The sequence below is a fragment of the Helianthus annuus genome, chromosome 17, assembly GCF_002127325.2.
Source record: "Helianthus annuus cultivar XRQ/B chromosome 17, HanXRQr2.0-SUNRISE, whole genome shotgun sequence".
Lineage (NCBI taxonomy): Eukaryota > Viridiplantae > Streptophyta > Magnoliopsida > Asterales > Asteraceae > Helianthus > Helianthus annuus.
Genome location: NC_035449.2, coordinates 85,342,104 through 85,403,051, shown reverse-complemented (window position 1 = coordinate 85,403,051; position 60,948 = coordinate 85,342,104). Strand labels below are relative to the sequence as shown.

Below are 60,948 nucleotides of genomic sequence, written 5' to 3'. Positions count from 1 at the left end.
CAAAAACCTTTTCATACACCGCTCAATATGTCATTTAAATTCAAAACACATGGGCAAGAAAACTTCATAAGAACCGACAATTTTCAATTTATGTAAATTCTTTTAAAATAAGAGTTGCATTTCCGTTCTTTTACAAAGTACATCTCACATAATCAATTCCGTTCTTTTACAAAGTACATCTCACTTAATCAATAGATGCTTTACATACTTTTGACATTCACAAACTAGATTCAACATTCCAAGTCAAACTCAATCTATTTTGATTCGATAGACTCAACGTTTTACTCAAACAACTATACGTGCATATCATCGTACATGTTTTAGTCAATATCTCACGACAACTTCACTTATATCATTCGTTTTACATACCCAAAACTTCTTGATCGTTTTATATGCTTAAATTCGTTGTATTCAATTCATACCATACACGCAATCGTCGTCATTTATACCTACTTATATTCATACTTATGCACGTATTCATATTCATATTCATACTCATACGTTTTATTTTCGTTTTATCGTTCGTTTTACATACCCAAAACTTCTTGATCATTTTATATGCTCAAACAACTATATGTGCATATCATCGTACATGTTTTAGTCAATATCTCACGACAACTTCACTTATATCATTCGTTTTACATACCCAAAACTTCTTAATCATTTTATATGCTTAAATTCGTTGTATTCAATTCATACCATACACACAATCGTCGTCATTTATACCTACTTATATTCATACTTATGCACATATTCATATTCATATTCATACTCATACGTTTTATTTTCGTACTTATACTCATATGCATACTCATACTTGAATTCATACTTATACTTATACTTATACTCACATTCATACTCATACTTATACTTATATTCATACATTTGTACCTATACATGAGCATAACCCGAGGGGTTCGCGCACGTTGATCTCATACATAGTTAAGCACAAACATGCTTGTATACTACATTCTTATACGCACACATTCGTATTTTCAAAATTTATGTATACCCTGATTCATACACAACTAGTACAAGCTATGCGGATCATGCGACGATCCACATAATCGCGGGTGCACACAAGATTATAGTGATAGGAGTTTGAGAATCATAGAGTGTACTACTGTGTATGTTAAGACACGGAACGTAACATGACACCAAATGACGAAACGGACGTAACATGGTCAAAACATGGTGGATACACCGCATGTACTTCCTATATATAAGTGTTTTCACCATGTTACCAAACTTTCGTAATACGTGCCATGAGAAATTCGGTGTTTTGCAGACCTATTTAGACCTGATATAAACTTTAACAACTCACAAACGCATTGCTAAACGCGCGATATCCGATTATCCACGACGAGACCCAATTCTTAACACATCGCTTTCAATACACATACCATTCTTATACTCGCATTCGTTTATTAGGTCAATCGTTCACTCTTATACCTCCATTATTCCCCGCTATTCTCTACCTTTTGTAGAAACCTCGTTTGCAATCAATTGGTTTAAACATTCGAACCCTAAAATGCTTTCTTACTTTTAAGACTATTTTCCATTCTTTATTTATGCGCAAACATACTTCGTTGGTTGTTACCTCCAAAACCATTTTTTATTTAAAATACCTAACTTCCTCGTTTTCCACCGATAAAGAATTCTCTACAAAACTGAGATTTGTCAATGCTCTTTAAAACCAACGAAACTTTTTCTTATAACCAACAATGCGGCCACACTTTTCATCAAAATACATACCGTTTTATACGAAAGCTTCCTTCTTAGGTAACACATTTTAAAATACTACATTATTGAGTTATTCAAACTTGTTTAAACTTGCTTGTCTATACACACACATGCATGTTTTACTTATGCTCAATGCCTCGAATCATTTTAAACAAACGAACCCTTTATACAAACCTATCTTTTCATTCCTCGAAACTTCATACTTTTCAACAGGTTTGAAAACTTCTAAGTCTCGATTTTAGACAATCACTCTTTTAGCCAAAATGCTTTTTCTCCAAGGTCTTCCTCTTGAATAAATTTGGGGACGAAATTTCCAAAAGTAGGGGAGAATGTAACGCCTCGTATTTTTTCGTATTTCTATTTTAAAAATGTTCATATTCGTATTCTAATTTTAGAAACCTTACATTCGTATTTTTAATTTCAATCTCACAATTTGATGCATTAATCATAATAAAATTCATATTTTATACATATTTGTTATTCACACGATCGATCATTTATAGACGTATTTATACGCAAACCGACACTATTTATACATAAAGATACTTATACACACATCCTCAATACTTGAATTATACTTTTATACTTTTATATACTCAATTACATAATATATACTCAAGAACTAGCAAGAAATATACCAATCATCTTTCCACCTCATCAATCCTCTTCCACCTTCTTTAACCAATCATATTTCACCTTTTTCCACCTCCTTTTCCACCAATCATCTTTCCACCTCATCAATCCTCTTCCACCTTCTTTAACCAATAATATTTCATCCTTTTCCACCTTCTCCACCTATAAATACCGATCTTCTTCTACCATTTTATTCACACCATTCCTCTCTCCATCTCTCTAATTCTCTCAATCTCTCTAAATCAAGAATTCTAAAAGGACACTAAGTATTCCAACTATTCTTCTCTCAACCTCTCTACTTCTCTCTACTAAGTGTTTTAAAGGAAGCTTTGAAGCTCCAACCTCCAACTCTTCACGGAATCACCAAAGGAAGACTTAGCAACCTTGTGAGTACACTTGACCCGTTTTACTATCAAAAACACTTTGGGTTGTAACATGTTAATATACAAACTTCACTATCACACACTTAAACATGATTTATATTCTCAATCCTATATACATGCTACTTTTTTACTTAGGTTCATGCTAGATTATACATGCTTTATGTCATTAACTTTGCTAAGCCCCAACTTAACATATATAGCGCTATAGGAGTAGCCGCCCGTCGGGGTCTTGTTAAGTCTTTATTTATTCTTTAGTGGTCTTGTAACTTTTGTGGCGAGGGATGCTAAATGTCACAGCCCCCGACCCCACCCTGGGAGCAGAAGCCGCAGACCAATCAGATGGTATCCGTGTTTATTAATTTGGCAGCGTAAATTTTCATTAGGACCGTAGTAAGGAAATATGTTTATCAGAGTTAAACACCAAAATGTTTAAAATAGATAAATGGGACAAAACCCGAGTTTTCATTTGTAATATATTCGTAGGGATAAACCCAAATTATCGAAAACATGATCTCCTTTTTATTTAGGTAACTTTTATAGCCACTTTTCTAAGCCTTCAGTGCTCTCAAGCTGGCTTTTATTGGGTCACACTAAGTTACCTGAAACGTGTTTTAAAACATTTTATCAGCAAGAAATACTTGTGAGTGCATCCCAGTTTAATCAAAACAGCTTTTATAATTTCACAGTATTGAGAGCGCTTACAATGTTTATATCTACACAATTACTCATTCAGTACTGTCAATCCTGACTGGTGGGTCATATTACTCATTGGCTATCTCATCGTCCAAAGATAACATCTTTCACATTTTGTATACAAAACCCCAACATACCGGCAGTAATTGAAGAATACATAGACTCAATCACTGTCGATTATATTTTAAAACATTTGAGGTTTTGTAAAAACAGTTTACAAAAAGGTGGCAAAAAGTAAGATGTACTCACATTTATAGACTTAGGTATTTCTACAGGCTTCCTGGTAATATTACAGCTTCCTGTTAATTTTATAGCTTCCTGTTTCTTTTCCTGGTTATTATTTATTAAAATTAAACAATGCACATGTGTTAGTAAGATAACCCAAATCACATTAATCGTACAACTCGAGACAGAACTCCAATGACTGAGTCAGGCAGAGCCTTGACATGCATTACGGAGTCCTAGATCAATCCGGTGTAACACGAGACAGAAACTCCATCGACTGAGTTAGGTAGAGCCTTGACATTTGTTACGGAGCCCTAGATCGATCGTGTAGGGTAACAGCAGGGTTATAATACTTACAACAAGGCAGAGCTTCGCTTATTAATGGGTATTAGGCTATAGCTTTAGCCTACAGAATGTTTGAGAGAGAATTATAAATTCTGAACAAGTTGAAATGTTGCATCTCGCCCCTTTTATAGCTGAGACAGAGGTCTCTCGCGCCCCGCGAGAGCCTCTGGTTCTTCCTTCGCGGCCCGCAAGGAATCGTATGGCGGTTTTAGGGTTAGTGAGTCACAGGTAGGTTCGACACGTGGATAAAGCAGTGCCCGGCAAGTAATAGTCTGTCGCACCCCGCGAAGACTTTGGTTAACTGGGTGCGGCCCGCGAGCGACCCAGGTTATTTGCTTTTCTTATTTTTTTTAATGTTAATCTTATTCGGGTCCATTTCTCACATACGGGGTGTATCTGGGATTGTTTAGGGGTGTTTCTCGAGGGTTGTTATATCCTCCCCCACCTTGTTTTAAATCTTGTCCTCGATATTTGGGCTACGATATCTCCTCAGAGTTATGTCACGTCTTTAAATTGGTAAAAATAGTATATCAAGGTGTCTGTGATAGAATCATAGGATAATTGGAATTCAATGATCCCAAAAATTTAGTTTCAGAAATCGGTGTTATCTGAACGAGATGAAATGATATAATCATCAAGGTGACTGTGTTTCACAAATCAAAAGATAATTTTGAAAGGAAACAATAGGATTTGTTGTCAGAAGAGAACTTATCTTGATCTTCAATTAGAGGAAGATTCGGAATCAATAATCTCAAATGAGAACGGAAGTATGAAAAGTTATTTGTCCACTACCAAACCAGAAATCAGTAACATTTATTTGAATGGTAGGGATACACCGAAAATACAATAGAATTTAGTGTATCATTGTCCTGATACATAATTGTATCAAGACTACTTGAATGATGAGTCGAACGAAATACATATGAATTGATATGATTAGGGTTTATGATTAGCTCAAGCTACGAATTTATTCAGACACCGCAAGGTGTTGTAATGATTGAAAGAATTCAATGATTAAGGTGACCGAACGAATTCACCGTTTTTGAAATTAACTGAAAGTTTCAATGAAGTGAATCTGGATATTCAAAGGATGTTCAAATGAAGGAATAAATGAATATCGTAGGATTAAGCAAAGATGAATGAAATGTTGGAGGTACATTGGAATAGGAATTTAGGTACCTTTATTTTAACACATAATTGTATTAAGACTGGTTAGGATAATGAGCCAACAGAAGATGGATAAATTTACACCTTAGGGGTGGAAATGAAATGAATTCAAATTTCAAAGAGAATGTCTCCACATGGTGCCATGATTTAACAAATGAATTATTGGAGTTAAAGATTTTAAACAAGTCTGCTATGATTCAAATGAATGAGATTACCTCGAATATGATGATCTCAATTCATCATATGGGATTTTGAATTGAATATATATAAGCAAGTTCAAACAATTTGAGCTTGGTTTGGACATATTCCAACAATGGATACATGTATTGACAAGAAATGATTTCAATAAAAATCCGGTAAGTAACTTTGAAAAGAAAAGGAGTTTTCCAAGAAATCTGTTGACTTGATATCAAAAATCAATGTTTTTACAATCATAAGGATTGGCAAAAATGAGTATCACCGAATTTGTGAATAAAAGATCTTTTGAAATGAATCACATGCTTAACAAGCAATGCATGTGTGACATAGGAAATTGTCAAGAGATGAGACAGATGAGTGTTGGTTTTATGAAAGAAAAATAAAGACCTTTTATTTATAGAATTTTGATTGGAATCAAAAGTCAATTAATACTTTAGTACAGACAAAACGTACGGTGCTTATGTTAGAATTTGCTATGGCTTCCTGCGTTGTTTATGCGTCCTTCCTAGCTTCCTCTGGTGTTTTAGTCTTGTCGTTGGGTGTCTTAGATAGTTCTGGGCAGTAGGGATGGATAAGACCTGGTTCGCCGCAGTTGAAACAGATATTAGTTTTCCTTCTACATTCTTCCTCGGTATGTCCAGTCTTCTTGCGGAAGTTACAGTGGCGTGTTTTCCTAGAATGGCGTCTTCCTGAATGCTTTTTTTCATAGGTGCTACAGGTAGGTTGCATGATTGCTGGTTCCATTCCTTTGTCCTTATATGATTTGTCGGAGCGGAATTCCTTATAAGAGTAACTATAGGTTGTGGTTTTCTTTCGTTTGGAAGATGAAGTTTTGATACGAATCTCATGACTTCCATTGATACTAGGGTTAGGTTTTAAGTGACGAGTATGCTTAGAGTGTGTAGTAGGATTCTTGTTCATAGAAATTTTAATAACTTTAATGATCGAAGGTATGACATTCGATATTCCTTGAGCTATTATATTTTCTATAGTACTTTTATCCAAAGAATTTTCATTACTAGCCTGAATTTTCTGATTACATGCGATTTCCTTTGACATTTGAATTGCAAACATGTTCAGATATAATTATCACAGAACAAAACAATTATACAGGCATATTTTGTTGCTCATATTACATTAGCACAATTATAATCATACCTATCAGTATGATGCGTTGATATATATATATATATATATATACATATTATATTTTAACATTTTACTTTCACTATATATTCTATCAAAATATAAGGAAAGTATATATATATATTATATTATGTGTTGTTTCTTTCTTTGTTGTAGTAGCTTTTCTTTATATTGTATCAATTCAACTATATTACCAGAGCTCATAGCTGGATAGGTATTCAGAAATTACGGTTGTGGCTAGAGGTAAGGGTTTTATATGAGATTCTGAGATTCTCCGTCATAGACCCACTATTGTTCCCTGAGAGGTGGTGTTAGTACATATATCCTTAAGGTTTCTTTTGGGTTAAAGGTGGGTATTGGTTAAGAAATTATCAAAATAGTTTCTAAGTAAACATGTAGGTTTGTTTCCTCTCTTATATAATAGCTTGTTTTTTTCTACATAAGGTATTTGATTATATTGTATATACTATCAAGAAATTTGTGTCTTGTATATACATACGTATATAAATATAAAGTTTAAAATTTCCTGTAATATATATATAGAGAGAGAATCATTTTTAATAAAAACCCAATTATATAGCTGATGGTGTTAATTATTTTACTTATTCTCATAACTATATTCATATTTTTACAATAACAATAGTAATAAATTTCTATTAGATTTATTGAACATAATATTTTGTAATACAAAAAGTAAATTATCAAAAGAAATAAATTTAATCAAAATATAAACCTTCTGGATTTTTCTAGAAAAAATTTTATTTTTAACTGACAGGTGGAATCATTTTGGTTGTAAAATATTAGGATTTGATTCTTAATTTATCATATTTATTTAAAGAATCATAATAGATAATACAAAGTTGGCATTTTCTAAATTTGATCCTTAATGTATTAAGTAGTGGAGTATTACTTCTATATCAGAATATATATACATATGACACAAATATAATTTAAGGAATAAGTTGAAATATTAAATAATAATAATTTTTTAAGCTATTTCCTGCTGAGATATATGTGTTACGTACCTATATTTAAAATCATCTAGTTATACAGTAATATATGTTTTTGTGTATACTTTTTATGTATGAAATATCGTTTGTTTCCTTAGTACAAGTTATAAAATATTAAATATTTTATATATTTTCGCATACTTTCCTAGTGCATATAAATGTGCATGTGCTTATATGGATATAATATAACAAGAGCATATGTAATATAATATTTTCATAGTATTATAATGAAAATTTTGTTTTAATTATTGTATTTTAAAAATAAATATGTTTTAAGTATGCTAAGATATTAAAAATTAATATAATTATATGTTTCATTAAAACCTTGACAAAAATACAGGTTTAAGTCGAGTAAAATTTTAGGATATATCATAAACCATAAATCATATTACTAGTATCAAATAACATTATAATATTTTCGAGGTATCATACCTAAATTGTGTTATCTTATATTAATATTTTTTATTAAGATATCAATATTAATATCATAATAATATTGTAAAATTTATATTGAATTATATTCATATAAATACATGTGTATGATATATAATATCACAAAATTTTATAAGACCTAACATTATTAATATATATCACCGATATATATATATAATGTAAGTATCTAGGGAAAACCCATTTAATCTAGAAAACTTAGAAAACCTGAATTGTGTGGACAGGATTGATCCACATCATATCTTTAAAACACATGTTCAAAGGGCAATTTGGTCATTTTGTTGAAGCCATCACTTCACCATTTCCCCATCCCATCAAAGGTACCATTCCCAGCCATCAACCCATCACCTTTTTAGTCAAAACCCAACTCCAAATTTCAAACCCCCATTTTCTTTCTACCTCAACTGTTTCTCTCTCAACATTTAAAACCCCAAAACCCACCGAAGAAGAAGAAGAAGAAGAAAGCACTGCAGATCTAAACATTGCCGATGATCATTTGGGCACAAAATTGTACGGCGATCATTGGAGAAACAAGAAAAAACGACAGTGATTTTCGTTTGGAGGAAAACCCTAGATATGAGAGCCACATTTCGATTGTTATCATTCGGTAAATGTCGCCGGAAATGGAAGAAATCAAGAAGCAAGTGCAGAACCAAGTAAGTTTCCTCCGTTTTTTTCCGATAAATGTCACCGGAAATGTAGTTATTACGGTTTTTTTCCGATGATTGACGGAACAGACAACCATCTGTCTCATAGCTCGTCGATCAGTAGGTGTTTAGCTTCGAATGTCTCGTGTTTTTGCGACTTTTAACCTGATACAAAATTGTTAGTTATTTTGAATGAGAGTAGAAATATGTGTCTTCTTGTTCATATCTGATGTTGTGATTTTTTATAAGATTTCAAGTAGGATCCCATGACAACTGTTATGTGCTTAATTGGTTATTAGAGAGTTGGTTTTATAAAAGTTAGGATTGAGATGTTCACTTGGCTAAGATAATGCTTAATTCAAGTTTTGGTATATGCTAAGGATTGTAGGATTGGTCTGTGACCTAAACGAGTCAATCAGAAGAGTTCTTATCAATTCAAAAGGCGGAAACAGATGAATTGACTCAAAAAACAGCTTGTTTCACACTTAATTGTCTTGTTTTATTGATTTCACAGCTTTTCAGATCAGTAGACACATCGGCAACATTACGGTACCGGAATCACAGAAGTTACAAATGATTTCGCATGGAGGCTATTTATAGATTTCTAATTCCGCATGAAACAGGTTCCAAACAAAATTACATTCAAGCGGAATCTAATTCTGCACGGAATTACACATGATACTTTCAAGCGGAATTACTTATTCATGAGAAATTACCTCTAAAACCTATTTTCTTGAACTACGTGCCCTGTTCTAACATTCTTAATACAAGACTTGAAACAAGACGAAGTCGACAGACGTATGCACCAACAGACTCCCCCTCGGATGTTGACGAGTCTTAAGTGTCGAGTCTTCTCAGTCTTCAGTCTTTATCAGTCTTCGGGCTTTTAACTTTCACTCTTCTTCTCTCTTCAACTAATTTCCCCCTCGGATGATGATCTATCAATCTCTTGCATCTTCAGGATCAAATTCCTAGCTCTTTCATCTTCAGACTCTTCTTTCTAACAGACTCCCCCTCAAGTTGTGCTGGGATCATAGTCTGGCTTTCACAGGATCAGGATCGTGACTTGGCTCTACTCAGAAACAGAATCCAGGCTATCCTGCACATCCTCTACCCACAATATAAGATTTACAAATTTAACAATTTGACAAATATTATACTATGCTTACCACTTGAAGAAACAGACTCACAATTGATTTAGACAATTAACAATATCTGATGACCACTTGTAAGCAAACAAACATTTTGATTATCTTTAAACAAACTCCCCCTCAAATTAGTATTCTTCATGTTTAGTACTTGGAATTTTGAATATTAGCTACTCATCACCAGTTGTCAAAAATCTTTTTGCATTTTTGAAAACTTTATGCTAAAACACTCCGAAAATATTTTTGGATTTTTGATTTTTAACTAAAAACTTGTAAAGAAATATTTACAAACAATATTTTTGTGAGTTTGAATAAGAAGATCATATCAGTTTTTGAGACAAATCATCAACACCGTTAAGCTTTAAACATTTTAATTTCTAAACGATTCACTTAGATTGTCAGTATATTGATCCACTTAAATTTTCACACAAAGTTCAACTGTTTCGAGATACGAGATTAGTGTTTTAAGAACTTAAACTTATTCGCGTGTCCCACCTCAGAATATACTCCCGTATCCAAATCCCAATATTCAGTCTTACAGGTGAGTATACCTAGATGATATCTGTAAAAGGGTAATGCGAAGCCATGAGAGCTCAGGTCAGAACTTCCGTTCGTGCAGAGAGATGATGGCTCGACTTTAGGTGGGTTCCCTTTAGAGAATTTTTTTTACAACAGCACATGATTAGCATTTTTGCAATGTTTCATCATTTTTTATGCTGAGGGTAGTGCTTTTATTTCAATCAAGCGAAAAGTATTATACGGGGACTAGGCCATTGCTTCCGCAAAATCAGAAGTCACGGGATAATACCCCAGATATCACTAAGCATAAAGACCTAGTATCTCAGAAAGAGGGATCTTTCAAATAAGATTTCGGGGGTTACCCATATATCCGAGAGATGTTCCCCACGAGATAAGTAATTATTTGAATTTATGTTTATATCTCGAAAACAATTTACTGAATGTGCAAAAACCTACTGACACATCCGCAGTGAGACCGTTTATCACGTTTTAACTCTCCAATTCTTTAGCGTGTTGTGATAGTCCACTGATGTACTATCATTTCCTCTTTTCCCAACAAAACTCAATTTTTGATTTTATCATGTTTTTGTCTTTTTCAAATTTTCTAGTGTTTTTGAATTTTCTAAAATTTTCTTACTCCCCCTAAAAATTTGAAAACAAAAAATACAGAAAAGTGACAACTGATTCGAATTGCTTCAATTTGCCACTCACTCGCTTAAACAATCAGAACTCCCCCTTACAACAAACTATTTTCCCATTAAGATTTCAAAACACTTAAGTTTGTTTTAATCAGAATGGTTTTTCCGGAAAATAAGTTTTGTTGATTTTTACCATTTGTAAGTTGGGGATTCATTCATCACTTTGTTTAATCAATCATTTTGAAAAATTTAACAATTTTAGATTTCATCATTAATTATCACTTATAGAAAATCAAGTACAACTTAATGTCCCTGATTTACCACTTGTAGGTATGCACAATCAAACTTGATACAAAGAAAGATGTCGATTCCTGCTCCACTCTTACCAACCTGGAAGCTCCGGCAAATCAGGATTTTATGGTGAAAATGCTGTCACCCAGGCCTGACCAGCCTTGGGTGATTTTGGTACACATCTATCCCACCAACATTTTGATTTGTAAAATTATTTTGCACCCTTCACTTTCCCATCAACCATCTTTCCGAAAATATGTTTAACTTTTTCCATTAAACACCTTTTCAGCATCAAATTCTTTCTTATCAGCAAAGAATTGTCCTGATATCTCAGTTTTACCCACTTTCAACTTCAAATTTTCCTTTGACAATTTAGGAAAGTTTTCATCGTTCACCTCTGGAACGGAATTCTCATTCTTTTTCTCAACAAATGACTCCTCTGATTTTATGGAATCAGATTCATTGTCAGAACTACTATCTGAACTTTTAACAACCCATTTCTGTTTGTTTTCATCAGCTTTTCTTTTGTAAAACCGTTTTGAAGTTACACCAACTTCAAAAGTCGAATTATCAATTATTTTGAATTTTTCTTTTGATTGTTCTGATTTATCAACACATTTCCTTCTCATTTCAGAGTTAGAAGAAACTCCCTGTTTTGAATAAGTGGACTCAGGGCAATTCCAAGCAATGTGTCCAGCTCTCTGACACTTAAAACAGGTTCTTCTATCAACTCTTGGAGCAAATTTCTTCACATTCTTCTTTATTTCAGCAAGAAACTCTTGATTTGACTGTTTCCAGAATGGTTTCTTCTGCTCTTCATTAGAACTACCTCCTGCAACAAATTTTGTTTTTGGTTTATAATTTTTCTCAAGTTCATAATTTTCTGAAGAACTAAAACCTAAACCTTTCTTTTTGAAATTACTGTTATGATTTGGTTTCTTTTGAAAACCATAACCAGAACCGTAACCCATTTTCTTATTTACTCTTTGTTGAATTCTTAAAGAAGCATACTTATTAGGTTTTACATCAAGATTTAAATTTTTTATTTCAGAAATATTAATTTCTGTTAATTTGAAAACCTGTTTGATCATTTCAGTTTTGACACTTCTTATTGGGAATTCTTCATCAGAAAATAATTTGTCTGAATCATTCAAAGTATAAGCCACTTTGATTGATCCATCATTCAAGTTAGATTTTGACAACAAGAATTCTTTATTGTAAACCCTCTTCACTGATGAACTCAGACTCTTTTCTGACGAACTCGAACTTTCAGACTTAGACTCCGACTTTGACTCTTCATCCATATCCAACACCTGATCTACCACTTTCTTTAACAATTCAGACTCATGATCAGTGTCAAACGCTGTGAATGTGACATCAATGTTATCTGGTAACTCATCAATGGTTTCAGACTTCAACTTGATGTTAAGAGCCTTATTTAAACGTTCCTCATTTGGCTTTCTAGGAGAATAACGTTCATAGATCGGGGGTGGACATCTGTTATACTTGACACTTTGTTTCTTACCAGTATCAGTATCTTCAGTCTTTTTCTCCTTGAACGCTTCAAGACCTGCAACAGTAGGATAAACTCTGTCAATCAAATAATCACAAGTTGTATAACTCAACAGTAACCGTTTGATTCTTTCATTCTCAATCTTTTCAAGTTCCAAATCCTGTTTCAGTTTTGCACAATCTTCAATGTAATCATTGATGACCTTCTACTTTGTCATTAATGTTGAGCTCATCATTGTCATAGCAGCATCAACTTCTCGATTTGTTTTGTTCAAGCCATCAACTGTCTTGTTCAAAACATCATACGACTCCTTCACATACTTCACATCAGACAACAAATTCTCTTTCAACTTTTCGAGTTCAGCAATCTTCTTATCCTTCTCATCACAACCTTTGCAAGATTCTAAACATGTTTGACAAGGTTTAATGACCTCAACTATCTTTTCAACCTCGACAATCTTCTCAACTTCGACAATTTTTTCTAACTCGATGACTTTCTCAACTTCGACGAGTTTTTCAACTTCAACTATTTTTTCAACCTCAACAATTTTCTCTACCACTTTCTCCACTTCAATGATTTTTTCTACAACTTTCTCAGTCACTGGTTCAACATTTGCTTCTCCAGCTTCCATTTTTGCCTTTTCATCAGCTAGTATTTTTGTTGCTTCCAGTTCTCTCTTCAATCTGGCTTTCTTCTTCTCATTCAGCAACTCAACTTTGTTTGCAAAAAACAAATTAAAACTGTCAGGATCTATGCCTTTTCTAGCTTTGTTAAGATATTCTTCTTCATCATCGATATCAATATCACTTCCTAAATATGGAAAAATTGGGATTCTTTTCCTAGATTTGACCTCATCTTCACCCAGAATTCTAGCGACAAGACCTGAACCGGGTGGAATGTACTTATCCCAGCTAAAACCTGCTGCAACAAATTCATCATCTTGGTCAATTATACCAAAACAAGCTCTTTTATCTTTTTCTTCAATGGCACGTGCATGTGCAGTTTGTGGTTGTTGAGCAATCTGATTAAAAATTGACTTTTGATAATAATTGTTTTTTCCAGACTGATCTTGACTACCATTTGCTTCTTTGTTTTTGCACTCACGCTTAAAATGACCTTTTTCTCGACAACGGAAACATGTAACCTTTGATTTGTCAAATCCTATCGGAGATTTAGACTATTCACTAAGGTCATCTCTTCCAGTGATTTGTGTGAATTTTTCTGCTCTTCGAACAGCACTGGCTAAACACCACTTTACATCCATCGGCTCAAGTTCCTCCGCATCAATTTGGTCATAATATTCTTTGGTAAGCATCGGATTTCCAATTTTACCAGCAACCAAATTTTCATATGATTGTAACATAGCAACAAGTGATGCCATGTGTTGCTTAGCTATTTCTGGGGACAGATTTTGACCATTTTGAATGTTCAAAGTGACATTGCATTGAAGATTTGTGGAATTCTGTCTTTGAGGACTTGGTGTTGTATGATTTGGATCAAAGCTTGAATACGGAGACGAATGTCCACCACTCTGAGTCACAGTACTACCTTTCGTTCCAGAAGAACTATCAGCACTGAAACCAGTTTGGATCTTTGGGCTGGGAGTAGCTTCAAATTTGTTTCCTCTGTAGTATAAACTGACATCTTGTTGAGCATTTGGATTGTTCATGATTGCCGTTTTCTGGATATCCAACTCGTGCTCTTCAATCTTCTGAATAAACTGTGCTAGATTCATATTCTCAGATTTTCTCATATGTTTTATAATCAACAAATAAGTTCCCCATTTCTGTTGTGGTAATGCATCAGCAAGTTTATCAACCCATTCATCGTCGTCTTTCTTTATGTCCAGTCTTCCCATTTCCAACACAAGATGACAATATCTATCAATGGTCATTTTTGTTGTTTCATGATCAAAAGCCACAAACATATCAAATGATTTCTTCAATAACGCCTTTTTGTTTTTGATCATATATGCACTTCCTTTAAACTTTTGAATCAAAGCTTTCCAAATCGACCTAGCAGTACCCTCATGTTGGAGCAACACAAAAATGTCCTCTTTAATCGCTTGTTGAAGAAGGTTGATCATCATTTTCTCACTTGTATACTTCAATTTATCATTCTCTGAAAAATCACAAAACGCTTTCTCAAGCCCACACTCATTTTTCGGTTTCTCGTAATCTTTCTCTAATGAACACCACGCGTCAAACTTATAGGCTTGTACCCAGTTCTCAAACCGATTTTGCCATCCTTTAAATTCTTCAATGTACATAAGCTTTGGCGGTTTCTGATTAGTTCCCGTTTCATTCTCACTGTAAAGAGTTTCAGCAGCTGTAACCGGAGCAACTGGTGTCGCAAATGCATTGTAAAATTCCTCTTCCATGATTCAGTAATCTGTATCACAAAGTCAACAAAGTTCACACAAAAACAAATTTCAAACGAAATCTCCTGGAGCGAAAGTAGCTCCCTTCACACGAAATCAGTTTTCAAGCGGAATTGTTATTTCGTGCGAAATTAGTCACGCGAAATATCAATTTGAAGCGAAATTAACTATTTCAAACAAAATAAGGTAATTTCGTGCGAAATTATCAAACGAAATTCCAATTTGGAACGGAATTAACTAATTTCGTATGGAATGCTTCAAACGAAATTACACTTAGAAGCAAAATTAAGAATTTCAAGCGAAATTATGTAATTTCGTTTGAAATCAAGCTGTAATTCCGTACGAAATTATGTTGACATCATCATTTTCGATTTGATTTTGAAACTAAATTACCAATTTTAACACTTTTTGATTGAATTAAGGTCCAATCCTTTCAAGGATTAGTTAAAACACAGTTTTGCATGACATATTTGAAATTCAATCCATTTTAACCATGAAATCTTGTGAATTTTGAAAAAGAAGGTGTAGAAGACAGATTTTAAGGCTGTTTTGGCAAGAACTCTTCCTCCTGAGCTCTGATACTGCTTGTAGGATCGGTCTGTCAGAGAAGAGTTCTTATCAATTCAAAAGGCGGAAACAGATGAATTGACTCAGAAAACAGCTTGTTTCACACTTAATTGTCTTGTTTTATTGATTTCACAGCTTTTCAGATCAGTAGACACATTGGCAGCATTATGGTACCGGAATCACAGAAGTTACAAATGATTTCGCATGGAGGCTATTTATAGATTTCTACTTCCGCATGAAACAAGTTCCAAACAAAATTAGATTCAAGCGGAATCTAATTTCGCACGGAATTACACATGATACTTTCAAGCGGAATTACTTACTTCATGCGAAATTACCTCTAAAACCTATTTTCTTGAACTACGTAACATTCTTAATACAAGACTCGAAACAAGATGAAGTCGACAGACGTATGCACCAAGAAGGATGTTGACTTAATATTCTTGGGGACGAAAGGTTGTTTGATGAACTTTTGGTTTGTTTGCTTTTTTGTTTGAAAACATCTTGAGAATAATGGCCATAAACTGTGTAAGAGACTGTGCAATTTCATCTCAGAAAAACAGATTAGGTAACATGTGTTAAACCTATCTTATTTTTATCAGATTAGGTAACATGTGTTAAACCTGCCTTATTGTTAGTTGTTTTGAATGAGAGTAGAAATATGTGTTTTCTTGTTCATATCTGATGTTGTGATTTTTTATAAGATTTCAAGTAGGATCCCATGACAACTGTTATGTGCTTAATTGGTTTATTAGGGAGTTGGTTTTATAAAAGTTAGGATTGAGATGTTCACTTGGCTGAGATAATGCTGAATTCGAGTTTTGTTATATGCTAAGGATGTTGACTTAATATTCTTGGGGACGAAACGTTGTTTGATGAACTGTTGGTTTTTTTGCTTTTTTGTTTGAAAAATAACAGCTAGATCAAAACATGTTGAGAATAATGGCCATAAACTGTGTAGGAGACTGTGCAATTTCAACTCAGAAAAACAGATTAGGTAACATGTGTTAAACCTGTCTTATTTTTATCAAATTAGGTAACGTTTATTAAACCTGCATTATTTTTATCAAAAACATATTAGGTAAACCTGTCTTTATTAGGGTAACAAGTGTTAAACCTGTCTTATTAGGTAAACATATTAGAGTAATATGTGTTAAACCTGTCTTATTTTAATCAAATTATAACATATAGGAGATTAATACTGATGTACTTGTTTTGTTCATAGGTGAATGGATGTTTTGTGTTCAAAATGAAGATGGCTATCAAGAAGCAAAGCATAGCTAGATTTTTGTTAACTTATGATAGTTTTTGGACCATTTTTATATATTTAAGTTCACATAAAACACTTTTGCCACTTTTGTTACCTTATGTATTACATTACAACTTCCAGGAACCAAAACCCTAAAGATGTTACTGTTGGACCGTTGTATGACCCTAAAACGTCAGTTAAGGCAGTTCATCTTTGCATACAAAGGCGGAATCAGTGTAAACAAAGTAACAACAACTTTTCTTCTTTAATTCCTTCTCTATTAATGCTTTCTGAGTCATTTTACAATGATTTCTGACAAAAATCCGGCAGCACCTCGACTCTCATTTCACTCCAACTGATGCAGAAGCGAAATCATGACTTGGGTATATATAGGCTTCTGATTTCACTCCAAACACCCATGAGCAAAACCCCCTAATGTACCTATAAGCGAAACCACAAACAAAATGTACACTGGGGCGAAATCAACTCCTAAAACCCTAAAATTGATTTCCGTGCTCCAATCTAACCTATCTAGACCTAAGACTCGATACTGACGTAGTTAACAGACATTCAGTGCACCAACAGACTCCCCCTTGGATGTTGACGAAGTCTTCAGCTCCGAGTCTTCAGTCTTGGTCTTTTCTCCAACTCTGTCTTCTCATTGTAAAAACTCTATCTTTACAGGTTCAGGATCACTTCATGGCTCTATCTTCAAACTTCCCTTTTGACAGTTGATCTAGACTCCCCCTTTCACAGACTCCCCCTCTCAGTATGCTGGGATCTGAGATCTTGAACTGGTTCAATCTTTGACAATTTTGCTTCCATGGGAATGATGAAGTCCAAACCCTGTATCTCAAACATCAATCATTACAAACTATCTTTTCTCACAAATACACATTCTATCAGTCCTAGAAATCCACTCAAGTATTCAGGTCCAAGTTAATGACCCTAATTACTCAATTAATCTACCAAGTCCAATCTAATGACCTTGGTTGATCTTTTGACAAAACAGACTGATTTTGTTAAAACATTTTCAAACAATTTCTGAAATTAACAAGCATCAAATTAATGAACTTGTTTTAACTTTGTAATAACTCAAACTCCATCAAAGTAAGCTCTCATCATTCTTCAGCTCAGAACTTTTCTTGCATCTACTTCAATCTTTGAGAATCCAACGATTAACTTTCCACTTTGGTTTGTCAAAAATAAAGCAGAAATGAAAAATCTTTTTGGATTTTAACAAAGTGTTCTAAACTAAGAAATGAAATACAGAAACTTAAATTGCAGAAAATAAAGAAAAAATTAAACTATTTACAGACATATTTTGGTGAGCGTGTCAGGGAATCATATCAGCTTTTCAGACAAATTACAAGTACCGTTAAGCTTCATTTCATATGCAGACTTAAACAATTTACCTCGATTGTCGATATACTGATCCATCTTAAATTCTCACACAAACTTCAATCTATTCAGGATACTATTTAGTTATCTTATGAACTTAGCTCATTCATGTGTCCCACCTCTTGAATATACTCTCGTATCCAGAATCCCAATATTCAGTCTTACAGGTGAGTATACCACAGCTGATATCTGTCAGGGGTTAAATGCGAGGGTCGTGAGAGCTCAGGTCGATACTTCCGTATACGCAGAGAGATGACGGCTTCGACTTTTCGGTGTGTCCCCTTTAGAGGATCTTTTAGTTTCAACAGCACACATTAGCATTTTGCAATGTTTCATCGTTTTTTACGCTGAGGGTGGTTGCTATATTTCAAGCAATGCGGAAAGTATTATTCGGGGACTAGGTCAGAACTTCCATACAGCAGAAGTCCCAGAATAATACCCCAGATATCATTGAGTATAAAGACCTAGTATCTCAGAATAATGGACCTTTCAAACGAGATTTCAGGGGTTACCTATATATCCAAGTAGTGTTCCCCACGATTACGCAAGTTTGAAATTTTAGGTTTATATCCCGAATAAATCTACTAAATGTGTGAAAACCTATCGACACATCATCAGTAAGACTGTTTAACTCATTTTAAACTTTACAATTCTTTAGCATACTGTAACTGTCTAGCCGATGTACTATCATTTTCCCTTTATACACAAGCTCTTTTTCAGTTTTCTATTGTTTTTGGATTTTGAAATTTTATCATGTTTTTGTATTTTTGCATTTTTTTACTGTTTTTGTATTTTCTGAAAAAAATATCTACTCCCCCTAAATACCAAAACAAGTAAAAAATCGACAAACCATTGCAGATTGTTTCTCATCTTCATCCGCAACAGTACTCTCATCAACGCCAATAACGTCATCCGACACCGAAAGAAGCTTCATACCGTTCAGTTTTAACAAATATTTAAACCAATTTTTATCAAAAGCTTTGGTATGTAAATCAGCTTTCTGTTCGTCAGTGTGGATTTTCTCAATTCGAATCAACTTCTTCTCGAAGCAATCGCAAATAAAGTGATGTCGAATCTCTATATGTTTAGTTTTAGCGTGATGTACTGGATTCTTTGTTATATTAATTGCGGCCTCATTATCAACAAAAAGAGGTGTTTTAAGAAACTGCAAACCGTAGTCGCGCATCTGTTGCTGTATCCACAGGATCTGAGAGCAGCAACTGCTAGCAGAAACATACTCCGCTTCACATGTAGATAGCACCACAGACGTTTGTTTCTTACACTGCCAGGTAACCAATCTAGGTCCAAAGAACTGACATCCTGCAGTTGTTGATTTTGTATTGACTTTGCAGCATCCGAAATCCGAATCGGAATACCCTTCGAGCGTAAAGTCGCCTGTTCTAGGATACCACAACCCCAATGTAGGAGTTCCCTTCAGGTAGCATAATATCCTCTTCACAATAATCATGTGCGAAGCTCTCAGGTTAGATTGATATCTTGCTGCGAGGCACGTTGGATACATAATATCAGGATGTGAAGCTGTCAAGTACATCAAAGAACCTATCATGGAACGATAGAACGTTTCATCAGCCCTGTCTCCGGTGAGATCTGGGTGAATGCCATGATTTGTTGCAAGAGGGGTAGCAGTTGGAGTAGAACTTGACATCCCAAATTTCTCTAGAATATCATGCACGTACTTCGTCTGATGAATGAAAATTCCCTTAGGTAGTTGTTCAACTTGCAGTCCCAGAAAGAATTTCATTTCCCCCATTGATGACATTTCGAATTTTTGCTTCATCACCTGTTCGAAATCTTTACACAGATTCTCATTTGTTGACCCAAAGATTATATCATCTACATAAATCTGAACTATCAGAAGATGTCCGTCGACCTCTTTAGTGAAGAGAGTGGCATCCACTTTTCCACGTGTAAAGCTGTTGGCAAGTAGGTGTTGAGACAAAGTCTCGCACCAAGCTCTCGGGGCCTGGTGTAAACCATACAACGCTTTATCCAATAAGTATACTTTGTTCTTGTGGATTGGATCGGTAAAGCCCGGCGGCTGACTGACATAAACCTCCTCTTTAACCTTCCCATAAAGAAACACCGATTTTACATCTAGCTGATATACTTTGAAGTTCTTCCAAGACGCAAATGCAAGGAAAATTCTGATTGCCTCTAGTCGTGCCACAGGAGCATAGACTTCTGTAAAATCAATTCCCTCCTGTTGACTAAAGCCCTGAACAACGAGTCGAGCTTTGTTCCGTACAACAACTCCTCTGTCGCCTCTTTTACACTTAAATACCCATTTCGTATTGATTTTTCTATGACCATCCGGCAAATCCACTAGCTTCCACACACCCAACTTTTCAAACTGACTCAATTCTTCTTGCATCGCAATGACCAAAGAATCTTCAATAATCGCCTCTTTGTAAGTTCTCGGTTCTATCTGCGAAATAAAACAATTTAGTGAAAAATCAGTTTGTAAAGGTGCTACTGTAGTATAAAAACATGTTAAGCCCTAGTCAATTTGACGTCTCGTGCGAACGCCTGCTTGCAATTCTCCTAGATCAATTCCTCTGGATGATATGAAAGTGTTCGCGGCATTACTTCACTTGGAACATCCACATCGCCTTCCAGATTAGTCACATTTTGATTTGCACCTTGTTCACTCATTTGGTTTGTCTGACTCAAATCCTGAATCTGCTCCCCCTCAGAATCTGAATCTCCATGGTCAAATATCGGCATGTTTTCAGCTTCTTGATTATCATTCTCTGTCGACTGATTATCTTGAGCAACTTCATCTTGTCGGCCATCATCGTGTTCACCAGCATTACTCGGACCTGCTTCATCGTCATTTGAAGTTTCCCGTGGTCGCCTTGAATACTCACCTGGGAACCCCTGCTGTGACTCGTATTCACGCAAAATATCCAATTCATCAAAGATATCTTCTTCTTCTTCTCTCATGTCAAATGAATCCCACAACTTGTCATAATGATAACGCCATGAATCTCTGGGACTTTGTGGCGGCATAGTATACCCTTGACATTCAACATTTGCAGCTTCAATAATCCGCTTCTCACTTGGAATGAAGACACGTCGTGTAGGACTTGAATAACCAACAAATATACCCTCAATGCACTTCGGACCAAACTTTCCATAAGGCTCTAGAACAGTACAGGGTGACCCGAACGGTTCAAGATACTTCAAATTAGGTTTGCGATTATTGATTAGCTCAAAGCATGTTTTGTTGAACTTTTTGACAGTGAGAACTCTGTTGAGCGTATAGCATGCGGCGGAAACAGCTTCAGCCCAAAAATTTATTGGTAACTTTGAATCTGCGAGCATAGTTCTAGCCGTCTCGATTAGTGTCCGGTTTTTGCGTTCTGCGACTCCATTCTGCTGCGGAGTGTACGGAGCACTGAACTCATGCAAAATACCTCTTTCATCACAAAATTCTTCCATCTTGCTGTTCTTGAATTCAGTACCATTATCACTACGAATTCTTTTGATACGCCTTTGGTACAGATTCTCAATTCTTTTGAACAATGCCAACAAACTGTCAAATGTTTCGTCTTTCGTCTTCAAGAAAGAAACCCACGAAAATCTAGAATAATCATCAGTAACCACAAGACAATATTTGTCTCCCGTAATACTCTTGACATTCACCCTAGACCAAACAAATCCATGTGAAGTCTCTCCAGGGGTCTTGAGACTGAATTGACTTGCTTTGTAGGGTGTGACTTTTTCTTTTGCTTGCCTTTAACACAACTAATGCACTCCCCTTCCAGATGAAAACCTTTGACATGAACTCCTGTAACCAAATCATTGTGCACCAAGTGATTCATTTTTCTAAGATGTATATGCCCCATCTTTCGGTGCCACAATCTCGATTCTTTTTCAGTTGCTCTGGACACGAAACAATGAGCCTGACCAGTGGTTGTAGTAGCTACACTCATATCCAACACGTACAGATCATTAACTCATGGTGCCCTCATGATAATCCATTCCTCAGGGATAACAAATCCTGGTTTCAAGATCAAACATTCTTTATCAGTGAAGTGAGTGGTATACATCCTGTCACAAATCTGCGAGATGCTCAGCAGATTGTTCTCCAGCTCAGCAATGTAGCTGACTCTTTCAAACGTCACAATGTCGTTGGATAACGTTCCTTCACCAATAATCCTTCCTCCTTGATTACCCGCAAAACCAACATAACCTCCATTGATATTCTTCACATCATATAACAATGTAGTCTTCCCTGTCATATGTCGAGACGCTCCACTGTCCATAATCCAGCGTGAGACTAATCCTGGAAGATCCTGCACATATAACAACATGATTCAAACACTTCAATTAAGATGCCAATTCATGCTTCGCGATCAAGGAAGCTCCGGCAATTTAAACTGTTTAGTCAAACATTGTGTCCACCCAAGCCTCATCAGCCTTGGGTGTAACCTTGAGAGTTTTAACTCTCGCAATTTGAATTTTAAAGTTTTCAGCCTTCAGAGGTGGAAAATTTGCATCATAATCAATTGGAATTGAATCCTCAGAAGGTGAAATCTTTTTCTCAGTTTTAGGTTTCCACACTTGTTGAGATAATGCAACCCGTTTGTAAAATTTATCACTTTTAGTTACCACTTTCTTTACGGGTTCATTTTTTCACTTTTGTGTTGTCATTTTTCACACTCTTTTTCTCAACAACCATTGGTGCTTTACCCTTCTCATCAACTTTCTTCTTTTGAGTCTTCACAGCTTCAGTCTTAGGCTTCACGTTGGTACACTTTCGTGCAATGTGACCAACTTGATTACATCTAAAGCAAGTTTGAGTATCAACTACCCAACTCGTGCCTTCAGACTGAGCCTGTGAAGCTCTCTTCTCAAAGAATTCTTCATTCGATTTTGAAAAAATCTCTTTCTCTTCATCAGCAAGTGAACTCGAACTATTCACAAACTTTTTCTTTTCAACAAACCTCTTGTTTTGAACATTTCTCTTTTGATAACTCTTACCACCCTGATAACCACCCGACCAATTGTTTCGATTTTTGTTATTATAAAAACGCGGTGAAACAACAGGTTTCTTGTAGTATGATTTATCTTTTTCAAAATTCATTTGTCTTTTTGTTTGACTCAGACTGTTCACTTCTGACAACTCAACTTCAACCAACTTGAAAACATTTGTTAACTTTTTCACATTCACATTCTCAATTGGAAACTCTAAATCCGAATACAACTTATCAGATCCTGACATCTTGTACATGACAAGAGTAGGTTCATCATTTAAGTTGTTTCTGGATTTTTGTTTTGGAATGTATTTATCCAAGAAACAACCATCATCTTCAGCTGAATCAGACATCAAAACACTTTCAGCTGTGCTCTTAACAATCTCTGTCTGAACACTATCATCAGATGATGAAGAAAAAGTAACATCAATGTTCTCCGGAAGTTTAACTTCACTTCCTTCCTCAATTTCAACCAACCCAAATTGCTTTTTCGTATAATTTTCAAGAATTGGCGGTGGAACACGATGAAAAGCCACCCCAGTTCCATCTGAGTACACATCTTCGCCTGCTTTGTTTTTCCCGATAGGTTTGGGAACAATGTGTTGCAAAACAAAGCTTGCGGAGTTGTAACTGTTAAGCTTCAACTAGATACGCTCATTCTCAATTACAGCCTCTTGAACTTTCAGTTTCAATTTAGCGATTTCATCCAGTTGTTCGTTGATTGATTCTTCTTTTATCCTAAGCACGGCTTTTAGTTGAGTATTTTCTTTATAAGTTTTACCATTTCGATCATCATTATATTTCATTGTACTTTTAAGCTTCTCAAATTTTTCAGTAATTTGACGGTTTTCAAGAACTAACTTTTCATTTTCTTGTCTAATTCTTTCATGATCTGTTTTATCATTTTCAATTTTGTTAGTTAGCTCTTTTATCCGTTCAGTTGAAGCTTTAACCATCTTGTCACGATCAAGAATTTGATTCTCAACGTTTCTGACCTTCACTGTCAAATCATCAACCTTCTTTCCGTTGAGATACGTGATTGTATTACAAAATTTGCATTCTTTGATGCAATTTTTGCAATCAACATCTCCATTGATTTTTTTACCTGATTCAGTCGTTGACGTGTTTGAACTGTCTTGGCTTTTAGACTCAGAGACGGATTTAGGATCTACCTCAGTCGCCTTAGCTGCCAGCACCTTGTCAGCCATCTTTCCAAGGTTTTCAGCAGCTAACTCCTGAGTAGTGTCAATGATTCCAGTATCAACTTTCTTTGACTTCTCTTCTTTTTCTTTCTCCTTCTTCTCTTTCTCTTCTTTCTCTTTATCGTCTCCAGTTCTCCACCATTTATTCTGCCAGTAATCATCATCATCTTTAAACTCCTTGATTATGGCTTCCATATCAAGTGTGTTAATAGCAATGTTCCCATATGGATCAAGATAACACTCCCTATCTGGATCCCATCTGTTTGCTCTTTTTGCTTCCGAAAAGATAGATATCCTGATCATTCTGTTTGAGGCCAACAGTCTTCTGTGATTGTACTTCTGTTCTTCAGTTCTGTTATCTTTCCAAGGAATAGGCTCAGTTTTTGCCATGAAAGCGTAACCAACCGCATCTTCCTTCGGTAACAGTTCACTCCAGTCATAACCCTCATCATCATAAATCACCGCAAGAGCTCTAGATTTTTCTTTGTTCTCTTCAATCTATTTCATTCTTGGCGGCTCCGATTTGTTTTGATGATATATCGCCTTCTTGTAGTAGTCTTCTCTGAATGGGTTTTCTGATTCATCAGCATACGCGTTTCTGCACTCACGCTTGAAGTGACCTTTCTGCTTACACTTGAAGCATGTCACCTTGGACTTGTCAAACCCCAACTTGGTAGATGGACCACCAATTGACTTTCTGCCGGTTATTTCCATGAAACGTTGTGCTCGACGAACAGCACTGGCCATGCACCACCTTATGTCAATCAGTTCCATTTCTTCAGGATCTATTTGATCATAGTCCTCTTTTGTTAGGTTGGTGTTGCCAATCTTCCCTGCTACAAGGCTTTTATAAGATTCCAATACCGACGCAAGAAACACCATCTGCTGTTTTTGCCGACTCCTCGCTGAAATTCTGAGCATTCTTCATGTCTACAGCGATGTTGCAGTGAAACAAATTCTTTGCATCAGACTGGTTTGAATTAGATGAAGATCCACTGTGATAACCACTATGACAACCACTGCTTTGACTTTCATTGTTCGTTGTGGAAACATTCTCAGCAGTAAACGCAGTTTTGGGAGAATTGTTCTTTGGCATCATGCTCTTTGGATAATACATATCCAAGTTCTGCTGATACGATGAGTGATTGACTTTGTGTGTCTTTTTCAGCTCCAGCTCATGACTCTCGAGCTTCTCAATCTGCAAATCTACAGCCAACACTTCTGGTGCCTTGATAGTATTTTTCAGCATCATCGCATAATATTGCCAATCCATCTTGTCTGGCAACGAGTCGAACAATTTATCAACTAGCTCATCTTCAGAATAAGTGATTCCATGTCTAGCTAGTTCCAGCTTCAGGTGCCCAAACCTCTCAATCCTTTTGCAAACTGACTCATTCTTTAAAATACCGAACAAATCAAACTCTTTCTTAAGAAGTTTCTTTTTGTTTTTCACGATTTCTGTACTTCCTAAACATTTGGTTTTCAATTTTTGCCAGAGATCTTTTGCACTAGAATACTCGATCAAAAAGATTATATCTTCACGAACAGATTGAAACAACAATGCCACACATTTCTGCTCGGCCACAAACGACTCTATCTCATCAGATGTTGATAAAGTTTCACCCTTTTTGCCTCCAGCATCATATCCATTTTTGAGACTCTTCCAGCTAGGAAACGTAAAAGCCATCAACCAATCTTCGAATTTCTTTATCCACCGACTATAATCGTCAATAGCCATCAACTTCGGTGGTTTGTTGTAGGTTCAGAACGCACTCTCAACCTCCAAAGCATCCGATAATTTCTTCTTGGCATTTGGCGGGTTCTCATTGTTGTTGCTTGTCGATGTATCATCTCCCGAGTTTCCAGCAAATGCGTACATGTCGCTAAATGGGTTCATGAAAATGTCATCCATCTTGAGTGTACCTGCAAAATCAGCGAACACTTAGAAAAATTTCCGAAATTTTAAAAAACAGTGATTTCGAGCGAAATAAGCTATTTCGAGCGAAATCAAGCTGTACTCTTGAGCGAAATCAGATCCTTGTCTGATTATGAGCGAAATCAGCAAATAGTTTCGAGCGAAATCAGTTATCAACTGATTTTGAGCGAAATCAGCAAGTAACACACGAGCGAAATTAGCAGATTATGTCCCTACGAGCGAAATAAGCAGTTACAAGCGAAATCCTTCGATGTTCGTAGGAGCGAAATCAAGTTATTAGGTAGTTTTAACCATTTTAAGCCGAATTTTAACCTGATTCTTTCTAGGGTTTGTTAATTCTATGTTTTACACGTTATACTCGAAATTCAGGCCATTTCAACCGTAGGAACCAGTTCAAAACAGAAAAGTATGAGAAGAAGTGAGTAGAAGTAAGAGAATTTGGTAGAATCAAGCTGTAGTAGTATGAACTCCTCGTCCTGAGCTCTGATACCACTTGTTGGACCGTTGTATGACCCTAAAACGTTAGTTAAGGCAGTTCATCTTTGCATACAAAGGCGGAATCAGTGTAAACAAAGTAACAACAGCTTTTCTTCTTTAATTCCTTCTCTATTAATGCTTTCTGAGTCATTTTACAATGATTTCTGACAAAAATCCGGCGGCACCTCGACTCTCGTTTCACTCCAACTGATGCTGAAGCGAAATCATGACTTGGGTATATATAGGCTTCTGATTTCGCTCCAAACACCCATGAGCGAAACCCCCTAATGTACCTATAAGCGAAACCACAAACAAAATGTACACTGGAGCGAAATAGCAACTATATGGTTTCGCTCCAAATGACATATGTGTCATTTGGGGCGAAATCAACTCCTAAAACCCTAAATTGATTTCTGTGCTCCAATCTAACCTATCTAGACCTAAGACTCGATAAAGACGTAGTTAACAGACATTCAGTGCACCAACAGTTATATATGTTAACATATATAGATTCTCTTAAAATTAGAAGAAGTATTACATCTCGTAAAGAGGAGTATTGTTGAACGTAATATAACGTTACATGTACCACATAACATCATTAAAGGTAAACCATAAAAATGTGGTTGGAAACCATTCCATGACGCACGTAAACCATAATGTCAGAAAAGGGTAATATAGCATTAAATGTTACCCATAACATCATTAAAAGGGTAATATATAAAAATGATACAAAATGTAAAAACTTCATAATTTATTCAGAATATCTCGTTTATTTTACAAATAAAAAGTCGTGTTTTTTTGTGGGATAATTAGCTACATATGTAGTAACAACGTTACACAAGTTACTTATAGTTACCCAAACCCTTTTTTAGACACAAAGGGGGGTTGCACATATGTAACACATGTTTGTAACATGTGTTACACTAGAGAGGTAACATAGTATAGTCACGTTACACATGTTACATAAGAGATTAAAAAGTTTTAACTATAGAAGATTAATATTGATGTACTTGTTTTGTTCATAGGTGAAAAGATGTTTTGTGTTCAAGATGAAGATGGTTATCAAGAAGCGAAGCCCGCCGAAGGATTACAACGCATCATCAGGTTTTCATGGTGACGATGGTGTGTTTTTTGGTTGGCTGCTATGTGTTGTGAAGATGGATGTTGTTGTGAAGACCATTTTTAGAAGCATTACAACTATTGATATAAAATTCATTTTTATTTTCATTGTTAGCATGCCCATTTTTGGATAAATATGGATGTTGTTGTGAAGGCAATTTTTGTGACAACTCGTATTATTTAGGTACTTCCAATCTTTTGTTTTTTTTCCTTTCATCTACGTTAAACGTTTTGTCCGTATAACTTCGTTGAACTTGATTATACAATAACCGGTTGATGAGTGTGGGTCACATCATTAAGTTAATCTCGGCCCATTATACATCTAATGTACTGCCCAAATTATTGCAACACAATAACCCCTCGGGTTATTCGAATAACAATCAAGTGGGCTTGAGCCCACTTCAGACAACAACTTAAACCCCCTAGACTTCCTGGCCCAGCTAGTATACGATTTCCTGGCCTACCTAGCATGGGTATTATACACTTCCTTATATTATGGATCAACGAACAAACCCTACGCTATTATCGACACAAACCATACGCCCTAGTCTTCCCCCTGATCGCACGAATTCAGTGGAAACCCCCCACCTGTTCAAGATATCACCCTTTAGCGCTCAAGTTTCTGGTTAGTCAAATATGCTTATTCCATTCTTGTTTGATGGTGTGCGTTTATATGATAATAAATATATGCTTATTCCATTCTTGTTTCATGTTAAATGACGTCAAAGTATAATATTATGTTGTTGTGTGATTATTGGACCAAACCACATGTGTGTTAAAAGATCATTGGACCAAAAGATATATATGGATATAGGATCGATTTATATGTGGTTGTTATTATGAATAAGACAATGATATCATGTGAGGTAACCTTGAATGAATCAAATCCACTATACCAGTGGATGGGATAATCAAAGAAACCGACAGCCATGTGACTCCATTATGTTGCCGGTTGTAGGTGTTAGAATTTTATATGCAAAAGTGGATTATGTGTTAGATGGATCGTATTAAATATTGGGAGATATAGCAGTGTTCGATGTTGATGATGTTAATTGCAAGTAAATTGATTAATTGTTATCATGCCATTCACATGAAGCAAACAGAAGCCCATGTGGCAACTTAATGATCGGCCCAATCAACACTTAATTTAGTGGTTAAATTATGCTTGTTGTCAGTAAAGGTTATCAAGGTCACATGTAGGGAATTATTATGCACATGAATCCATGAGAGCCACCGATTACATGATCCTTGTGAGTGAGACCGTGGCTTAGGTTCATTAGTCAACTGCCTAGTTAGCGGCCCAATGAGGTGAGCCATTAAGTAATCGGTCCAATAGTACATGCCTACTTTATCAGTGGCGGCCCATGTGAATCGGTGGTTTCCATATTGTTAGTGCATGTGCATTCTGAATGTATATGGCCATAATAGTCAAAAGCAATTAATGTAAGAAGTCTTTGGGCTTCACATGTGGTAGACATTCGCCGCCCACTACTAGGATCAATCCACTAATAGCATGAATATACTAATAGTTGTCGGCCACTGTTAGTTGTTTTGAGAATGTTATTGTTGGTACATTAAACGAAATTGTTTGGTATGATAACCTCGAACTTGTAACATGATATTGTTGGTTGATATATGATAACTGGCATTATGATTGATGATAGAATACGAACGATTGCTATAAGGTTGTTTATGATCATGTTTACTTAAGTACAAGATTGCTTGATGATGATAACTATGATCTGAATTCGTTAATATAATACTATATCGATAGACTGTTAATCCAATAAATGAATTAGCTGTTATGTTAATATAATGGGGGTTAACATGGACCTTTGTATTGAACTGACTAAGTGTCGTTCTTGTTATTGATTAACTGGGAAAGCCACATGAGTCCCAAGAGTGCATGATACGTGTTATGTGATAAGTCTGGTATGAAATGTTAGACGTGATTCTAACTGTGATGAGTAATTGGAATAGGACACGGTTGATTAAGTCAAAACAAGTAACTAATCTTACCGAGCAAACCAAGGTGAGTTCATTGCTCTTTTCTCAAGCATGGATCCCAGGGAAGGGATAACGGGTAACGTTCCGAGGAGGAATGCATGGGTAATGGGATGTTGGTTATTGTACTCAGTTTTCTATCATTGTAAGACCACTACATCTACCGGGTCGTTGCTTGTAGGGCAACGGGGGTTATTAGTTGATAGCGCTATTAGGTTTGGCACCCTCACGACGTTCGAGGAGAACGGGCGTGAACTAATTACCTTAAAACATGACCAATGCTTTGATAGAGGCATTGGGGTTGGCAATCACATATCATATGGCCATTCGGTAATCGAGTAATAACAACATCGAAACATCAACTATCATGACAACAAACAACATATCGTCTTGTAAACTGTTTTACTCACATGATCGGTAACACAACTTGGTAAACAAACACAAACCTTGAACTCACCAGCGTAGTCTGACACACTTGTTTACATGCTTGTAGGTAATTATTGAAGGAACTTGGGAGCTTGCCGTCTGATGCTGCTGGAGTGGTTGTGGTCATAATAAACAATTATGTTGATTTGGTTTTCATTCATTTACACACTTATACATTTATGCTTCCGCTTAATACTTTGGTTTTGGTTTAACTTTTCAAACGATACATTTCTTTCAATTGGGTATTTTAATACATTATGACTTGTGTTTAATATGATTGGTGGCTCTTTGTTGGACCGTCGCATCCCCATTAGGGACATGCCCTAGGTGGAAATTTGGGGGTGTGACAGTTTGATATCAGAGCCACTGGTTATAGAGAACTCGGTTTTAAAATGCTTTCATAAAAACCAGACTATAACCGAATTGATCCAAAACGATGACCATGACACTCAGCTTCAGATTGCAAGGTTCGTTCCTCATTAGTTTACGCATTATATGCCTAGTAAACGTAACTATATTTATAGCATACACGATACGGCATGGTAGACATCATGACACATTGATAGTGTAACATAACACTTGCATCTAGTAAACCCTAATCTTGTTGGTAGTGCATATTTTGTGTTGATTGGGGTGGGAGAAACTTCAAACATAAGTTAAGAAGCATCGAGAGGAGCATGCAAACCGCCTTATTATCATGGGTGCACACATAATAATAACGCGTGGTGCATGCAAATCCCAATGAGGCTTAACGAGTGTAAGAGGGGTTCTTCCCTGTTTGTGTATGAACATAGTAGTTAATCGTCCCTAACGTGATAAACCTGAACACTTTTCTCCTTCTCGACTCCTAAATTCGTTCCCTTCTCCTATTATAGAACCATGAGTGGACGAGGACACGGACGTGGTAGCATCAACATGACTCAGGCTGAGTTAACAAATCTGATAAACACACGTGTGGCTGAGGCTCTGGCAGCCTACCAAGCTGGTATGAACTGTACCAAATACTTCTAATCTTGTATCGTGTACACAATTCTTACTCCTGTGTTGTATCTTCTTTCACCCAGCGCACCCGAACAACCAACATGCCTGTACGTTCAAGATGTTTATGGATTGTAAGCCACAGACCTTCAGCGGGACGGAAGGGGCTGTGGGACTATTGAGGTGGTTCGAGAAAGCTGAGTCAGTGTTTGCTATGTGCAACTGTCCCGTGGGGGATCGCGTGAAGTATGCGACAGGCACGCTTGAGGATGGTGCCTTAACCTGGTGGAATGCCCAGGTTCAGCTGCTGGGTATTGATGCAGCAAACGCTACTACTTGGGACGACTTTAAAGAATTAATGAGGGAGGAGTACTGTCCTCGTGATGAGATACAGAAGCTAGAGAACGAGTATTACGATCTGAAACTGGTGGGATCCGAGGTTGAAGCATATGTGAAGCGGTCGTATGAGTTGGCTGACTTGTGTCCGAATTTGTCTCGACCTATGTCTCGAAGGATCGAGTTATTCATCAAGGGGTTACCTCCACGAGTGAAGGGTTTGGTTACTGCTGCAAACCTCAATAACTTAACCCAGATTGTCCGGTTGACTCACAAGATTATTGATCAGGAGGTGGAAAGCAACTCACTACCACCGCGTGTTTCTAAAGCTACTGCTGCCGCCACCACAGCCACCACTCCTGTCACTGATAGTAAGCGTAAGTGGGGTGATATGGACAAGGCGTCCAACTCGGTTCAGCCCCAAAAGAAGACAGACACTGGCAGTACTCGCAGCTTTAGCCAAACATCCTCAGTGAATCAAAATCAGAGACCTTATGTGGGAAAGAAGCCCCAGTGTAGCAAATGTGGGTTTCATCATTATGGGCAGTGTGATCGAGTTTGTCGCAGGTGCGACAAGGTAGGCCATGAGGCCAAGGATTGTAGGGCTCCTCAGCCAAAGCAGCAGCAGCAGCAGACTCAGCCGAATCAGAGACAGCAAGGGCAGCAATCTCAGCAGAGTCAGGGGTCTAGAAAAGGATGTTATCAGTGTGGGGCTGAGGGGCATATGAAGCGGGATTGCCCACAATTGAAACAGAATACAGGTGGTAACAACGCAGGGAGCAATGGTGGGAACAATGGGGGCAACGTGGCGCGTGGGCGTGGATTTACTATTGGAGCTGGTGAAGCTCGGAACGACGGCAATGTAGTTACTGGTACGTTCTCTGTTAATGGTGTTTATGCTTCTATTTTATTTGATTCGGGTGCCGATTGGAGTTACGTGTCTACGGGGTTCAGTAGTCGTCTAGGATTGAGTCCTACACCTCTTGTTGTTAAGCATGTAGTGGAAATAGCAAATGGTAAAACTATTGAAGCGTCTCATGTCCTCATGGGTTGCAAATTAGATCTCTTAGGTCAAGTATTTGACATTGACCTACTTCCTGTCACTCTCGGAAGCTTCGATGTAGTTGTGGGAATGGATTGGTTATCCAAATATCAGGCGGAAATTCTCTGCAAGGAGAAAGTCGTTCGTATTCCCCTTGCTAGTGGTGAATCTTTATCTGTTCAGGGTCATCGTAGCGGTGCTACAGTAGGTATTATCTCAGCCATGAAGGCTCTAAGTTGTCTACGTAAGGGCTATCCTTCCCTTTTGGCCCTTATTACTGACTCTCAGACTGACGAGAGGAAACTCGAAGACCTTCCGGTTGTTCGAGAGTTTCCTGATGTCTTTCCTGAAGAGCTCCCTGGTTTACCTCCACATCGTCAGGTAGAATTTCAGATTGATCTCCAGCCAGGAGTAGCACCGATTGCTCGTGCTCCATACCGTCTTGCACCAGGAGAGTTGCAAGAATTATCGAATCAACTTCAAGAGTTACTAGACAGGGGTTTCATTCGTCCTAGCTCTTCTCCTTGGGGAGCCCCTGTATTATTTGTGAAGAAGAAAGACGGGTCTTTTCGTATGTGCATCGACTATCGCGAGCTCAACAAGGTGACGATCAAGAATCGTTATCCTCTGCCACGCATTGACGACTTGTTTGACCAGCTGCAAGGGTCAAGTTTCTATTCCAAGATTGATTTGCGGTCCGGATATCATCAGGTACGGGTTAGAGAGGAGGATGTGCCTCGAACAGCTTTTCGGACGCGGTATGGCCACTATGAATTTCTGGTTATGCCATTTGGGATGACCAACGCACCGGCGGTCTTCATGGATCTCATGAACCGCGTGTGCAAACCTTACCTTGACGACTTCGTTATCGTTTTCATTGACGACATATTGATCTACTCCAAGAACAAGGAAGACCACGAGCGCCATCTTCGTCTTATTTTGGAGCTCCTGAGGAAGGAGCAGTTGTACGCAAAGTTTTCTAAGTGTGACTTCTGGATTCGGGAAGTACACTTTCTCGGGCACATCGTTAACGAAATGGGTATTCACGTGGATCCTGCCAAGATCGATGCTATTCGAAATTGGGCGGCACCAAAGAATCCTTCGGAGGTGCGTCAATTTCTTGGTCTTGCGGGATATTATCGTCGGTTTATCTGGGATTTTTCTAAGATTGCTCAACCCCTCACCGCCCTGACTCAAAAGAAAGTTGTTTATTCTTGGGGATCGAACCAGGAGGAAGCTTTTCAGCTCTTAAAGCAGAAGTTGTGCAGCGCGCCTATTTTATCGCTACCAGAGGGTACAGAAGATTTCGTGGTGTATTGCGATGCGTCTATTCAGGGTCTCGGCTGTGTGTTGATGCAGCGAGACAAGGTGATAGCTTATGCTTCTCGACAGTTGAAGGTACACGAGAAGAACTATACGACACACGACCTGGAGTTAGGAGCCGCAGTCTTTGCGTTGAAGATTTGGAGGCATTACCTGTACGGTACCAAGTGTACCATCTATACCGATCACAGGAGCCTTCAACATATCTTCGACCAGAAGGAGTTGAATATGCGGCAACGTCGTTGGGTCGAGCTTTTTAATGATTATGAGTGTGCTATCAAGTATCATCCGGGTAAAGCTAATGTTGTAGCTGATGCCCTTAGTCGTAAGGAACCGAAGCAGAAGCGTGTTCGTGCCCTACAGCTTACTATTCACTCTGATCTACCTGCCCGGATTCGTTCAGCTCAGATTGAAGCATTAAAGGAAGAAAATATCGAAGCCGAAGGATTACGAGGGCTACACAAGAAGAGGTTCGAGCAACGGTCTGACAATATCTACTACTTCATGGAACGGATATGGGTTCCTTCATTTGGTGATCTTCGGGAACTTGTGATGGACGAAGCACACAAGTCACGATATTCTATTCATCCAGGGTCTGATAAGATGTACCAGGACCTCAAGGTCTTGTACTGGTGGCCGAACATGAAAGCTATTATTGCCACCTACGTAAGTAAGTGTTTGACCTGTGCTAGGGTCAAAGCAGAATACCAGAAGCCTTCGGGTCCACTTCAGCAGCCGGAGATACCTATGTGGAAATGGGAACAGATCGCTATGGATTTTGTTACGGGGTTACCTAGAACACAGGCTGGGAACGATACTATTTGGGTGATTGTCGACCGTCTCACCAAGTCAGCACATTTCCTAGCAATCAAGGAGACAGATAAGTATTCGCAGCTCGCAGCAGTGTACCTTAAAGAGGTGGTTTCTAGGCACGGGGTGCCGACTTCTATTATTTCTGATCGAGATCCTCGTTTTACTTCAGAGTTATGGCAGGCCATGCATAAGTCATTTGGCTCACGTCTCGATATGAGCACGGCTTATCATCCACAAACGGATGGTCAGAGTGAGCGCACTATTCAGACACTAGAGGATATGTTGCGGGCATGCGTTATTGATTTTGGGAAAGGATGGGAGAAGCACTTGCCGTTGGTAGAGTTTTCCTACAATAACAGCTACCACACCAGTATCAAAGCGGCACCATTTGAGGCACTGTATGGGAGGAAGTGTCGTTCACCCCTCTGCTGGGCTGAGGTGGGTGATAGTCAAATCACAGGTCCTGAGATGGTACTCGAAACTTCAGATATGATCATAAAAATCAGAGAACGTATGGCAGCTGCTCGTGACCGCCAGAAGGCCTATGCGGACAAGCGTGCCAAAGAGGTAGTGTTTGAAGTGAATGATCGCGTCATGCTGAAAGTCTCACCGTGGAAAGGGGTTGTACGCTTTGGGAAGCGTGGCAAGCTGAATCCACGTTATGTTGGGCCTTTTAAAGTTCTTGAGCGTATCGGTAAGGTGGCTTATAGGTTGGAGTTACCTACTGAGCTGGGTAATGTTCACGACGTATTTCATGTATCACAATTAAAGAAGTGTTATGTTGACGACCCATTAGCGGTACCTTTTCAAGAGTTGAAAATCGACGACAAGTTACAGTTTGTTGAAGAACCCATCGAAATCATGGACCGTGAGGTCAAAGTGCGTAAACACAGTCGTATTCCCATCGTTAGGGTTCGTTGGAACTCAAGACGTGGACCAGAGTTCATGTGGGAGCGCGAGGATCAGATGAAGCTCAAGTATCCTTACCTTTTTCCCAAAGACAAAGCCGAGTCGAGTAAAACTGGTGAATCTCGGGGCGAGATTCCTCTTCAAGTTGGGGATGATGTCACAACTGAGCAGAACCCATAACAATCTTGATTTCCCCACTTCACTCCTCAGTGTTTACTTACTAAATTTCGGGACGAAATTTCCTTCAAGTTGGGGATGATGTGACAACTCGTATTATTTAGGTACTTCCAATCTTTTGTTTTTTTTCCTTTCATCTACGTTAAACGTTTTGTCCGTATAACTTCGTTGAACTTGATTATACAATAACCGGTTGATGAGTGTGGGTCACATCATTAAGTTAATCTCGGCCCATTATACATCTAATGTACTGCCCAAATTATTGCAACACAATAACCCCTCGGGTTATTCGAATAACAATCAAGTGGGCTTGAGCCCACTTCAGACAACAACTTAAACCCCCTAGACTTCCTGGCCCAACTAGTATACGATTTCCTGGCCTACCTAGCATGGGTATTATACACTTCCTTATATTATGGATCAACGAACAAACCCTACGCTATTATCGACACAAACCATACGCCCTAGTCTTCCCCCTGATCGCACGAATTCAGTGGAAACCCCCCACCTGTTCAAGATATCACCCTTTAGCGCTCAAGTTTCTGGTTAGTCAAATATGCTTATTCCATTCTTGTTTGATGGTGTGCGTTTATATGATAATAAATATATGCTTATTCCATTCTTGTTTCATGTTAAATGACGTCAAAGTATAATATTATGTTGTTGTGTGATTATTGGACCAAACCACATGTGTGTTAAAAGATCATTGGACCAAAAGATATATATGGATATAGGATCGATTTATATGTGGTTGTTATTATGAATAAGACAATGATATCATGTGAGGTAACCTTGAATGAATCAAATCCACTATACCAGTGGATGGGATAATCAAAGAAACCGACAGCCATGTGACTCCATTATGTTGCCGGTTGTAGGTGTTAGAATTTTATATGCAAAAGTGGATTATGTGCTAGATGGATCGTATTAAATATTGGGAGATATAGCAGTGTTCGATGTTGATGATGTTAATTGCAAGTAAATTCATTAATTGTTATCATGCCATTCACATGAAGCAAACAGAAGCCCATGTGGCAACTTAATGATCGGCCCAATCAACACTTAATTTAGTGGTTAAATTATGCTTGTTGTCAGTAAAGGTTATCAAGGTCACATGTAGGGAATTATTATGCACATGAATCCATGAGAGCCACCGATTACATGATCCTTGTGAGTGAGACCGTGGCTTAGGTTCATTAGTCAACTGCCTAGTTAGCGGCCCAATGAGGTGAGCCATTAAGTAATCGGTCCAATAGTACATGCCTACTTTATCAGTGGCGGCCCATGTGAATCGGTGGTTTCCATATTGTTAGTGCATGTGCATTCTGAATGTATATGGCCATAATAGTCAAAAGCAATTAATGTAAGAAGTCTTTGGGCTTCACATGTGGTAGACATTCGCCGCCCACTACTAGGATCAATCCACTAATAGCCTGAATATACTAATAGTTGTCGGCCACTGTTAGTTGTTTTGAGAATGTTATTGTTGGTACATTAAACGAAATTGTTTGGTATGATAACCTCGAACTTGTAACATGATATTGTTGGTTGATATATGATAACTGGCATTATGATTGATGATAGAATACGAACGATTGCTATAAGGTTGTTTATGATCATGTTTACTTAAGTACAAGATTGCTTGATGATGATAACTATGATCTGAATTCGTTAATATAATACTATATCGATAGACTGTTAATCCAATAAATGAATTAGCTGTTATGTTAATATAATGGGGGTTAACATGGACCTTTGTATTGAACTGACTAAGTGTCGTTCTTGTTATTGATTAACTGGGAAAGCCACATGAGTCCCAAGAGTGCATGATACGTGTTATGTGATAAGTCTGGTATGAAATGTTAGACGTGATTCTAACTGTGATGAGTAATTGGAATAGGACACGGTTGATTAAGTCAAAACAAGTAACTAATCTTACCGAGCAAACCAAGGTGAGTTCATTGCTCTTTTCTCAAGCATGGATCCCAGGGAAGGGATAACGGGTAACGTTCCGAGGAGGAATGCATGGGTAATGGGATGTTGGTTATTGTACTCAGTTTTCTATCATTGTAAGACCACTACATCTACCGGGTCGTTGCTTGTCAACGGGGGTTATTAGTTGATAGCGCTATTAGGTTTGGCACCCTCACGACGTTCGAGGAGAACGGGCGTGAACTAATTACCTTAAAACATGACCAATGCTTTGATAGAGGCATTGGGGTTGGCAATCACATATCATATGGCCATTCGGTAATCGAGTAATAACAACATCGAAACATCAACTATCATGACAACAAACAACATATCGTCTTGTAAACTGTTTTACTCACATGATCGGTAACACAACTTGGTAAACAAACACAAAACCTTGAACTCACCAGCGTAGTCTGACACACTTGTTTACATGCTTGTAGGTAATTATTGAAGGAACTTGGGAGCTTGCCGTCTGATGCTGCTGGAGTGGTTGTGGTCATAATAAACAATTATGTTGATTTGGTTTTCATTCATTTACACACTTATACATTTATGCTTCCGCTTAATACTTTGGTTTTGGTTTAACTTTTCAAACGATACATTTCTTTCAATTGGGTATTTTAATACATTATGACTTGTGTTTAATATGATTGGTGGCTCTTTGTTGGATCGTCGCATCCCCATTAGGGACATGCCCTAGGTGGAAATTTGGGGGTGTGACAATTTTTCTTTGATGCAACAACTATATATAACATGTGTAACCGTGACGTTGTAACATACGTAACACCTATATGTAACATGTGTAAGATGGTTATACACGTGTTACATATGTTACCCCATAGTGTAACATATGTTGTAAACATGTGTTACATATGTCAGCCCCTTTGGTGTCAATTTAAACTTAGTAAAATTACATATGTAACAACATTACATCATCCAAAATGTCATATCAATAAACAAACAAGTAATATATGTAACTATAAGTATATATGACTAGTGTAACGAATTAAAGGGACGAACGATACACTTCATGTTACATATGTACCTAGAGTTGTTATTAACAATGTTATTAGTAGATAAAAAACCTGCATTAACGTATATTTTTTACATTGAACCCAGCTTATTGGTTATAAGTCTTATACATGGCAATAAGTTCTTCCAGTGTGATGTATGATTTAACAATAATATGATGATATTGCTCGTTGACATTCGGTGTCCACAATTTAGTGCCATTAGAAGACTCGTAAAGATGGTAACGTGCAGTATGTTCTAAATCATCGATGGACATAGGGACGGATGTTAGTATAAGTTTACGTGCGTTATGAACGTTGTAATACGTTTAGCACCCTTGCGTAACAAAAAAAAGATCACACATGACACTTGTCGCCCTGTTACACATGTTAATTGTGTATGCACATGTAACATCTTCTCTACAACGTGTGTAACATCCTTAAAAGTTGTGTTCCTACTCTGCTTTATATTTTGTAAGTACTTATAGGTAAACATGTTTTAAAGATACAACATGTAACATGTGTTACACCGAAATGTTACACAAGTGTTTCTAGTTTACACATGTTACATCTTATGTAACTCTGCTTTATATTTTGTAAATGTTTCCAGTTTCCAGTTTAAACATGTTTTAAAGATACAACCTATAACATGTAAGTACTTATAGGTAAACATATTTTAAAGATACAACCGTATCACCTTACAAGTTATATGTTTTGCTGACAAACGCCATGTCACACACGTTACACACTATAGAGTGAAACAACAATATTGAACGCTGCTACACATTTCACATTCTGTCGTAACATGTGTAACCTTTTTGGGGGTATCGATATTGTAGGTTTATACAGACTTAAAATATATACAAATGATCCAAAATTGATCATACATGTGTTACCCTCTAGTGTAACATTAGTTACAAACATGTCTTACATATGTGCAGCCCTGATTTTTGGTAACAAGGGGGTTGAACATATGTAGCGCATGTTTGTAACATGTGTTACACTAGAGGGTGTACAACGTCAAAGGTACCCACCACATACCCTTCATCGACTTCTTGTTCCCATTTTTCATCGGTTTCTCCATCTACCTTCTTTTGCTTTATGGCCACCTTTTGTCGTATCCGATATTGTGGTTCTCTTTCTTCCTGCCAAGATCCCTTCTCGTTTGGATGCAACTGCTATGGTCAAGTCGTAATAACACAAGTTACAGTCGAGCATTTTTAATCTACTAATTAAAAAAATAGTAGTAACATAACTAACACTAGCTACCTTCTACCCAATTATGCCTTGAACTTGAAGTCTCCCCAAATTTTGAGTTTTTATCTGCATCATTTCACACAAAAAAAAACTAAGTAAAACCACCCAAAAAAACGTTACATATGTAAAAAGTTATCATACACTTCAAACAACTACTATCCATTGGAACCAACTCCTCGCTGCAAGCACTAAAAAAACATGTAACATATGTTAGCACAACCTTTCGTATTTGTTTGTCGTCGTATAGCTTTTGTTTTGTTTTCTGGATCGCCTTCGTGATCGAAGGGAAAGTCTTCCAAACTTCTACTACGACTTTGTTGTATCTGATGGGAAATTGAATGCTGTGTTTTGGGCTGATGAGATCTCCAAGCTAAACTACAAGGCTTTTGGGGATGTGTTAGCGTTCGATGCTACTTACCAGACAAACAAGTTAGTAGATATATTACACCTAATATATGAAACATGTTGTACATGTGTTACACATGTAGCTCTTATGTTACAACCTTTTCTGTTACCTCAAAACATTTTGTAACATGTGTTACATGTGTTACAGATTTGCCTTTTTTTAATTTTCTGACAGTTGTACATGTGTTACACATGTAGCCCTTATGCTAAGGGATTTTGGAAAAAAGATAAATTCATTGTTACTTCAAAACGATAGGCAATTCTAAGATGTGTTACACATGTTAGAATTGTCCATTGTTTTGCAGTAACAATAGGCATTTTAAAAAGATTCATTTATTCTTATTTCAAAACAATAGGAAGTTGTAACATGTGTTACACATGTAGCTCTTATGTTACAATCTTTTGTAACAAACGTAAGGCGTATTACATGTCTTACACATCTAACTATGAAGATAAATGGTTGTGAAGAAAGATATCTTTAATGTTACTTCAAAACAATAAGCAATTGTAACATGTGGTACATGTGTTACACATGTGGGCCTTATGCCAGGGGGTTTGGGAAAAAAGATAAATTCATTGTTAACGATAGCGAATACTAAGATGTGTTACACATGTTAGAATTGTCTATTGTTTTGAAGTAGCAATAGGCATTCTAACATGTATCTACATAATGTTGTGAAAAAAAGATTCCTTCATTGTTCCTTTAAAACAATAGGCAGTTGTAACATGTGTTAGACATGTAGCTCTTATATTACAATCTTTCCTAACCAACGTAAGACGTATTACATGTGTTACACTTCAGAACATTATGCAGATACCTGTTATAATGCCTATTGTTAATTCAAAACAAAAGACAATTCTAACATGTGTAACACATGTAACGCATGTTACAATTGCTTTTTTGTTTTGAAGTAACAGTAAAGATATCTTTTTTCATTGTTACTTCAAAACAATAGGTAATTGTAACATGTGTTACACATCTTAAAATTGTTCATCTTTTTCAAATAACAACAGGCATTCTGACATGTATCTGGATAATGTTAAGGGTTGGAATAAGAATATGCATTTAATTTTTTGTTTTGAAGTAACAGTAAAGATATCTTTTTTCATTGTTACTTCAAAACAATAGGTAATTGTAACATGTGTTACACATCTTAAAATTGTTCAACTTTTTCAAATAACAACAGGCATTCTGACATGTATCTGGATAATGTTAAGGGTTGGAATAAGAATATGCATTTAATTTTGAGTTCTGACACTTGTTACATGTGTTACACCGACATGTAACATGATTTTATGCTAACTACCCACCCCCTAATTTTTCCCAGGTACAGTCACCTAGCTTATCATATATACAAAATATAACATACATACCATTTCGCTCCATAGCCGGCGGAGTTGTGCTGCTCACATCAATATGCACCACTTCTATTAAAAAAATTAGGAAATGTTTTAATCAGCCCAACTTACTACCTACGAAAACACTAGTCAATATAAAAAGAACAAACCAAAACTCCTTTTTTGTATTTCAGCGATTGGTGTGTCACGGTCCCAACCCTCAAAATCTATAGCTTTTTTCGGAAAAAAAAAAAGAATCAAAACATAATAAATATTCATTCTTTTAAGCAGTGGCCTTACCGATTTTTTGTTGGTTTGCCGGAACCATTTCCGACGTACTCTCGAACTCACCACTCTTCTCCGGTGACAGCTTCTTCTCTGGTGAGAGTTTCTTCCGGTGACAGCTTCTTCTCCGGTAACTTGGATTATGACAAATCCGCCAAAAAAAACCGAGTCAGTTTCTTCTTCTTCTCCGGTGAGAGTTTCTTCTCCAGTGACAGCTTCTTCTCCGGTGAGAGTTTCTTCTCCGGTGACAGCTTCTTCTGCGGTGACAGCTTCTTCTCTAGTGAGAGCTTCTTCTCCGGTGACAGCTTCTTCTTTGATGCTGATGTGTGTAAAATGCAACATATAAATTGCATCAAATGAGGCATAAAACTAACACTTTTTAAGTACAAATGTTGGAAAAAGAGTGTTTTTGTCTTCCTTTTGTATTTTCAGGATGAAATGAGCTCAAATTCACAAAAGAAGCAAAAAGACAGCTAAATCTAACATAAATACAAGAAAAGGAATAAAAGTAGATTGCCCGACCCCTCACGGCATCCTCCCAAGCAAAAAAAAGAGAAGTCAGAAGACTGAACATGCCCCGTGCTCAGCCAGCACAGGGTCGTGCCCAAGAAGCAGCAGAAAAGACAAACCTATAGAAGCTTCTATTGCCCACCACGGGGCCGTGTCCAGTGAGCACGGGGGCGTGGCGAAAGTACAGCAGACGCATTAGTTGTAATTGCGAATTACAATTAATGAAGAGAGAGAGTGTCAGACGGGCACGGGGGCGTGTCCAGCGGACACGGGGCCGTGCCCACCCTTCTGTTCAGCCTATAAATAGGAGTGCTTGGCTTCATTTCAACTCATCCCTTGGCACACCACCTCTCTCACACTTCATCCACCACCCACCACCATCACAACACCATCATCCACCACCATCATCCATTGTCCATCATAGAGTGTGTGAGTCGTCTCGGGATCCAAGATTGATCGTAAGATTTCTTGACAATCAAGGCCATGTTTGCCTAAGTCTCTTACATCACTTGGTGAAGACAAGTGTTTAGTATAATACTTTTTATTTTTAATCTTTTGCACTTTTTATTTGGTTTTGTATTAATGACTTTAATAACTAGTTACTTATGTTGAAGGTGATCTTTCCTTATCGTTTGTCCGTGGTGTCTTGGCATTATTTTACTGTCTATATAAAATAAAAGATTTTCACCATTCATATCTCCACGGTCTATATGGAGGTATGTTGGCTACCTGGTCGGGGGTTAAGGGAACGGTTTGGTAAGGGTCTTGCCCTTGTTCAGCGTTTAGAGGTCCTGCAAGGGACCTGGGTCAAATTTAGTAGGATCTCCTTCAATGCCCATAGGTATTGGATGGCGGGGATCCAAACTCTTTGACCCCCTCATAAGTTAACTACTATTAATACTATAACCCGGCTATTTAGGACTGTATCCCTGCTGACTCAGACTACTTAGCCGAGGGTAACGTCACCGCCAAAAGCGGGGCCTACCATAATTTGCATTAATAACTTAATTCATTATCTTTCAATAATCCGACCCTTTAGGATTGTATCCTTGCTGACTCAAACTACTGGGTTGAGGGTAACGTCGCCTTCAAAAGAGGGGCCTACTACAATAACTAAGATAATCTCTTAAACAAGTGCAAAAGTGCGAAAATAATCAAAGGTTATACTAATACACGAGTCGGATCCAAGTGATTCATCTTGTCTATCTGTTTTTATTTTTATTTCATTTTTCAGCATTTAGTTAGTTTTTATTTTCTTAGTTTAAAACCTTTTCTAACTTTTTGATTTGATTAGACGTTGAGGATAAACCGGTACTAAAAGCTCTTGTGTCCTTGGACGACCTCGGTATCTTACCAACACTATACTACGTCCACGATGGGTGCACTTGCCCATATGTGTGTTTAATGTTAGTAAATATCGTGTTTTATAAATTTAAAACTTGGCTAAAAGTGTAAAAAGGGCTTAAATATATATCTAACAACATATACACACTGACACGCATCAAGTTTTTGGCGCCGTTACCGGGGACACAAGGATTTTAAGAAAGTTAGGAATCAACGGCCTAATCATATTTTTATTTTTCTTTTTAATTTTTTAGGATTTTCTTAGTTTTTCAGCTTTTGCAGAGCTCAGCACGGGCCGTGCCCAGCATCGTTACTGGCAGTTTTTAGTTTTCCAAGTTACAGAAGGCTGAACACGGGGCCGTGTCGGTGCAACACGGGGTCGTGTCCAACTTTCCAGTAACTGGGATCTGGAAAACAATCACTGTAACTCCGACCACGGGCCGTGTTCGTTGAGCACGGGGCCGTGGTGAACCTTCTGACCAACATTCTTTTCTGTTTTTATTGCAGGACTTGGAACCAGACGCCATCCTACGTAGTGTATGAGCTCCAGTTCTAATAAGGACATAAAAGAACCTCTAGAAGAACCCAAACGCTTTCTCAGAAAAAGACTAAAAGCTAAAAACCAAGAGAAAGTTTCGGGGAATCCACCCATGGCGGAAAAACGTACCCTCATGGATTATCTACGACCCATCGTAGGTAACCTAGGCGCCGCTATCAATGCACCGAATGTTGAAGCCAATAACTTTGAACTTCGGCCGCATTTGATACAAATGCTCCAAAACTCCACAACCTTCCATGGGCTTGCGGACGAGGATCCCCATCTACATATTACTAATTTCTTAGAAATATGTGATACCTTTCGGATCAATGGAGCATCAAATGACGCCATCCGCCTCCGAATGTTTCCTTTTTCACTAAAAGACCGAGCGAAAGCTTGGCTCAACGCCCTCCCAGCTGGATCAATAAACACCTGGGATGAACTAGCCCAAAAATTTCTATATAAGTATTTCCCTCCCGCTAAAACGGCTAAATTAATGACTGAAATTAATACATATTCACAAGAGGACGGGGAATCCTTATATGAAACTTGGGAAAGGTTCAAGGAACTATTACGCAAGTGTCCACATCATGGCCTTGCGATATGGCAACAAGTATCCACTTTCTATAATGGATTGTTGCCACACACAAGGCAGACACTTGACTCTAGCTCCGGGGGACTTTTAGGTAATCGCCGCCCGCATGAAATATATAACCAAATTGAGGAAATTGCTCAAATCAATTTTCAGTGGCACACTCCCCGAGGCAATAAATCTATTGCCCCGGGCGCCCATAAGGTTGATGAAAGCACTTCTTTGCAAGCCCAAATCGAGGCCCTTTCTTCAAAAATAAAAAAATTAGAAATGACAAAAACAGTCTCGGTTATGGCTTGTGAAGGGTGTGGTGGGCCACATGAAAATTGGAGTTGTATGAAAGAAACAGAAGATCAACAAGAGTCGGTAAGCTACATTGATAATAGACCTAGGCCGTCGGGTCCTCCAACGGGCACCTACAACCAAGGATGGCGAAGCCACCCAAACCTTGGTTGGAGAGAGCCCGGCAATAGTAGTAACCAACAAACCCAACGGACAAACTTTCAACAACCAAGAAACGAGTCACAAAATTTCACTCAACAACAAGGTGGACGAGAAAGGCTTGAAGATATTGTATCTCGCCTCATCTCCGACACTAAAAAGAAAAACTCGGAAAGGTTTCTACAATTAGAGTCAAATTTTAGAAATCAACAAGCTAGTATTCAAAACATAGAAAAACAATTAAATCAACTAGCTCAAAATTTTTCCGAGAGACCACAAGGTGCATTACCAAGCAATACCAAAACAAACCCAAAAGCGCAAGTTCATCTCATCACGTTACGAAACCGCACCGTGGGGCCTGCGGAGGCGCCACCGCCAACAGAAGAAATTATACCCCCGCCTCTGCAGGAAAAGAACTCCCCTCCGTCATCAGAGCCTGCCAAGGCTCCTCGAGTTCCGTACCCCGGTAGGTTAATTCGTCAAAAGACCAATGAGCAATTCGCAAAATTCGAAAGTCTGTTAAAACAATCGCATGTCGATATTCCTTTTATTGATGTCCTAACCCAAATGCCCAAATACTCTAAGTTCATGAGGGACTTCCTCACTCATAAAAAGAAAATTGAAACTTTGCAATTAGTTAACTTAGGCGAAGAATGCTCTGCTCTCGTACTCAACAAACTTCCCCAAAAGAAAATCGATCCCGGAAGCTTCACGATTCCTTGCTCAATCGGGGATTCCCCCGTTCGTAATGCACTAGCCGATCTTGGGGCTAGCATTAACCTCATGCCCTCATCAATGTTTAAAAGACTCGCCCTGGAACAACGAGTCCTACAAAAATGAGCATACAACTTGCTGATCGATCCGTCAAATTCCCGCAAGGTGTCATCGAAAATGTCCTGGTAAAGGTAAGCAAATTCGTCTATCCGGACGACTTTGTCATACTCGATATGGAGGAAGACACCGAGGTCCCCCTCATACTAGGGAGACCATTTCTTGCCACCGCACAAGCAGTGGTAGATATGAATGATGGAACGCTCACCTTGAGGTACGGGGATGATGAAGTAAAATTCGGAGTTGGGAAGAGAATAGAAGACGACGACCCGGTCAACTACATGAAGGTTATTGATTCAAGTTTGGATGCGGCTCTCCGACGGTGTAACATGGGATGCCAAACATCCCACTCAGAAAACATATAACCTCACATTGGGTCTAGCCAAGGACCCTTATAAACGTGGCGCACCACGGAGGCATTCCGCGGAACTATCCTTAGTTTAGTTTAATCTTTTAGTTTTATTTTGCAGGAATAAGACACACTCATGGTGGTAAAGGATGAAAAGGGAAATGAGAAAAATGGCCCCATGCACAAGAACAAGGCAACCCGACATAAATTTCTCCATTACAGAAGGCTCAACACGGGCCGTGTCCAACCAACACGGCCCCGTGCTGAACCCCCTGCAGAAAATGCCCAGTTCAGGTAACTGGACACGGGCCGTGTTCACCAGACACGCCCCCGTGTCCAGGCTTCTGTCTCATTTCTTTAATTTTTGTTACTGGCACCTGAACACAGGGCCGTGTCCGGTCCCCACGGGGCCGTGTCCAGACTGCCAGTAACATAAATCTTTGCTTTTTAACACCTTATTACACATCCAATCAACCTAAAAATTTATTTTTGGGACACATTGAGGACAATGTGTAATTTAAGTGTGGGGGGGAAGCTAAAACCTTGAAATTTTGCAAGTCCTATTAACAAGCCTTACACAAAACTCTATTGAAACCGCTAAACACCCCAAATTTTTCAAAAATTTTCATTTTTTTTTATTTGTCTAAAGTTTAAGTTGGAATCCTAAGATTAATAAGGTTATATTTTTACAAATTTACAACTGAGAACGTCGTGATAACAAGAACCAACATAAGAAAATTATGAAACGGCATGACAAGCTTAGTTAAAATTTGATTATATATACTTGATCACATAAAAATCCATTCCCACAAAAATGAGTTTTGAGCCTTTATTGAGCATACAAAATTTACATCTTTTGACTAAATGCTTTTCGTTTCTTGTGTGAATAGCCACTTGGTTCTTACGACTCTAGAACTTGCCACGACAATTCATTCCCGGTCCTTACCAACTTAAACCCAAGTAAGTAAATGATGGAGGCATTAGGACTAACCCATTTTTTTTCTACACCATTATTTTTCAATTTTTTTTACCACCTACCCAAAATCCCGCTAGTTAACCCCCTTTAAGCCTAAACCTTTCATTTCTTTACCCTAAAAACCCTTTTTACCCACCAAAAACCCTTTTTATTTTCACCCTTTATTTTAGTAACAAGCTCGGTTTTTCGTATGAAAAGAAAATGATGATGAAGTTAGAAATAAACAAACAAAGCTATCAAAACAAAAAGCTTGTTTGGAGAAATACTTCGAAATAAAAAGTCAATAAAACAAAGTGTTTTACGAAAACCGACGCTTTTTACGCCTTTTTACTAACCACTAACCCAACCACCCACCTTTAGCCCAAGCCTAACCCTTCACCCAAAAAGCCCTCTTGATATTTACAAAGGTATAAAGTTAAAAAGGAGGAGGATTGATTGCTTGGCAAGCTTACGGTAGGAATAAGTTCCATGCCGCTCTCGAGTGATTCACTAAAAATACACCTTCGGCCGAGTGTTGAGTGATCCCCCGTGAGGTATGTGAACTTGTATATAGATGAAATTTTAAAAGGCATGCTATGCCCAAATAAGTAATTTCTCTTATGAAACGTTCTAAATAAATCATAACGAGTAGGATTGTAAATAAATAAAAATAAAACCCAAAAAGATCTTGGATTCCCGACACTCTATGACAAGCCAAAAACCTTCTCTTCTACCCATTCCATTTGGGAGTGTAAGCCACATATTAAAGAGTTTTGCTTGAGGACAAGCAAAAGTTCAAGTGTGGGGGTATTTGATGTGTGTAAAATGCAACATATAAATTGCATCAAATGAGGCATAAAACTAACCCTTTTTAAGTACTAATGTTGGAAAAAGAGTGTTTTTGTCTTCCTTTTGTATTTTCAGGATGAAATGAGCTCAAATTCACAAAAGAAGCAAAAAGACAGCTAAATCTAACATAAATACAAGAAAAGGAATAAAAGTAGATTGCCCGACCCCTCACGACATCCTCCCAAGCAAAAAAAGGAGAAGTCAGAAGACTGAACACGCCCCGTGCTCAGCCAGCACGGGGTCGTGCCCAAGAAGCAGTAGAAAAGACAAACCTATAGAAGCTTCTATTGCCCACCACGGGGCCGTGTCCAGTGAGCACGGGGGCGTGGCGAAAGTACAGCAGGTGCATTAATTGTAATTGCGAATTACAATTAATGAAGAGAGAGAGTGTCAGGCGGGCACGGGGGCGTGTCCACCGGACACAGGGCCGTGCCCACCCTTCTGTTCAGCCTATAAATAGGAGTGCTTGGCTTCATTTCAACTCAACCCTTGGCACACCACCTCTCTCACACTTCATCCACCACCCACCACCATCACAACACCATCATCCATTGTCCATCATAGAGTGTGTGAGTCGTCTCGGGATCCAAGATTGATCGTAAGAGTTCTTGACAATCAAGGCCATGTTTGCATAAGTCTCTTACATCACTTGGTGAAGACAAGTGTTTAGTATAATACTTTTTATTTTTAATCCTTTGCACTTTTTATTTGGTTTTGTATTAATGACTTTAATAACTAGTTACTTATGTTGAAGGTGATCTTTCCTTATCGTTTGTCCATGGTGTCTTGGCATTATTTTACTGTCTATATAAAATAAAAGATTTTCACCATTCATGTCTCCACGGTCTATATGGAGGTATGTTGGCTACCTGGTCAGGGGTTAAGGGAACGGTTTGGTAAGGGTCTTGCCCTTGTTCAGCGTTTAGAGGTCCTGCAAGGGACCTGGGTCAAATTTAGTAGGATCTCCTTCAATGCCCATAGGTATTGGATGGCGGGGATCCAAACTCTTTGACCCCCTCATAAGTTAACTACTATTAATACTATAACCCGGCTATTTAGGACTGTATCCCTGCTGACTCAGACTACTTAGCCGAGGGTAACGTCATCGCCAAAAGCGGGGCCTACCATAATTTGCATTAATAACTTAATTCATTATCTTTCAATAATCCGACCCTTTAGGATTGTATCCTTGCTGACTCAAACTACTGGGTTGAGGGCAACGTCGCCTTCAAAAGAGGGGCCTACTACAATAACTAAGATAATCTCTTAAACAAGTGCAAAAGTGCGAAAATAATCAAAGGTTATACTAATACACGAGTCGGATCCAAGTGATTCATCTTGTCTATCTGTTTTTATTTTTATTTTATTTTTCAGCATTTAGTTAGTTTTTATTTTCTTAGTTTAAAACCTTTTCTAACTTTTTGATTTGATTAGACGTTGAGGATAAACCGGTACTAAAAGCTCTTGTGTCCTTGGACGACCTCGGTATCTTACCAACACTATACTACGTCCACGATGGGTGCACTTGCCCATATGTGTGTTTAGTGGTAGTAAATATCGTGTTTTATAAATTTAAAACTTGGCTAAAAGTGTAAAAAGGGCTTAAATATATATCTAAAAACATATACACACTGACACGCATCAGTGCCACTTTTTTCTCCGACGACAGCTTCTTCTCCGGTGCCACTTTCTTCTCCGGTGGGTTTGGGAGTTATGATGGTTGAGAGAGAATGAGATTTTGGGTAGAAAAGAAGAATGGACTGTTTGAAATGTTGGGGTTGGATCTGCAGTGCTTTCTTCTTCTTCTCCAGTGAGTTTTGGGGGGTTTTGAATGTTAAGAGAGAAACAAAGTTGAGGTAGAAAGAAAATGGGGGGTATGAAATTTGGAGTTGGGTTTTGATTGATAGTCTGTCATGCATGTCAAATCACATAATATTATAATATATATATATTGTACTACAGTTATGGTTGATTTTACCTGAATACCCTTCAAGTACTCTTATTGACCTCATCATTCTATTAAATTTAATTCAAAAAAGCTTCAAAATTTATGAGCCATTAGATGATCTTGATCAATAGTTATAGATTGGGTTTCTTAGGTTTTCTTACCACAAATAAGTTTTCTATACATCCTTCCCCTATATATATATATATATAGGGGAAGGTTCAAATGAAAACCACTTTTTATTGTGAAAACTCGAAAACTAATTAAAAAAAGCCAAAAAAACATATTTTTTTTTTTTGCAAACCAAAATTCGCAGGTTTTTTTATATAAAAAAAAATTTCAAAAAAAAAAAATTGTGTAGTGCAAATGTGTAATACTACACATCATGTGTATTATTACACATGTGCACTACATAATTTTTTTTTTTTAAAAAGAGTTTTTTTTATATATAAAAACCAGCGATTTTTATAAAAAAATTGAAAAAAAAATTTTGTGTGTTTTTTAGGCTTTTTTTAATTAGTTTCGAGTTTTCACAATAAAAGTGGTTTTCATTTGAACCTTCCCCTGATGGTTCAAATGAAAACCACTTTTATTGTGAAAACTCAAAAACTAACTAAAAAAAGCCTAAAAAACACACAAAAAAAAAAATTTTCAATTTTTTTTATAAAAATCGCTAGTTTTTATATATAAAAAAAACTTTTTTTTTAAAAAAAAATTGTGTAGTGCACATGTGTAATAATACACATGTGTAGTACACATACACATGTGCAGTTATTACACATCATGTGCAGTATATACACATGTGCACCACACAAATTTTTTTTTTTTTTTGAAATTTTTTTTATATTAAAAAACCTGCGAAATTTGGTTTGCAAAAAAAATTAAAAAAAAAATTTGTATGTTTTTTTGGCTTTTTTTAATTAGTTTTCGAGTTTTCACAATAACTAGTGGTTTTCATTTGAACCTTCCCCTATATATATATATATATATATATATATATATATATATATATATATATATATATATATATAAAATTTTAAACATAGCATAAGTGTAAGATAAATATATTGGTTACACATATTGAGAATGACATAAAATCATTCAGATATCATGCCTGTATTGTATTAACTTAATATTTATATTATGATTTCTTTTTCACAGAATAACACATAAGGTATAAATTTTCTAACAGCAATGTTTAAGGTTTAGGTATTAGAAGAACACCTAAAGGGCTTAAACCAGTGGCATAGCTCTGATACCACCTTCTGTCACAGCCCCCGACCCCACCCTGGGAGCTGAAGCCGCGAACTAGTCAGATGGTATCGGTGTTTATTAATTTGGCAGCGGAAATTTTCATCAGGACCGTAGTTAGAAAATATGTTTATCAGAGTTAAACACCAAAATGTTTAAAATAGATAAATGGGATAAAACCCGAGTTTTCATTTGTAATATATTTGTAGGGATAAACCCTAATTATTGAAAATTTGATCTCCTTTTTATTTAGGTAACTTTTATAGCCACTTTTCTAAGCCTTCAGTGCTCTCCAGCTGGCTTTTATTGGGTCACACAAAGTTACCTGAAACGCGTTTTAAAACATTTTATCAGCAAGAAATACTGGTGAGTGCATCCCAGTTTAATCAAAACAGCTTTTATAATTTCACAGTATTGAGAGTGATTACAATGTTTATATCTACACAATTACTCATTCAGTACTATCAATCCTGACTGGTGGGTCATTTACTCATTGGCTATCTCATCGTCCAAAAGTAACGTCTTTCACATTTTGTATACAAAACTCCAACATACCGGTAGTAATTGAAGAATACATAGACTCAATCACTATTGATTATATTTTAAAATATTTGAGGTTTTGTAAAAACAGTTTACAAAAAGGTGGCAAAAAGTAAGATGTACTCACATTTATAGACTTAGGTATTTCTACAGGCTTCCTGGTAATATTACAGCTTCCTATTAATTTTATAGCTTCTTGTTTCTTTTCCTGGTTATTATTTATTAAAATTAAACAATGCACATGTGTTATTAATTTAACCCAAATCACATTAACCGTACAACTCGAGACAAAACTCCAATGACTGAGTCAGGCAGAGGCTTGACATGCATTACGGAGTTCTAGATCAATCAGGTGTAACACGAGACAAAAACTCCATCGATGAGTCAGGCAGAGCCTTGACATGCGTTACGGAGCCCTAGATCGATCGTGTAGGGTAACAGCAGGGTTATAATACTTACAACAAGGCAGAGCTTCGCTTATTAGAGGGTATTAGGCTATAGCTTTAGCCTACAGAATGTTTGAGAGAGAATTAGAAATTCTGAACAAGTTGAAATGCTGCATCTCGCCCATTTTATAGCTGAGACAGAGGTCTCTCGCGCCCCACGAGAGCCTCTGGTTCTTCCTTCATGGACCGCGAGGAATCGTATGGCGGTTTTAGGGTCGGTGAGTCACAGGTAGGTTCTATACGTGGATGGGACACGTGGCTAAAGCAGTGCCCGACAAGTAATAGTCTGTCGCGCCCCGCGAAGACTTTGGTTAACTGGGTCGCGGCCCACGAGCGACCCAGGTTATTTGTTTTTCTTGATTTTTATTAATATTAATGTTATTCGGGTCCGTTTCTCACATACGGGGTGTATCTGGGAGCGCTTAGGGGTGTTTCTCGAGGGTTGTTATACTAAATACTAGTGGACACTTGGGTTTGACATATTGTGATGCATGCTAGTTACCTTGTTTACAAATTGTCATGTGGATTCGAGAAAATGCTTTTAAACTTATGCTATATTTATACAAACCTTGTGTACTCGCCAATGCTTTCGCATTGACACTTTATTTTAAAACATGTTGCAGGTTTAATGATGATGTTGATGATGCATGGAACATAGTAGGATGCCTAGATACTCATTTTAAATTTTGTATACTTAGTGTAATGTAATTCTTTTATTTCAAGTTGTTGTAATTGAATTTTCCTTTCCATGTTGTAATCAAATTCGTGTCGTAATAAAATGCAATTCATTATTTAAATACTCTGATGTTTCCGCCATCGGTTGGGGTGTCACAGTAACAAGTATAATTAGCCCTCAAATGGGGTCCACTTGGTCAGATATAACCATAAAATAAACTAGGTTTATGGTAAAGGACGAATCGTGCAAAAGTTTGCAAACACAAAGCATGTTATTGTTTTGTAATTATTAAAGAAAAAGAATATACTTTGTAATCCGAATCAAACATAATGAACGATTTTTGTAATTTGCTCTTAATATTTTGTAAACGTCCCACGTCTTAATTTAATGGCCGTATGTTGACACATTCGAGGGAAGGGATGGTGTTTCTAACTGGTTCCACATGTCCACTTCTCTCGTCTACGCTGACGCACAACAACTTTTTAGTAAGAACGCTATCATAAGGATATCTCTCTCTATTCATTACAATTAAGGAGTCCAACTTATACTTTTGCAAAAAGACCCAAATTTTATAATTAAATATCCAACAAATTCTAATAATTGAAAGGTCGGCTGACCCTTTTAACTCCTTCTTAAGACCATCTCCAATGCAAGATGAAATTTTTCGTAAAAAAAAATTATCACATCATCTTACTATTCACTATCTTTTCTCTTTGCCAATAAGGTAGTGGTAGAATGGTTTGGGAAAACTTATTGTTTCTTCTGACCCAGGTTCGACTCTAACCATAATTTTCTGCGGCATCTAGGCAGGGCCGACCCTGAGAATTCGTGTACCCTGTTCGAGCTCGAAAAAATGTGTCCTTAGGCTTTATTGAAATTGGGTATTGTGCTCACTAAAGGTTTAACCTAAACCATAAGAGAAGTTTTGTAAGGGGGCCTATGTTAGTGTTTGTATGGGTGTACCCTATTAAAAAATATTTTACATATACATATCGTTTTTTTTTTCAGAAAAAAAAACGTGCCCCTCGAAATATCGGGCCCTGGCCGGTGGTCCTCCCCGCCCACCCCCAGGGCCGGCCATGCATCTAGGTGAGGGACGAATACGGGTGGCACCGGTTCGTCTTGGATGGGAGGCGAGGTTTTACCGATTATTCCACTGTCGTGTCTTCAGCCGGTGGAGGTCAAGTTTCTGCGTATCTGAGAGAGCCAAGGGGCTGGCGGCGGTCGAGTAGTCGACCTTGGCCACAACGCCCGGTGTCACGGTGGTTGGCATGTCGTTCCTTGCTGTTTTGAAAAAAAAAACTAGAGTTTTTTCCCAAAGTGGTGTTTAGGGAAAAACTATTTACCATTTTGGTGTTCTCTAAAAACTATTTACCAAAATAGTATTTTCATTGCTATTTATTAACTTTTTCATAGTTTCATTTATTTATTGGATTAAAGAAAAAGGCCCAATCCGCTCCTGGTTTCTGTTGGTTCATATTTTTTTTACTTTTTATTCAATTAATCTAATATATATATATATATATACTATTTCCCATCAACACTGTTTTTTATCTTTATTTTTTTCTTTGCAATTCATAATATTTCATTTTCTTTTTCGATTATTATATTTCATTTTCCGGATCAACGTACTGTGACATTTTTTTTATTTCATCAAGGGACACATTTTTTTAATACATGTATTATATTTTTTTAATAAGGAGTCAATAAAAAAAATCAAACTCTCTTGTGAAGTTGTAAAAAATTAAAGGCCTTCTTTTTCGATTATTATAATGCATTGTTTGTATAGGTTTGAAGGTTTTAAAATAGGAAATGTGTTGGTATTTATTATATATTTCTATTAAATAGAAAAAAAAATTTACAACTAATTTTGTTGTTTATTTTCGTTGATTAATTAAAAATAAAGATTACATCATGTGCCCAAAAAATGTTACCGTATTTTAAAAATTATTCTTATAATACATGTATTTAAAAAAAATATAATACATGTATTGAAAAAATGTGTCCCTTGAATTGTCACAGTACATTGATCCGGAAAATGAAATATAATAATCGAAAAAGAAAATGAAATATTATGAATTGCAAAGAAAAAAAATAAAGATAAAAAACAGTGTTGATGGAAAATAGTACATATATATTGGATTAATTGAATAAAAAGTAAAAAAATATGAACCAACGGAAACCAGGAGGGAATTGGGCCTTTTTCTTTAATCCAATAAATAGATGAAACTATAAAAAAGTTAATAAAAAACAATGAAAACACTATTTTGGTAAATAGTTTTTAGAGAACACAAAAATGGTAAATAGTTTTTTTCTAAACACCACTTTAGGAAAAAACTCAAAAAAACTATCTTTCATCTTTCTCTTTCTTCATTTAAGACCTCATTACTCATAAAACTCATTCTTTTTCTACAAATACATGCGTTTAGCCAAAAACATTTTTACTTTCTCTCTACTCTCTCCCCCTCTGACTCATCATCCATATCACAAATATATTGTATTATCTACTAAACTCATCCCAAACCCGACCACATATACCAATGCATTCAATCCATAACAAAAGAAAAATCCTTAATGACATAAATCTTCTATACTATATAATAAAAGAAACCAATAAAGGGACACATGTCATTCATTGAAGCCATCAGTTAAAAGATAATTATAAAATTAAACTTAATATAAATTTAAACAATTCGTATAGGAGATAATATAATATTTTAAAATATTTATCAGATTTAATAATAATAATAATAATAATAATAATAATAATAATAATAAATTATTATAATAATTTATAACGATAACTCTTTTATAATATTTAAATAATGATTAAAAAGCTTTTTATTTTGATATACTCATATTAATTAATCAATTGATTTAATATTAACATATTAAAAAACAAAATGACTGCTCGCTTAAGAAAAAAAAATGAATCATTGGATAAGCATCGAATTACCGTTATTCTTTATTATTTTCATTACTTTGATATGAAAATATAATTTAATAAATATACTTAATCATATAGTAAGCAAATTTATTTGAGAAATAAGGAGGTATTGCCATGTGGATAGTTAGGCTTTAAGTGGTTGTAACTTTTGCATTAATTTCTTCGTATTAACATCGCAACTTCAGTGTCGGTGGTCGCTGACAGTAATGTGACATTAGTGCTCGCCCATACTATATAATAAAATAAACCAATAAAGGGACACATGTCATTCATTGAAGCCATCAGTTAAAAGATAATTATAAAATTAAACTTAATATAAATTTAAACAATTCGTATAGAAGATAATCTAATATTTTAAAATATTTATCAGATTTAATAATAATAATAATAATTTCTCTAAAGGAGTGGGTAATATTATAAAATAATTTAGTAAAATTAAAGATGTTATTTTGGAGATTAAAACGGAGCTATAGACAGAAAAAAAAAATGGATAAGTTGTTAGGAAATATCATTAAGAATATAGAGATTAGAAATAACTTAGGTAAAATTAATTAGTGTTAACGAGTAAAAAAATCGTAGGAGGCAAATCATGTGAAAAAAGATTACGTATTTACGTACACCAAGAAAAGTAGTCACCAGCTATAATTTTTTATTAAATTCATTCAACCCGTGTAATAAACGAGATTTTTTAAAGATATAACATTTTTATTTTTTACCATACAAAATTATATTTATGCAACTCGTGTAATACACGGGGTTTTTAAAAAATATAACTTTTTTTTATTATGTAGTATATAAAATTAGATTTATTCAATCCATATAATACATAAAGTTTACAAAGATATAACATTTTATTGTCCGATATATAAAATTACATGTGCTCAACCCGTATAACACATGAGATTCTTAAAAATGTAACATTTTTCATTATTTAATATATAAAATTAAATTTTCTTAACCTGTACAATACACAGGGTTTCTAAAAATACAACATTTTTTTATTATTTAATATATAAAATTACATTTATTCAACTCATATAATTAACGAGATTTTTAAATATATATTGTTTTATTATTTGATAAATAAAATTGTATTTATTCAACTCGTGTAATAAACAAGATTTTTAAAGATATATATATTTTTATATTATTTGATATATAAAAATATATTTATTCAACCCGTGTAATACACGGGGTTATAACCTAGTAGTATACATTATGGAAACAATTAAATAACTAGAATGGGCTTGCATGACTCATCCCAATCAAGCATCAACTAATGGACCTCACCATAAACAAAACATTCCATTAAACAATTAACCAAGACATTAAATGGTGGCCTCGAAATCATCAAGAATCAATCACTCATGAGAGAGCATGGTTTAACTTAAAATCTTGACTAGACATTAACATCCACTTTCGACCCATCCCATCTCATCCCCTTTATCATCTCGCGTTTGCAATTAATGCAACCGTCCCTTAACCATTTCCCCTATTCTACGTCTCATTATCTTGATCACAGTACTCACACCCCAGATCGTAATCTTCCATAAAGGTACCTCCTTTCTCCCTAAATTTTATCTTTTTGGACTGTTTTTGGGTATTTTGTTGTAATTTCATGTTCATTCTCTTGTTTGTGAAAAGGGGTTTTGCACTTTTACTAACACAAGGTTTGAAGGTTATTGTTTCACTAAATTTGGTTTGTTTTGATGATTTCTGATCAGGGTTTTGTTGGATTAGTGTTTAGTTTTTGTGGGTTTTTGTTATTTTTTGAGTTTGAGCTTGTTTCTGTGAGTTAGGATTTAGAACTGATTAGAACTTAGAAGTGACCTAAATGAGAAAGTTTGATTGCAAAGTGTTGTGTGTTTGGCTGAGGATCTGTTTAATGTTTGGGTTTATTATTGTTTTCTGTTTAATAATCTTGATTTTGCTTATGACTTTTGGCATTTTTGTTCTAGGATATTACATGATCTTGGTGATTTGATTTTTTTTTTTTTTTTAATTTGAGGCATTGCTTTTTCTCTTATTTTTTAAAAGCTAAAAAGTCATTTTGGGTGTGTATATGACTTTGTTTTTTGCTTTTCTTTCTTAAAGTTTGTGGCTTTATCTCAATTTTTCTAAGAGCAATTAGCAGTTCAAACTATTTTACTTGACAATTACTCAATCAGTGTGTGAACCACCAACAGAATCTAAAAAAACCAAGAAAAAAAAAAGATGGGTATGGAATAAAATAGTGGAATTTAACGAAATTTGACTTTACATTAGCTATATCTTTCAAGTTTGACCAATATTACATGTTCATACTAGTTCATGTTCTTTTAGCTGTCTCAATGTGTTTGGACTAATCCGAATTGTTGGCGGAGTTATGATTTTTTTATTCATTTAAATTAGGGATACCAATGACTCAATGGTAATCGCAATTTTTTAACACATACGATCATAAATAGGTACGCCCGCAAACACGATGGTTATTGTGTGGCAGGTATGGTACGGGTTTTGGTAATCGCGGACCCATACCTGCCACACAATAACCATCGAGTTTGCGGGTATACCTGTTTATGATCTTACGTGTTAAAAAATACCCGTTGGGACGCCCATTACCTGTCAGGTTTCGGGGTTGGGTACTTTTGTCCTCCTTATTTTTAATTAAAAAAAGGTACCAAGAATACAACTTTGCTTACCTATGTTTTGGTCATATTGACTATCTCACAGGATTCTTGATTGTATCTTGCCTTATTTTCTTGCCTTTTCTTGTCGTCTTCGGACACCAAGATTAACAGACATAAAAAATGGCAGTTATATTATATTCAAAGATTCTTTCCTATGGACACATGATCTATGCATTATTTAAATATTGTTCACATGCTACATGTCTAGTTTCTTATAAAGAAGTCATTTTTATCTTTGATATGGAGTAAACAATTGACTGAGTTGCTGTTTTCTTGATTCTTTTAGCCGGGTTGACTGTCTTTTCCAAAGCTGTTGACTTCGAACACGTTTGCTGAATCTTTATCTGGATTCACAACATCATTTTGCTTCACGATTGACCCGTTTTTGAGGTAGTTAAAATGGGGGGTTGTGTCTCCACAAATAGTCGGAGTTTTGGCGGGAAGAGAACCAGAAAAACATTTTCTGATCAAGTTACCGCGTTTCAGCACTCGTCGTCGGCACCCAATAGGATATTTGCAAATGGGAAAAGCCGAAGTTCTTGTATATATACTCAACAGGGTCGTAAGGGAATCAACCAAGATGCAATGATCGTATGGGAAGTAAGTTTTTTTTATTTGACTACGGATTCTTATTATTTAATACTTATTAAATGCTCGTTTGATTCGGGATCGTTGTAGGATTTTATGGCTGATGATGTGACATTTTGTGGAGTATTTGATGGGCATGGGCCCCACGGACATCTTGTTGCGCGTAAAGTTCGTGACACGTTACCGGTGAAGTTGTTTTCTTATCTTGATTCCTATGAATCGAAGAAAAACCGGTCTGCTACTTGTATTTGTGGCAATGTGGATTCTGGATTAGATGGGGGTGATGGTGAAGAAGAAAAACCGGAGTTGTTATGGAGAGAAGCTTTTCTTAAATCATATAAAGCCATGGATAAAGAGCTAAAATCGCATCCCAATTTGGATTGCTTTTGTAGTGGTAGCACCGCAGTGACCATTGTTAAACAGGTATGGTTAAATTCCCTTTAAATGAATGCAAATAAATGAATCTTGATGAGGGTAAATTAGGTATTTTGAAAATTGAAATTGTTCTTTTATCTTCCAAACTAAATCTTGGTGGCTAAAAATGTTTGATTAATTACTAGATATGTAAAAATAGGGTAAGGATAGTGTAAAAAGTGCTCAAAGTGTGAGAAGTGTAAGAAGTGTATTATAACACTATATATAATACTATATAACACCATATAAACACCGTATAATAATATGTAACACCATATAATACCATATAACACTATGTAACACTATATATCATTGTATAACAAATATAACACTATAGGTTGTCTGATAGCATGTCTATGATAGATGTATAGTGTTATATTTGTTATATAATGATATATAGTGTTACATAGTGTTATATGGTATTATATGGTGTTACATATTGTTATACGGTGTTTAAATGGTGTTATATAGTATTATATATAGTGTTATAATACACTTCTTACACTTCTCACACTTTGAGCACTTTTTACAGGATCCTCTACCTGTAAAAATAATCCTTAAACAATTATTTGCCTTCCCTTTTAAGCTAGAAGCTTGATGTCCACCTGATCTCATCGGTTAGCAGGGTATTGGTGGAGTCCTCTGAGTTTTTCGATAACAGGTTTCCCAAGGTTAAAAAAAAATAATAATAAATAAATGCTTGATG

General features: G+C 36.6%; 1 protein-coding gene, 1 long non-coding RNA gene and 1 other non-coding gene across 3 annotated transcripts in view; 2 read left to right on the top strand and 1 right to left on the bottom strand.

The window, feature by feature from the left end:
* Positions 1–2,638: 2,638 nt before the first annotated feature.
* LOC110926239 lies at positions 2,639–28,188 on the top strand. Its single transcript, XR_002585071.1, has 2 exons — positions 2,639–2,762; positions 27,987–28,188. It is a non-coding gene; the product is annotated as an uncharacterized LOC110926239 (long non-coding RNA).
* Positions 28,189–45,239: 17,051 nt separating this feature from the next.
* On the bottom strand, positions 45,240–45,346 carry LOC118489379. Its single transcript, XR_004887398.1, has one exon. It is a non-coding gene; the product is annotated as a small nucleolar RNA R71 (small nucleolar RNA).
* A 12,468-nt stretch (positions 45,347–57,814) lies between these two features.
* The window catches only part of LOC110926442 (probable protein phosphatase 2C 52), a 5,326-nt gene continuing 2,192 nt past the window's right edge, over positions 57,815–60,948 (top strand). Inside the window, exons 1-3 of the mRNA XM_022170208.2 lie at positions 57,815–58,126; positions 59,527–59,840; positions 59,919–60,251. Coding sequence (XP_022025900.1) covers positions 59,640–59,840; positions 59,919–60,251 — 534 coding nt within the window. The 5' untranslated portion in view covers positions 57,815–58,126; positions 59,527–59,639. The remainder of the gene's footprint in view (positions 58,127–59,526; positions 59,841–59,918; positions 60,252–60,948) is intronic.